Raw genomic sequence first — 72,089 nt, forward strand, 5'->3', positions numbered from 1 at the left:
GAAATTGAAAGTAATAAAACTGAGAGGAAGAGAAGTGTATTCTCCTTCCCCAAGACAAAGAAATTAAAGATCACTCAATATCAAAAGCTCTCCGAAAACTATTATGAAAATTCCAAAAGAAAGCTCCCTGAAGAACTTGAATTCTATCCTATTTATACACTTTCTTCCAATGATCTTCAAGCCTTGAGTTGGGCCTTTGCTCTTGGTGGAATTGGGTTGAAAGAGGCCTTGGTTAATTGCTCTTGGAGTTTGAAGAGGAACCAAAACGAACCAATTGAACCGGGTTTGAGTTTTGCAAAAGTTGGACCAAAAGTTTGAGCAAAAGTTAGGGGGCTAACTTTTGCCCAAACTTTTCATATCAGCAGCTATATCCATCTGATACCAACGTTGGTGCCAAAGTTAGGGGTCTAACTTTGGCCCTAACGTTGGCCTTACCTTGTGCACTTGTGGCGCCAACGTTAGCCACCAAGTTAGGGGCTAACGTTGGCGCAAACTTTTGCTCCTCCCCTTGTGATTTTCATGTGCCAACGTTAGCCACCAAGTTAGGGGGCTAACGTTGGCGCAAACTTTTGGTGCCCAGGGAGGTTTTCTTCATGCCAACGTTAGCCTCAAAGTTAGGGGGCTAACGTTGGGGCTAACTTATCACCCAAAAGTTTGTGCAAAAGTTTGAGGCTAACTTTAGGTCCAGCTTTTTGCTTCCTGGTTCAATTTCACTTATTCCATTGTCTTCTCTTTACTCCTAGCTATTCCTTCTTGCTTCAACCTTTCTCCAAGCTTTCTTCACCTATCATTAATCAACCAAACACATCAAAGCTATGCTTGAAATCATGAGATATTCATTCTTTCATAATATGTAACAATTATAGTATAAAACCTCATGAAATAGCATGAATTCATACATGGTTGATTAAATCAAAGGAAACATGAAAATTTACCTAATTGGCTTGCTTGTAGCTCAAGAAAGTGCATAATTCTAATGAAAACAAAAGAAAAAGACTAGTTAAAATAGGCTAAGATGACTTGTCATCAGCCACGCCAAGCTTCTCAAGTGGCACGCCCATTCATTTGTGTCCTTCTTAGCTTTGGCGTGCCACGCCTGGTTCCTCAAGTGGCACGCCCAAGTGATTTTAAAGTTGGCATGCCATGCCTTCGACACTAAGTGGCACGCCCATGGATTAAGTGGTGAGTTTGGCATGCCACGCCTAGCTTGGCGTGCCACGCCCCTTTAGTGGCCTTCACTGTTGCTCTCTGGAAAGTTGTACTGGCGTGCCATGCCCAGCTCCTGGCGTGCCACGCCCATGTGATTTTGTGGCGTTTGCTCCAAGTGGCACGCCCGTTTCACACGCCCAACTTCTTTTGTTGTTTTCTCCCCCTTTTTGATGTCTTTTTCTCCTGAAATTTAGCACAAACTCATTTCAAAGCAATGTATTGTAATTGATGAGCGGATAATTTATACGCTTTTTGGCCTTTTTTTTACATAGTTTTTAGTATGATTTAGTTAGTTTTTAGTATATTTTTATTAGTTTTTAAATAAAAAACACATTTCTGGACTTTACTATTAGTTTGTATGTTTTTCTGTGATTTCAGGTAATTTCTGGCTGAAATTGAGGGACTTGAACAAAAATCTGATTCAGAGGCTGAAGAAGGACTGCAGATGCTGTTGGATTTTTACCTCCCTGCACTCGAAGTGGATTTTCTGGAGCTACAGAAACCCAATTGGCACGCTCTCAAAAGCGTTAGAAAGTAGACATCCAGTGTTTTCCAGCAATATATAATAGTCCATACTTTGCACGAGTTTTGACGACGCAAACTGGCGTTCAAACGCCAACTCCCTGCCCTATTCTGGAGTTAAATGCCAAAAACAGGTTGCAAATCAGAGTTAAACGCCAGAAATAGGCTACAACCTGGCATTTAACTCCAAAAAGAGTCTCTACACATGAAAGCTCAATGCTCAGCCCAAGCACACACCAAGTGGGCCCGGAAGTGGATTTCTACATCATTTAACTTATCTTATGTAACCCTAGCTACTAGTTTAGTATAAAAACTACTTTTAGTGATTTATTTCACATCTCTGGTTAGTCTTTGACTAATTTTATATTCTGAGATCACGTTTAGGGGGCTGGCCATTTGGCCATGCCTGAACCTTCATCACTTATGTATTTTCAACGGTAGAGTTTCTACACACCATAGATTAAGGTGTGGAGCTCTGCTGTTCCTCATGAATTAATGCAAAGTACTATTGTTTTCTTATTCAATCCAAGCTTATTCCTATTCTAAGATATTCATTTGCACTTCAACATGATGAATGTGATGATCCTCGACACTCATCACCATTCTCAACCTATGAACGCGTGCCTGACAACCACTTCCGTTCTACCTTGGATTAAGAGTTTATCTCTTAGCCTCCATTCCAAAAGATCGGAGTCTTCGTGGTATAAGTTAGAATTATTGGCGGCCATTCTTGAGATCTGGAAAGTCTAAATCTTGTCTGTGGTATTCCGAGTAGGATCTGGGATGGGTTGACTGTGACGAGCTTCAAACTCATGAGTGTTGGGTGTGTGACAGACGCAAAAGGATCAATGGATCCTATTCCAATATTATCGAGAACCGACAGATGATTAGCCGTGCGGTGACAGCGCATTTGGACCATTTTCACTGAGAGGATGGGAAGTAGCCATTGACAATGATGATGCCCAACATACAGCTTGCCATGGAAAGGAGTATGAATGATTGGATGAAAGCAGTAGGAAAGCAGAGGTTCAGAAGGAACAAAAGCATCTCCATACGCTTATCTGAAATCCTCACTAATGAATTGCATAAGTATCTCTATCCTGTTTTATATTTTATATCATAATTATCAAAATTCCATAACCATTTGAATCTGCCTGACTGAGATTTACAAGGTCACCATAGCTTGCTTCAAGCCGACAATCTCCGTGGGATCGACCCTTACTCACGTAAGGTTTATTACTTGGACGACCCAGTGCACTTGCTGGTTAGTTGTATCGGAGTTGTGAAAAAGAATTTGAGATTATAAACGTGCGTACCAAGTTTTTGGCGCCGTTGCTAGAGATCACAATTTCGTGCACCAGTAATGTTTATCAATTGATGCATGAATTGCAATGATTTAATGAGATTATGCCCTTTTATGGTCCTTTTTATGCAAGAAAAAAGGGTAGATGATGCAAGTCATCACAATACGAAACTTAAGCTTTGCTTGTCCCAAGCAAATTAGTGTGAGTAGCCCCTTTTTATGACTTAAGACTTTGGCCTTGAATAGATGCAAACATGACTAAGATTAGGACTAAGTGCTTAACACAGGCATGAATAATTTTATTTCAATGTCACAAAGGTTCCTAGATCCTTGAGAGTTCCTTCAAGTATAAGCTTCAGGGGTCCTCTTTTATTGATTGTCACCTTGAAGTGGAAAGAGTTATTTCATTTTCTTTTTGGTTGTTTCTTTTTCTTTTCTATTTATTGACCACGACTCTAAGTGTTTTGTCTCAAGACAACCCTTTAATTAGGCTTTCAATTTGCACTCCCAAACCAGTTGGCTTTAGGGTACTAGGTGTTGAAACACCCCCTGAGAATTTACTTTCCCAGGCCTCCTCTTGACACATCTTCACCACAAGCATCTACTAGGTTCTCTAACTCTTGGGAACTTCTTAATGTTTCTTTCCCTCCTAGTAGTTGATGCTCAGAGCCTTTGGTCTTTATTTCTTACTAATTCTTGGTTCTATAAATGTTCAAGGAATACCCCTTAACCTTTATTTGTCGTACCTCCTAGGACTAGTTGCCCTTTCATGATTTATTTTCCCCTTTTATTCATTCAAGGTTCTACACTTAGTTTCCTGTTTCTTAGTTTTTGAATGATCTCTCTTGGTCTTAATCTCTTTTATTCTTGCAACTCACAACAATTCTTATGAAGACAACTATGCTTTTGTTGATATTGTAAAAACTTGAAACACATTGCATTTTCTTTCTTGAAGTTAAAAAGGACTCACAAAAGACTTCATGATAAAAAAAACTAGGCAGTGAAAATAAACTATCCTAATGTTGCAATTATTCAAAAACAGAATTTAAGACAGAGAGAAAAACTTAAACATGATTCATAATTTAGAGAGTGTCAACCATGGGACTTACAACCTTGAGCAGTTCCAATTTCAGTTCATTGGCCCTTTGCCTTTGTCTTTTTTGGAAGGGGAAGAGTCATTTTGAAAAAACTGAAGATTGATGGTTTAGAGGTTATAGCAAACTCTTGTTGTAAGTATAGTTACTAAACCAAGCAATCAACCTTTCTTACAAACGTTTTTAGTTGTCACAAGTAACAAATCCCTTTGAAATTGATAACCGAGTATTCAAACCTCGGGTCATCTTCTCAAGGAATTGCAGGGAGGTATGTTCTTATTATTGGTTATGAGTTTGTAAATTGGGGTTCTGGAGTTTGGGCAATGCACACAGGTATATTTTCAAGCAATAAAAATAAATAAATAACTGTAAAATAAACTCTTGGCAAGGTATGAAAACCGGAAGTCCTATCCTGGTTATCCTTATCAATTATGATGAGAATTGGATTTTTCTCCCACTTTGTTAACCTCTAACTATGAAGGTAAGTTAAGTGGATGAATTAATTCTGATTCCTCAAGTCCTAGTCTTTCCTTAGGAAAAGTTAGAGTTAGTGGAACTCGAATTAATTCTTGAATAATTCTAATTTTCAATCAACAATGAGTTTGATAACTCAAGAGTCTCCAATTATTTAACCAAAGCCAAAAGGGAAGAAAGTCTACTTGAATGAAAATAATTTGGATAAACACAGAGCATTAATAAATTAAAGAGAGCAATCATAAGTCTGAAGTACCTCAAATTATATTAAATAAAATATTCAAATCATAACATGGAAAAGTTCATAAGCCAATTGGAAAAATAAATAAAAATAAAGAACCTGGGATTGAGAGTCACTCCTAAAACTAAGAGAAGTCCTAAATCCTAAGAGAGAGAGGAGAGAACCTCTCTCAAAACTAATCTAAACCATGAGAAGTGAATTATGAGACCCTCCTTATGAATAGATGTATTTCCCCACTTTATAGCCTCTAATCTGTGTTTTCTGGGCCACAAACTGGGTCAGAAACAGCCCAGAAATCGTTGGAGAAGAATTCAAACACGCTGATTTCCGTCACTGCGATGCGGCCGCATGGATCATGCGGTCGTGTCGCCTAGAATCAGGGAAACTATAACATATTATCTATCAAATCGAAGCCCCGGACGTTAGCTTTCCAACGCAACTAGAACCGCATCATTTGGACCTCTGTAGCTAAAGTTATAGCCGTTTGAGTGCGAAGAGGTCAGGCTGGACAGCTTAGCAATTTCTCCAACTTCTTGTATTCCTTCCACTTTTGCATGCTTCCTTTCCATCCTCCAAGCCATTCCTTCCTTATAATATCTGAAAACACTTAACACACATATCAAGGCATCTAATGGTAATAAGAGAGGATTAATAATAAGCAAATATAAGATCAAAGAAGCATGTTTTCAATCAAAACACATAATTAGGAAGGAAATATAAAACCATGCAAATAGTATGAATAAGTGGGTAAAGAGTTAATAAAAACCACTCAATTGAGTACAAGATAAACCATAAAGTAGTGGTTTATCAGTCATCTTCATCTTTGTTGGAGGATCCTTCTTGTGCTTTCTTGTCCTTAGGCTTCCAAAATCCTAGCCTTCTCATGTAGTTTCTTTCGTCCTCCTTATTCTTGGCCAGAATTTCTTCTTGTCTTGAACTTAACTCCTCCATCCCTTGCATGAATGTTGGGTATCCTGGGTTTAGAGCGGCCACAGCCTTACACAAGTGATTCAGTTTCGCTTGTGTGTTGATATCATATTGCCTCCTTGAAATGGTTCTAGCATCATAAAGATGTCTGAACTCAGCAAGGTTCCTTTGTTGCCATTTGCCTTGCTCTACGATTTTATCAAGTGCACTTCGCACCTCTCCCCAGTCAAACTGTTCTTGCTGCTCCTTCCTCATGTGCTCCCAATTCCCTTGGAGTTGTTGGATGTTCTGGTTCACTTGGCTCCATTGTTGTTGTTGAGTCTCCTTGAGTCGATTGACATCCTCCCTCAGATGGTGTAGGTCTCCCTTCATTTGGTGTACATCTCCTTGCAATTGTTCCCAATTGAATTCATCTGAAAATTGTTGGTATTGCTGGTATGGTGGTGGTTGGAGTTCTAGGAAATGTGGTTGCTCCTCTACCTCTTTTTCTTCTTGTTGTTGTTGCACATGTGGCTCATGAGCATGAGCCCTATGCTCCCTGGCCCTTTGAAGTAGATTGACAGCCACCACTTTGACCATCTTCTTGGCAGTTATGGGTTTTTCTTGCTCCACTAGCACTTCATCAATTATCCTCTCCACCCCTGCTTCATCACACAACCTTTGGACGATGCTGGGGAATGCCAACCTTGAGCTATCTTTGGTGTTTTTAAGAATTTTGTTGATGTTGTTGGCAATCAATTCCCCAACATTGACATTCTCACCTTTCATGATGCTGTATATGAGCACAGCTCTCTCTTTGGTCACCTCTGAAGTGTTGAATGTAGGGATTAGGGACCTCCTCACAAAATCTAGCCACCCTCTAGCTTGGGGGCTCGAGTCTCTTCTTCTCAGTTAGTTGGGCTTTCCATCCTTGTCATTTATCCACTGCACATTCAAAACACAGATTTCATTTAGGATTTCATCAAATCTTGGGTCTTGTTACTTCATTCTCTCCTCATAGCTCCAGGTGGAGGTTGTCTGCTTTACCATCAACGTCCTCTCTATGTTAGTGGGGCTGTAATCAATGGATTTCCCCTTTGCATAGCTAAGATAGCCATAAGGTTGTCCTGGCTGAGGCACGGTATTAGCATAGAACTCTCTCACCAAGCTTTCCACTACCTTCCTTGGTGGGTTGCACAAGAGTGTCCAGCCTTTATTGTTTATCTCCCTGTTGATCTCAGGGTGCTCATTCCTCCCCAGCTGAAAACCGACCTCAGGGATGATTCCCCTCTCACTCACCCAACCATAAAAATGGTTTTGGTTGAATGAGGAGAGAAACTTGTACTCATTGAAACCTGAGCTTGAGGATCCAGAAGTTGGTTCCTTAGTCTTTCTTTTCTTTAATGCTACTGAGGTTTTTGGTGGTGCCATTGGGTTGAGGGAGTGTGTTTAAAGGTTTGAAGAAGGTATTGGGGAAGGTTGCAAAAGAGAGTAGGCAAAACAAAGTTTTGCTCCAAAACCAAACTTAGAGCTTGATCGTCCCGATTAAGAAAAAGGTAGGGGGGTAGTGAAAGATATGTAAGGGGAAAAGAAGAAAGAAGAAAGGAAGGAAGCCTAGATCAAGATTAGTAAGCCTAGATCAAGTAAATTGGTGGCCACACCAAACTTAATCTCTGGGCTTACCTTCAGATATGATTTGTTCAAAAGTGGTAAGCCTAGATTAAGTACATTAGTGGCCACACCAAACTTAGCTTTTTAGCTAGCTCTCAGCCCAATAGCTCGTCATTAGCATATGTATTCATCAAATTGCAATTTCAGGCCAAAAGAAAACAGAATATAAGGACCTCCTAACTACCAAATCAAATTCTTAATCTATTATCTACAATCTACTTCTAGAAGGCAAGAAAACATAAAATTTCAACTCAAACTCAAACTATCTAAATTGACAAATTTCAAAAGGATATCAAGTATTGGGGTGCCTCCCAACTAGCGCTTCTTTATTGTCACTAGCTTGACGTTCTTCCTTTGTTAGCTAAGGTTGTAGCTCACTCTCTTCTCATCCAGTGAGTCCCCTAGGTAATGCTTGAGTCTATGGCCATTCACAGTGAAGGTCCTTTGTGTTTTGTCTTCCATGAGCTCTACGTGGCCATAGGGGGATACATTGAGGATGGTGAAGGGGCCTGACCATCGAGACTTATGCTTTCTAGGGAAGAACTTGAGTCTCGAATTATACAGCAGCACCTGTTGCCCTTTAGTGAACTCCCTCCTTGCTGTCTTCTGATCATGCCACCTTTTTGCATTCTCTTTGTAGATCTTGGTACTTTCATATGCCTTATTCCTAAACTCCTCTACGTCATTTAGCTGCATAAGCCTCCTTTCTCCAGCAGCTTGTTCATCAAAGTTCAACATTTTTATAGCCCAAAATTCTCTATGCTCAAGCTCAACTGGTAAGTGACAAGCCTTACCAAACACCAATTGGTATGGAAACATTTCAATAGGTGTTTTGAAGGCTGTCCTGTAGGCCCATAGTGCATCATCCAGCTTCTTAAACCAATCCTTTCTTGAGCTTCTGATAAACCACTATTTTGTGGTTTATCTTGTACTCAATTGAGTGGTTTTTATTAACTCTTTACCTACTTATTCATAATATTTGCATGGTTTTATATTTCCTTCTTGATTTTGTGCTATGATTGAAAACATGCTTCTTTGATCTTATATTTGCTTATTATTAATCCTCTCTTATTACCATTAGATGCCTTGATATGTGTGTTAAGTGACTTCAGAGATTACAGGGCAGGAATGGCTCAGAGGATGGAAAGGAAGCATGCAAAAGTGAAAGGAATACAAGAAGTTGGAGAAATTGCTAAGCTGTCCAGCCTGACCTCTTCTCACTCAAACGGCTATAACTTTAGCTACAGAGGTCCAAACGACGCGATTTCAGTTGCGTTGGAAAGCTAACGTTCGGGGCTTCAATTTGATATTTAATATGATATAGTTCCCCTGAAGCTAAGTGACACGACCGCGTGATCCATGCGGCAGCGTCACAGTGACGGAAATCCAGCGTGATTGAATTCGAGACCAGCGAATTCTGGGCTGTTTCTGACCCAGTTCTCGGCCCAGAAAATACAAATTAGAGACTATAAAGTGGAGGAATGCATCTATTCATAAGGAGGCTCTCATAATTCACTTCTCATGATTTAGATTAATTTTGAGAGAGGTTCTCCCCTCTCTCTCTTAGGATTTAGGACTTCTCTTAGTTTTAGGAGTGACTCTCAATCCCAGGTTCTTTATTTTTATTTAATTTATGAACTCTTCCATGTTACATATAATTTTCTTAATTAATTTTATTTGAGGTATTTCAATTCATGATTGCTTTCTTTTATTTACATGATTACTGCTTCCCATCTGAAGACATTTTTATTCCAGTAGATTTACTTTTCCCCTTTTGGTTTTGGTTAAGAAATCAGTAACTCAGAAGTTATCCAACTCAACAGCATAATTGATAACTGTTATCTTTGCTAATTGAACTGAGCTTTAATAATTCCAACCTTTTCTTAGGAAATAAATAGGATTCGAAGATCAAACTAATTAGTCCCTTGACTTTTCTTTACTTTAGTAAAGGTTGACTAAGTGGAATTAAGATTCAACTTTCATTATTGTTGATAAGAATAACTAAGTCTGGACTTCCAATTTCTCATACCTTGCCAAAAGTTTGCTTTACAGTTATTTATTTATTTTTATTGCTTTGAAAATATACCTGTGCCCATTGCCCAAACTCCAAATTTTCCCAATTTACAAACTCATAACCAATAATAAGAACATACCTCCCTGCAATTCCTTGAGAAGACGACCCGAGGTTTAAATACTCGGTTATCAATTTTAAGGGGTTTGTTACTTGTGACAACCAAAACATTTGTATGAAAGGACTTTTGAAGGTTTAGAAACTATACTTGCAACGAGGATTTATCCGCAATTTCTAGACCACGCAAAAGTTCTCTCATCAGCTTCCAACAGTTTTTTCAAGAATTCTTTGAAGCTCTCTGTTTGAAATTTCTACTTGCCCGTTGGTCTGTGGGTGATATGGGGTTGCCACCTTGTGCTTAACTCCACGCTTGGAAAGGAGTGCTCTAGGCACCCCAAATCTATTGAAGATGTTCTTTCTCAAAAAGTTCATTACAACTTTGTTATCATTTGTTGGAGTGGCTATGGCTTCAACCCACTTTGATACATAATCTACATCCACCAATATATAACTGTTTGAGTATGAGGATAGGAAGGGTCCCATAAAATCAATTTCCCACACATCAAATAATTCTAACTCTATTATGAACCTCTGTGGCATCTCATTTCTCTTGGGTAAATTGCCAGCCCTTTGGAATTCATCACATCTTGTCACCAATTCTTTTGCATCTTTGAAGATGGTTGGCCTGTAAAATCCACATTGTAGCACCTTGGCTGCAGTTCTATCCCCACTAAAATTGCCTCCATATGTAGATCCATGACACTGCCAAGGCACTTCTTGCCCTTCCTCATGGGAAATACACCTTCTCAAGATTCCATCAGCACACTTTTTGAACAAATAGGGTTCATCCCAAATGTAGTGTTTAGGGTCCTTGACCAGCTTTTTCCTCATATGCTTGTTGATGTTAGTTGGTAGCTCCCCAATAGCCTTGAAGTTGGCTATGTCAGCAAACCAAGGGGCCTCTTGTATCATCATCAAGTACTCATCAGGGAAGCTTTCATTTACTGCAACTTGGTGTGCCCCATCTTCTTCTTGTGGCATTCTTGAGAGGTGGTCAGCCACTTTGTTCTCTGCTCCACTCCTATCTTTAATTTCAATGTCAAACTCTTGGAGCAGCAGAATCCATCTTATTAGTCTGGGCTTGGAATCATGTTTGGTGAGCAAGTATTTGAGTGCTGCATGATCAGTGAATATAATTACTTTAGAACCAATAAGATATGATCTAAATTTATCAAAAGCAAAGACAATGGGGAGTAATTCTTTTTCTATAGTGGTATAGTTCCTTTGATTCTCATTAAGAACCTTGCTAGCATAATAAATGACATGTACCAATTTATCCCTCCTCTGTCCTAAAACGGCACCCACAGCAAAATCTGATGCATCACACATCAGCTCAAAAGGTAAATCCCAGCATGGTGGTGCTATGATAGGCGCAGAGGAGAGTTTGTTTTTAAGTTCCTTAAAAGCTATCATGCATTAATCATAAAAAATAAAAGATACATTAAAGACTAGTAGGTTGCTCAAAGGTTTGGCAACCTTGGAAAAGTCTCTAATGAATCTCCTGTAGAAGCCAGCATGTCCTAGAAAACTTCTAATTGCCTTGACATTGCAAGGTGGGGTAACTTTTCAATCACCTCCACCTTAGCCTTGTCCACCTCTATGCCCCTTTTGGAGATCTTATGACCAAGGACCACCCCCTCTGTAACCATGAAATGGCATTTCTCCCAGTTCAAAACGAGGTTGGTCTCTTGGCATCTCTTTAGCACCAAGGCTAAGTGGTGTAAGCAATCAAAATATGAGTTACCAAATACAGAAAATCATCCATAAACACCTCAATGAATCTTTCAATCATGTCTGAAAATATGGAGAGCATGCACCTTTGGAATGTTGCAGGTGCATTGCACAATCCAAAGGGCATTCTCCTATAAGCAAAAATTCCATATGGACAAGTAAATGAAGTTTTTTCCTGGTCCTTGGGGTCTACAACAATTTGGTTGTAGCCCGAATAGCCGTCCAAGAAGCAGTAATACTCATGTCCAGCTAATCTCTTAAGCATTTGATCCATGAAAGGTAAGGGGAAGTGATCCTTCCTGGTGGCCTCATTAAGCTTCCTATAATCAATGCACATGCACCACCCGGTCACGGTTCTTGTGGGTATCAGCTCATTCTTCTCATTTGGTACAACAGTGACCCTCCTTTCTTTGGGACTACTTACACCGGGCTTACCCAAGGACTGTCTGAGATGGGGTAGATCACCCCTGCTTGCCACAACTTTAATACTTCTTTTTGGACCACTTCATTCATGGTTGGATTCAGCCTTCTTTGCTGCTGCCTTGAGGGTTTAGCACCTTCTTCAAGTAGTATCTTGTGCATGCACATTGAAGGGCTGATTCCTTTTAAGTCTGCAAGTGTATAGCCTATGGCGTCCTTGTGCTGTTTCAGCACTTGGATAAGTTCTTCCTCTTGCTCCTCACTCAAACTTGAATTGATGATCACCGGGTATGTGTTGTTGTTGCCCAGATATGCATATTTCAAGCTTGGTGGTAAGGTCTTCAACTCGAGTTTTAGTGCGTCTACTTCTTTACTGTCTTTGGGGTTCAACGTGATTGAATTCTCCATGGTTCCTTGTGGTTGTTCTCCACTTGATGCTTGCTACTCTAGCTCAATAGCTCCTTCACATTGTTCTTCTTCAAAGACTCCTTGAACTATTTATTCTATGATGTCCACCATCATGCATTCTCCTATGGATTCCTTGGGGTAACTCATTGCCTTGAAGACATTGAAGACCATCTTCTCTTCATGTAATCTTAAGACTAATTCCCCTTTTTGTAGATAAATGATGGCTCTAGCAGTAGCTAGGAATGGCCTTCCTAGAATGATTGATGTGTTAGCCTCTTCTTCCATATCCAACACAACAAAGTCAGCTGGGAAAATGAATTCTCCCTCTTTCACCAGCAAGTCTTCCACTACCCCATGTGGGAACTTGAAGGTTCTGTCAGCTAATTGGAGTGCCATTCTTGTTGGCTTGGCTTTCTCAATCTTCATCCTCTTCATCATGGTTAGGGACATGAGATTGATGTCACACAAGGCCTTCTCAATGTTTATATCCCCTATGATGCAGAGGATTTGGAAACTCCCTGGGTCCTTCATTTTCTGGGGTAGCTTCCTTTGTATTATGGCACTACACTCCTCAGTTAACACTATGGTCTCTTTTTCTCCCCAGTTCCTCTTTCTTGTCATGAGCTCCTTCAGAAATTTGGCATAGAGTGGCATTTGCTCCAATGCCTCAGCAAATGGTATGTTAATTTGGAGCTTCTTGAAGATCTCCAAAGATCTAAAGAACTAGCCATCCTTCCCATCTTTCCTCAGCCTTTGTGGATATGGTGCTTTTGGCACATAAGGCTTCAAGATTGGCTTTGGTGATGATGGGGTAGGGGTCTCCTCTTCATTCTTGTTTTCAGGCTTTTCTGCAGCTTCTTTTTGTTGGTTGCTCTGGCTTGAGTTTGCTTCTTCCACCACCTTTCCGCTTCTAAGTGTGATGGCCTTGCATTCCCCTCTTGGGTTAGCCATGGTATCACTGGAAAATGTATGTGTAGACATAGGAATTTGCTTGGACAGAATCCCTACTTGTGCTACCAATTTTGAAATGGCTGCGCCTTGATTCTTCAGATTTGACCTGTACTCTTCTTGGTTGGCATCTATCCTCTTGTCAGCTTGTGTTTGTCTCTCCAAAAGAGTGGAAATAGCTCCTGTCAACTGTGATGATAGTTGTGCTATTGCAGCTTCTACTCTCTCAAAGTTGCTCTTGATCTCACATGGTTGTATTGTTGAGGTTGATGTGTCTTGATGGTGGTTGTTGTGCATTGGTTGAGTGGAATGATATGATGTGTTTTGTGCATTGTGGTAGGGTCTGTTATTGTTTGGTTGATGGTTGGGTGAGTGATTTTGGTATTGATTGGCTTGGTATGGCTTTGTATGATCTGGATTGTGGTTTTTTTGGTTCTCCCACCCAAAATTTGGGTGGTTCTTCCAACCTGTATTGTATGTCTTGGAGTTTGGGTCATATGAGGGTCTAGAATTGTTCACATAATTAGCTTGTTCACAGTCAACTTCTGGTGCATCTCCTTCTTGTTGGGGGGTTTGGGCTTGAATGGCTCAGACTTGATTACTCTCCATCTTCTTGGTCAAGGCTGCTAGTTGTGCAGTGATCAATTTGAGTTCCATCACTCCTCTCTTTTGAGTTCTTTCTGAAGCATAAAAGTGCTCATTCTTCGCTACAGTCTCTATGACATCTATGGCTTCTTCAATGGTTTTCTTCTTGTTGAGTGAGCCTCCAGAAGAATGATCTACTGCTTGCTTTGACTCGTATGACAGCCCTTCATAGAAGATGTGTAGTTACACCCACTCATTGAACATATTAGGTGGGCATTTCCTTGTCAAATCCTTGAACCTCTCCCAGGCTTCATAAAGTGTTTCACCATCTTGTTGTCTGAAAGTTTGCACCTCAGCTCTTAGCCTGTTGACTCTCTGCGGAGGGTAAAATCTTGCTAGAAATTTATTTACAACATCATCCCATGTGGTTAGACTCTCCTTGGGGAATACTTCCAACCACTTTACTGCCTTATCTCTGAGTGAGAAAGGGAACAAAAGTAGCTTGTAGGTGTCAGGATGTACACCATTGGACTTTACAGTGTCACAAATCCTCAAGAATGTACTGAGATGTTGATTTGGGTCCTCCTGGGCTCCTCTTCCATATGAACAATTATTTTGAACAAGTGTGATGAGTTGACGTTTCAACTCAAAGTTGTTAGCATGGATTGTTGGTTTGAGGATGCTGCTGCCACAGTTTCCTCGATTTGGGTTGATGTAGGAGCCTAAGACTCTCCTCTCTTGCCCAACATGATTTCCAGCATCTCCTCCAACATTATCCTGTACTTCGTCATCCATGGTGGTTCTCAGATCTTCCTGCACTAGTTCCTCTCCAACTATGCCTTTGCCTCTTGCTTCCCTCCTTAATCTAAGGGAGGTCCTCTCAATTTCACTATCAAATGAAGATGAAGTTTCTTCCCTTCTACCTGTCATACATTCAACAAAAAAGCAAGTAGAGGACAAGTGAAAGAATCACTATAGTAAGATTAGTGGTTAGCTTGGTTGATGCAATTAATCAAACAGTTAGAAGAATGGAAATATGGACAGTGAATAGCTAAAATAATCAAAGTAAAACTAAAGAAAATAGAGTAGACGGAAGAGTAAAAAACTAAAAAGAAAATAACAAGGTAATAAAATTGCTTAATCTAGCTCCTCAATCAATTTAATCATTGTCAAATTCAAACCAATCCCTGGCAACGGCACCATAAAACTTGATGATCCGAATTCACACCCCATTATAAAATTTGTGAATCCGTTCTTTTGGCAAGCGCACTAAAATTATCGTCAAGTAATAACCCACAGTGGAGTGGGATCATATCCACAGAGATTAGTAGATTTGAGCAACTTTAATCAATTGGTGAATTAGTCAAGCTAAGCAGAATAGATTGTGATTACAGAATTGTAAATGTGCAGAAATATAAATAACTCAAAAGTAAAAGAAAGCAGTAAATAGCAGAATTGTAAATGGCAATAAAATTAAAGAGCAGAAACTTAAATGACTCAATAATAAATGGGAATGGGGGATTGCAGAACGTAAAGAAAACTATAAAGAGAATGGAAGATAAGAATGAGGGAATTCATTGAGATCAGGAGATGTTGTCTCTTTGGATTAATTCCAGCTCATATCCTCCTCAATCATGCAACTCATTGACCTCTTGGCAATCATGATTGATTGAGCCCCAATCCCTTGGTGACTCAATCTCTCAGATCTTGATCAATAGCCAATTCCTTTGTCTAATTGCTCATGAAGAGAGATATGCTTGGTCCCTGATTATACCACACATCATCATAGGTCCAAGTAGAGGGAGGATTTTATGTCACCATATCCAAACACCAAAACCCAGATCCTACTCAAGTGTGAGAAGGGGTTTCTAGCATGGTTTCATGTTTCCTTTTCCAAGGTTCCCATGAAACCTATTTTGCATTCAACCCCTTTTCCAAGGTGATTGAACACTAGCATGAAGAACGAAATTCTTTCTAGCAAATCAAAGAGAAGATGAAGAGAAGAAGAAATTCACTATCATTAATCCATCAAGTAATTGAGAGGAAATTTAGCTACTCAAAGCTCAAGAAAAGGTAAAAAAAGTGGAAAAAGTGAATCTAACTATCCTTCAACTAATAGCTCAACTGCTTAACCCCTTTTCCAGTACTTCCAAGGGGTATATATACTACTCCTAGTAATAGAAAATAAAGAAAAATACAAAAGTGAAAGTAAAATTACATTTTAGAGGGAAAAGAAACTCATAAAATGTGATCTCACAACTGGCGTGTGATTGGCGCTTCAGTGGCGTGCCACGCCTAGCTCTGGTTCTGCCTTGGCATGCCACGCCCATTCCTCAAGTTGCACGCCTCCCTTCACTGACAACCCTGGCGTGCCACGCCTTCGACACGAAGTGGCACGCCCAGGGTTCTTTTAGGCCTTGGGTAGCCTGGCGCGCCACGCCTTCGAGCCCAAGTGGCACGCCCAGGCCTTTTTAAAGCCTTGGTTAGACTGGCGTGCCACGCCTTCGAGCCCAAGTGGCACGCCCAGGCTTTTTCCTCTCATTGTTGGCTTCTGGAAATTTGAACTAGCGTGGCACGCTCAAGGTTTGGCATGCCACGCCCATGCTTTGTGCTTGGTCTCTCTCTCTGGAAAGTTGAACTAACGTGGCACGCCCAGGGTTTGGCGTGCCCCGCCCTTCATGTGCTTGGTTCCTCTGCTTGGCGTGCCACGCCCAGAACTCAAGTGGCATGCCCAGGTCATCTCTTGGGTGATTGGTGATGGTGGCGTGCCACGCCTGGGACTCAAGTGGCACGCCCAGTTGATTTTTATAGCTGGCGTGCCACGCCTTCAATGCCAAGTGGCACGCCCATATGGTTGGCCTTATTTCTCCCTCTCTGGAAAGTATAACTAGCGCGCCACGCCCATCATTTTCCTTGGTTCCAGTAGTTGGCGTGCCATGCCTAGCATTCAAGTGGCACGCCCAGGTAAGGATCTTGAGCTGGCGTGCCACACCTTCGACACCAAGTGGCATGCTTAGTCTTTGCTTTGGCCTTCTTTGTACGTTGGCGTGCCATGCCCAGATGCTCAAGTGGCACGCCCAGCCTTTTTAACCTTCAACTTCCTCTCTGGAATTTTGTACCAGCGTGCCACGCCAAGCTTCTCAAGTGGCACGCCCATTCATTTGTGTCCTTCTTAGCTTTGGCGTGCCATGCCTGGTTCCTCAAGTGCCACGCCCAAGTGATTTTAAAGCTGGCATGCCACGCCTTCGACATTAAGTGGCACGCCCATGAATTAAGTGGTCAGTTTGGCATGCCACGCCTAGCCTGGTGTGCCACGCCCCTTTGGTGGCCTTCATTGTGGCTCTCTGGAAGGTTGTACTGGCGTGCCACGCCCAGCTCTTGGCGTGCCACGTCCATGTGATTTTGTGGCGTTTGCTCCAAGTGGCATGCCCGTTTCACACGCCCAGCTTCTTTTGTTGTTTTCTCCCCCTTTTTGATGTCTTTTTCTCCTGAAATTCAGCACAAACTAATTTCAAAGCAATGTATTGTAATGTTTATCAATTGATGCACGAATTGCAATGATTTAATGAGATTATGCCCTTTTATGGTCCTTTTTATGCAAGAAAAAAGGGTAGATGATGCAAGTCATCATGGTTCGGAGAAGAGGTTGGGAAGCTCTGATAAACCCATATTTTATGATATATTTTGTGCTTAATCTGAGTGATTTATTCAATCCTTCACCCACTTATCCATATTAATTGCATGGTTTTACTTTTCCTTCCTTATTATATGATGTATGTGAAAAACATGTTTTCCTATGCTTTAAAATTAATTATTTTAATTACCTTTATTTCCATTCGATGTCGTGATTAGTGTGTTGAGTAGTTTCAGATCTTCTAAGGCAGGAATGACTTAAAGGATGGAAAGGAAACATACAAAAATGGAAGGAAAGCATAAAACGGAGTCTGTGAAGAAACTGGCATCTACACAATCGCATGGGCGATGCGGACGCATGCCAAGCGCGAAGAAGCAGCGACGCGGCCGCATGACTGACGCGACCGCGCGCCTTAAGCAGAACAAATATGACGCGGCCGTATGACTGACGCGACCGCATGATAAGGAAAACTCCGAATGACGTGACCGCGTGACCCACGCGGACGCGTGACAGAGGCCACGCACCAGAAATTGCAGAAAATGCTCCCAGCGAATTCTGAAGCCCTTTTTGGCCCAAATCCAAGTCCAGAAGGCATAGACCAGAGGTTATGAAGTGGGGGAATGCATCCATTCAGGGAGAGACGACTTTAGTTTAGTTTTCATGATTTAGATTTAGTTTAGAGAGAGGTTCTCTCCTCTCTCTTCTCTTTTAGGATTAGGATTTAGGATTTCTCTTAGTTTTAGGAGTGACTCTCGATCCCATGTTCAATGTTCTTTTACTTTATATTTATCTCTTACTTTCAGATACTTTAATGCTTATATTAGTTATGTTGCCTATTTGGCTTATGCTACATTCATGTTACAGATTACTCTTTTGAATTAATGTTATTTGAGGTATTTCAGTTTAATATTGCTTTCTCTTATTTACATTGTTGTTATTCCCATCTGAAGACATTTTTATTCCAGTAGATTTACTTTCCTCCCTTTTGGTCTTGGTTAAGAAATCAGTAATTCAGGAGTTATCAAACTCAAACATGAATGGTAATTGTTATCTTTGTTAATTGAATTGAACTTCAATAATCCCAATCTTTCCTTAGGAAATAAATAGGATTCGAAGATCAACCAATTAATCCCTTGACCTTCCTTTATCTTAGTAAAGGTTAACAAAATGGAATTAAGAGTCAATTCTCATCATCATTGATAAGGGTAACTAGGATAGGACCTCTAATTTCTCATACCTTGCCAAAAGTATTTACAGTCATTTGTTTATTTTACTTGCCATTTAAATTGCTTGTTCGTCATTTACTTTATTTGCTAATTAAATCATTCCCTCCTCATTCTCAAAACCCCAATTTACAATCTCCATAACCAATAATAAGAACATACTTCCCTGCAGTTCCTTGAGAAGACGACCCGAGGTTTGAATACTTCGGTTATCAATTTATTTAGGGGTTTGTTACTTGTGACAACCAAAACGTTTGTACGAAGGGATTTCTGTTGGTTTAGAGACTATATCTACAACGTGACTGTTTTTATGAAATTCTTTACCACCATAAAATCCTAACGTCATAATGGCGCCGTTGCCGGGAAACTGCAATCGTGTGCCTTAATATTGCTTATTGTAAATATTTTTCTTTTACTTGTTTATTTGCTTTTACTTTCCCCTCTTTATTTCTTTTAGCTACTATGAATTCTCACCCCTGTCGCTTTGAGTTTGGTTCTAATGTTATTGAAAGGAATGGAAGTTATAACAGGAACATGCATCAAGGTTAGAGCAATCAAAGATGGATGGAGCCAAGAGGATCTGATCAACCCTTTAGGCAACAACACCCTCCAGGATATCATGGACAAAGACTATTCTACAATGCATACCAAGCAAATAGACATGGTGGACAACCTTGTAATTACCAACAAGCCCCACCCTGTACTTATAGACCATCCTCTCATCATAACCCCAAAGCACCACACACACTAGCTCCTTTTCACCATTCACCACCGTATGATCCTCATTTACCCCAGTTCTAATCCAATCACTCCCAAACACCACCACTTCCGCCTGTGCTATATCCAAATCTATCACCCCGAGAATCAGAGGTTCGCCTCAAGGAAACAGTAAATCGACTTCAAACAACCCTTCATCAACTGGAGCAAGCAGTAAGTTAATTATCTTCTAGATGTTCGAACATTCAAGGACATCCCACAGCCCCATGTGGAAGATCTAATGAAGAGCGTAGCATGAAGGAGATACTAGAAACTCCAGTAGACAAGACAGAGCATGGTTTCGTACTGGAACAAGTAGAGGAAGCTGTCATTATTGAAGAAGAAGAGTTGGTTGAAGACTTAGGAGATGCTGAACCTCCATGAGAATCCAAAGTTGTGGAGCATTCTGTCAAGGATGTTACAATTGATGCTAAGGAGGATTGTGCGCAATGCCCAGAGCAAGTCTTTCATGAAGAACTAGACAGAATAACCCAAGAAGCAGATTTCCTTGATGATGATAGTCACAAGTCAAGTTCTCCTAGTAATGAACTTGCATCCGCAAGTGAATTCTCTGAGGTCGAAGAATCTTCCCCAAGTGAATACGAAGATGATACGGAGGTAGATTTCTCTCAACCTCCAGTCAATGACTTAAGTGATGAGGAAGACACAGATGGCTTTGATCAGGACATGGATATATTTGAAGAATCTTGCAAAGAAGTGGAGAATTTCACAGAAGAGCACAAGGGAGTAGAACTCACAGAATCACTGGAACTACCTATTCCAAAGCCATTACCACCCAATACAAGTTTCAAGTGGGTACAATCCTTAACCTTTAACTGTGTTTTGCCACTTGAATATGGTTTTCTTGAAACAGATGGCCAGCTTAGAGCTCTCTGCGGCTTTAAGAGTAAAAGGGAAATGGCTCGTACTCAGAGCTGGTGCACAAGGTTCAATAAGGTTCCACGCTTCAACTTAAAGTGCACGGATTGGCATCATGATCAATCAGATGGATCTCGGAAAACATTTGGTTATCCTGGTGAGAATCTAATCTCTAAACCACCCGGATGGAAAAGTATAGATCAAGACGAAGGCGGATTCAAAAGCAAAGTTTGGGATCCTGGAATCTGTGCTGACATTCATCACCCTGGGAGCCTGACAATCTGTTTGAAGCTGCTCAGAAGCTTCACATGCCTAGTTTGGGACCCCGGAGGCTATTGGCATTCCCAGCATTGGTGGAGATTTCTGGATGAATTTAAGCATAAGCCTCCATGACAAGAAGCTCATCCAATATCCAACTTAAGGACTTTAACTAAAAGTGCTAGGTGGGAGACAACCCACCATGGTATGATCGTTCCTTTTTCAATATTTTTTTATTTAGTTTTATTTTTTTCAAGTTTTATTTTATTTTATTATATTGAACCTGGAAGCTTTGCATCTCATTCATATTAATCATTGCATTCTGCATACAGTTTAAAAAAAAAAGGCTGTGCGACACGACCGCATCCCTCATGCGATCGCGTCAAATTGCGAAAACCACTACCCACGCGACCGCGTCATTCACGCGGCCGCATGACCTGGAGATCGGCGTAAAGATCCAACGTCCAGAAAGTTAGGCTGGAATCGTGCGGCCATTGTGCGTTTTGCACAAATGACCCACGCGATCGCGTCACTCACGCGATCGCGTCACTTGCACAACACACATCCCACGCGACAGTGTGAGTGATGCGATCGCGTCGCATAGGATTGTACAACACCCCAAAGGAGACAGAGAGTTGCGCTGAAACGACGCTGGATTCGTGCGTTTAGCACAATTTCCATCGACGGGATCGCGTCATTCACTCTTTTCCCATTCCATGCGATCACGTGCCCCACGCGATTGCGTCAACCACCTTTTCGCCCCAACCACGCGACTGCGTGCCCCACGCGATCGCGTGGATTCAAATTTATAACCCCCCAGTCACGCGAACCCTATCAGTCGCGCCCCCTCCTCCCCAAACCTCTCCACTTCCTCTCTTCTTCTCCAGCCACCAACCACCACCCAACCACCATCACCGCCAGACGCCGCCGACCACCCAGACCCCGCCGCCACCCACCCCCTTCCTCTTTCCCCCTCCTTTCTTCTTCTTCCTTCTTCCCCCTCCGCCACTGCCTCTCCGCGACCACCACCCCCGCGCCGCCGTCACCACTGCCCAGCGCCACCCACCCTTTCCCCCCTTCCCCTCTTCTTCCCCCTACCCCCATTACAACCCCCCTTTCCCTCCCTTCCTCTGAATAGCACCCACCACCGCCGCGCCGGACGCCACCGCCGTCATTCCCAGCCACCTCTCTGCCCCACTCTCTCTCTTACGCCTACCAGGTTCCGACGAACGCCACCCTTCTATCCTTTGTAGTTCATTCATATTTTTCTGTTTATGTTCATCGTTAGGCTAGTTAGATATGCATGTTGTAGTGGATTTTAGGTTGTCAGGTAGCCTAGGATGTGGTTAGTGGATTTAGGTCTGTTTAATTGCGCTGTTCGTGTTTCTTGTTTTATTCTGTTGTTGCTGTGATGATTGTAATGTTCATATGCTGTACTTCCTTGTTTCTTGCTGCTCTGTACACTGAATTTTCATGTTTATATTCCTTATATGTAATTGCAGCTTTAATTTTGATTCATATGAACTATTTGATTGCTGTTTATTTTCCGGGACAATCCAATTTTAGCCGGAATGCTGCCCAAATTTCTGTAAAATGTTTCCATTCATGTCTTGATTTTGGCATTTTCAACTGTGCTTTCCTTAGATCTAACTAAAATAATTCATGAATGCCAGGGCAAGCTTTCTTATTCTCTTTGATTTCCTAGTTCATAATTTGCATTTTTGATGTTTGATTCCAATTTTTGCTATTTCTATATCTATTTGAATCATCATCAACATGTTTTCCTTATTTAGATATGAGTTACTTATAGCTTCTAACTGTGAATACTTGTCACTTGGAATATTTCCATTATGCCACTTACTTTAACCCACTTTTTTACCAACTCACTAATGTTAACTTCCTAACTCTTTTTCAATTCTAACCAACCTAACCTTTCAAAACTTCTCTTCTGATTTTCTTTCACTTTCTTTTAACATTCTAACCATGGCATGAGGTTAATTTTTCTATTTAACATGAATTCAATTACATTTTGGATTGTGATTTCTTCTTTTCGAACTTTTAACTCCTATTCAATCCTTAATGCACATTTACTTAGCTCATATTCATTACTCTCCTGCTCCTTTGCCACTATGTGCTTCTTTTGTTAATTGCATCCTTGTTTTCCTGTTTTTATTATATCCCACAGAAAAGGGAAAGAAAAGGCAACAACTGGCAAACGGAAAAGAAGAGAAGCCTTTATGTCTATCATAGATCTCATGCATGATGCCTCCTTACGGGAGAAAAATTTTACCCTGCAAGAGAAGGCCGACCAGCTAATCCCTGCTACTGATCCAGTAATGTTTGCAAATCGATACTGTGAGCTGAGGTATCTGGTGTTTGCAACCTCCAGGAACCTATACCTGGAGAGGACTCTGAAGATTCCAGAAGAACTCCAGCAATACACCTTTGAGCAAATCAAACAAAGAGGCTGGTTCTTCCTGGAGAGAAACCTGACTGAGGTCAATGCATCTTGGGTTAGGGAATTCTATTGCAATTACTTCAAAACCTCTCTAGATGCAGTGAACCTTAGAGGAAAGCAGATTCTAGCCACTGAAGAGGCCATTGAAGAAGTTCTGAAGCTTCTGCCTAAAACTGATCAGCTGGATGGTTATCAGAAAGATGAGGAGGATATGCGCTTCATGCGATTTGATTAGGATGCAGTAAAGGCCCGGATAGCCCTTGACCCGACCGTTCCTTGGATTATGGGTCAGAACACCACCATGCCAAAGGGAATCAAGCGGATTTACCTGAATGATGAGGCTCGGCTTTGGCATCAGATACTTAGTAACTTTATTATGCCGAGTACTCACGAGACTGAGATACCAGCCGCTATGATCACCCTCCTATAGTGTGTGATGGAGGGTAAGGACCTGTACCTACCACGCTTTATCCGGTACTATATGGCCAGGGTCCACGTCCGTGGCACTCTTCCCTTTCCTTATCTGGTTACACAGCTAGGCCGTCGAGCTGACGTGCCTTGGGAGGATGATGATGAAAAGCCACCTTCTGCAGAATGCAAGAAGATTATCCCTTACAGCAGGAGCTTTCTAGCTTTGGGCTACAGACCTCCATTCCTCACTGCTACTGTTGACACAGCCACACCATCTGCCGGCCCCTCTTCTTCCACAGCTACCCCTGCCACCACCACTGCACCTCCACCTGCCCCAGAGCCCATCTATCACCTAGTGCACCGCCTGTTTTGACAGCTTGACCAGATGGAGCATCACAACAAGCGACGCTATGAGCACCTGAAGCTGATGATACACTCTGGCGACATCCCCTCCGAGCCTGACACACCATCCGAGGCATCTGAGGAGGAGGCGGATGATCACGAGGCAGAGACCCATCCACAGAGCGAGGCAGAGCAGGCAGGCACCCAGCAGGCAGTATCACATCAGGAGGCTCCGCCTCAGATTCAGGCTGTAGACCCCGAGATCTCTATCCAGTCAACACCTCCTCTGCAGCAGGCTGATCCTCAGACCACTACCACAAAGACCCCAGCTACCTGCCCTTCCAGTGATGACACCCCTTCACACCCTGCTTGGGTGAGCATCGGGGACAATGCTACATTTTAAGTGTGGGGAGGTCGCCATCTCTGGCGTTCTTTTTTTTGGTGAACCACTACATACTCTTTTTATTTATTTTGCTACTTTTCTGTATTTTTCTCTTTATTTTTATTTTTATTTTCCCAATACTTATATATATATTACTATTTTTATGTATTTATTCTATATTGCACTTTAGTTCATATTTTAACCATTTAGTTTAGTTGCAATTCTAACTTATTTGTTATAGAAATTGTGGATTAATTAGTATAGTTTACCCTTTTTAGCATAAGATAGCTTAGTTTAAATTAAAAATATAAAAAGGAAGTAAACTAGGAACTTGAACACAATAGAAACAATCCACACACCTTGTATATATAGCATTACATGTTAGTTAGTTAACAACATTTCATCAAGGAGAAACACTAGAACTTTAAAGCCATTCAATATAAGTTTTACATTGTGAATAATGGGAATTTTTAACTAAACCTGCATGACATACATAAGTGATAAATGATTTTTGAGCTAGAGAACACACAGCCTGTGAGTTTTGAGCTTAATTGTATGGTTACATTCAAACCATAATATTTTATTCCTGTGTGTTCCACCCTTCTTTTTTATTCTGATGTTCTTTACTTTGTTTTAATCTATATGTCCAATTATAGAATAGAAATACATACCAAGAGAGTGATTGACGCCATTATTTGATTTTAGCTCACTTATCCCAAAATAGCTCACCTTTTACATCACCCATGTTAGCCCCCTTGAGCCTTTAAATCCCTTTTTTTTCTATAAACCACATTACTAGCCTTAAGCAGAAAAACAAAATAAAAATCCCAAGTTGAATCCTTGGTTAGCTTAGGATAGGAAGTATGTATGGTTTAAATGTGGAAAAACCTATTGGGAACATGGATGATAAAAACAAAAGGTAGAAAAAGTTGAAAAGAATAAAATAATTCAAAATAAAGAGTTTTGGGAAGCATGCTCATGTGAAATCAAATTAACTGAATTACCATGCGCATTAAAAAAAAATTTCAGTATTTAAATAAAGGGGACAAAAAAGAATTCCCCAATTGAGAAATAAAGCAATGCACATGGGATAAAAATAATAAACATTGAAACATGAGCATGTAACATCAAAAGTGGGAAAATATGGGAAAATAGGTAAAGAAGCTTTGCTTTAGAAAGTATGTGTTAGGTGAGATCTTAGACTAATTAAGGATTCACTTATTAGCTCACTTAGCCCTATACATATACCCTTACCTTTACCTTGGCCCCATTACAATCTTTACTAAAGACCTCATAATTTTTGGTATGTCTATATTCTATAATTGTTGATTGGTTAGATGAAGAACAAAATTATAGAAAGTAAAAATAGAAAGAAGAATAGAGTGATTAACCCAATAAACACTGAGTGATTAGAGAGTAAACACAAAATCCAGTGAGGGTTCAATAGCTCATTAACATATATCTCTGTTTAAATTATTAATTGTCTTGCAAATTTATAAAATGTTTTTCTCTCCCATCTCAACTATAAAAGTGCTTCATCATTATCTAAGGTTTGGCTATATATATATATATATATATATATATGACTCCTTGAGAATGTGAACTAATTCAACTACATGCAAGCTTTATATACAAGTGAATAAAAACTAGAATTGCATGATGCATCATTCATCTAGGTAGTTGCATTTAGATTAGATTGCATTGCATGACATTCCACCACTTTTACCTAACAATACTCTTGGACTTAGCATGAGGACATGCTATTGTTTAAGTGTGGGGAGGTTGATAAACCCATATTTTATGATATATTTTGTGCTTAATCTGAGTGATTTATTCAATCCTTCACCCACTTATCCATATTAATTGCATGGTTTTACTTTTCCTTCCTTATTATATGATGTATGTGAAAAACATGTTTTCCTATGCTTTAAAATTAATTATTTTAATTACCTTTATTTCCATTCGATGCCGTGATTAGTGTGTTGAGTAGTTTCAGATCTTCTAAGGCAGGAATGACTTAAAGGATGGAAAGAAAACATACAAAAATGGAAGGAAAGCATAAAACGGAGTCTGTGAAGAAACTGGCATCCACGCGATCGCATGGGCGACGCGGACGCATGCCAAGCACGAAGAATCAGCGACGCGGCCGCATGACTTGGGGGTCACGCTACGCATGGGTGACGCGTACGCGTAGTCTGGTGTTTTGTTTTTCAAAATTATTCCAACTTCTTGCACCAAACCAAGCATTCCAAACCTCCAAACAGCTACCAAAACACCATAAAACCTTATTTAACATACTAGACTTCCAATTAAACTCAACAAACTAAACTAAACATGAAATAAAACCTATTTTACTAATATTTACAAAGAGAAAAATGAAAATATTTTACCATGATGGGGTGTCTCCCACATAGAACTTTTGTTTATTGTCCTTAAGTTGGACTTATGGGGAGCTCTTCATCAAGGTGGCATGTGCTTGAATTCATCCTTGAACATCCACCAATGCTTGGACTTCCAATAAGCTCCATCATTCAAGATTAATAGCTCCAAACTTTGATGGAGTTCATCACAAAGCATGAGCTCCCAAAATTGATTCTCTTTGTATGATCCGGGATCCCATATTTTATTTTCACACCTGTCTTCAAGTTGATCATGGTGATTTTCTTCGGGTGGTAAGCAAGTTGAATTCTCACTAAGGTACCGAACTATCCTCCTAGACCCATCTAATTGAGCACTAGCCCAACCTTTGCATATACTCCTTGAAGCTTCAAACATAATGAGCCTAGATTTATAACGCCAACCACTAAACATTCTTCTCTTACGCTTGATTCCACAAAGCGCCATAAGTTGGCCATCCGTCTCAAGCAAACCAAATTCAAGTGGGATAATAAAGCTAATAGTGAGAAGTTTTACCCACTCAAATGAAGGATTAGATGGTAACTTAGGTGGACAAGTTTCCAATAATTTTGACAAAGTGTATTCCACTCCCGTCCATCCTCTTCTAGGGTCTTCCACCACTGGGCAAGGTTCTTCAAGCTCTACCTCTTGCCAAGCTTCCTCAAGTTCACATTCTTCTTCACCAATCTCTTCAAGCTCTTCCCCATCACTCAAGTCATAAATAGGAGGTTGAGTGAAATCTACCTCATCATCAATTCCATGCTCAATGGGGAAGGATCTATCAAGTTCAAAAGGATCATATGTTGATGCGGAATCATCATAGATAGGGAAACTTGGGGCTTGTGCCATTTCTTCCATTTCTTCACTCTCGATATGCCTTGGAGGTTGTGTACTATCCTCCTTGACATCACTTTCAAACTCCATGGAAGAAGGCTCTTCAACTTAAGATTCCTCTTTGCTCTCAACATCTCTTAAATCTTTAACCACTTCTTTTGGTTCAATTATCTCTACTTCCTCCTCTTGTTGCATTTCTTGCCTTAACTTATCTTCTTCTCCTTGAAGCTCCAAATTCTCCTTCTCATTGTGCTCCTCAATTAATCCTCCACATTCAACAATGGGAGTCTCTTGGATATTTGAGCACAATTATACCATGTGGTTTATCACTTCGGTGAAGCTAGCCACGAATTTTCCTAGCATCTTTTGCTCTTCTTCTTGCCTTTGACACCTAGCTATAAGCTCTTGTTGCTCTTGCATTAGGGGTTGGAGAAATTCGTCCAATGAAGGTGGTGGTGGAAGAGAGGGTTCATTGTTTGAGGAAAAGATATGGTAGTTGGAAGGTAGTTCATCTTGATAAAAGTCTTGAGGTAGTGTATATGGAAATTGTGGTTCTTGGGAGTATTGATGTTGGAATGGTGACGGCTCTAGGTATGGTTCATATGGTGGTTGTTATGGTGGATATGGGTTAGGATCATGTGGAGGTGAATGGTGGTATGAGGCTTGTGAGTATGATGGTTGACAATGTTGCGGAGGGGATTCATAAGCATATGGTGATTGTGGTTGACAACGACAATGAGGGTCACCACACACATTAGATTGGTATGCATCTTGGAGTGGTTCTTGCTCATAGTACATTGGTGGAGGGTGTGGCCATGAAGGTTAATCAAATGCTTGAGGCTCCTCTCACCTTTGATTCCAAAATCCTTGATGCACATCCTCATTGAAGTTTCCATTTCCTACAACATAGTTTGAACTAAACTCATATCCAAATGGGTGAGAATTCATAGTGACAAGAGAAAATAAAAATAAATACTAATAAGAACTAATAAAAACTAACTCCTATAGCAAGAAAAAACTAACAAAGAAGCATATTCACAATATCAACATATATACAATACCCAATAATATAACACCATTGCAATTCCGCAGCAACGGCGCCAAAAATTTGATAAGTGAGAATTTATACCGGTTCGGAATTTAACAAAATAATTTCGTTGTGAGCATAGCCCAAACCGATATTCGATCCTCAAATCAAATTTTAATAATTGGTTGTCACAAGTAGAAACCCCAATGAAAATTAACCGAAGTATTTAAACCTCGAGCTGTCTCACAAGAAATTACAATGAAGTGATCAATTATTGGCTATGAAGGAACATGGGGGGTTTGATTGATGAAAGGGCAAGAAAATAAATGGCAAGGAAATAAAGGTAACAACTAAAGAAAGTAAGTAATAAAGAGAGACATTTACGTGAGGGCAGAAGTCGGCTAATTAAGAAATCAATATAGAGAATGCGTTGAGAGTATAGTTCATAACCAGCTAAGATCCGCCTTGTCAATTTAGAAAAGTTGTCATAAAATTTAGAAATAATAATACTGGGAGTATGAGTCACAGGTCGTCTCCCAACGAGTTGCACGAAAGGGTGCTAACTTATTAATCAGGAGTTTTCAAGAGAGTTTGAGTTTGGATAATGAGCAATTAAATAATTATAAATTAAAGCAATAAAACTAAGAATGATTATTAATATTCTAATAAAAAGCCTTGACTGGGGGAATGATTAATTGGAAGTCCTATCCTTGTTGGGATCTCTTAAGTGTAGTATCAAAAAGGTTGTTGTTTTCACTTAGTTAACCCTTACTAAATAAAGGAAAGTCAAGTGATTGAGCTAATCCTTATTAACAAATCCTAGTCCTCTCCCTTAGGAAGGTCTAGCGTTAGTAAATACAGAACTAGCCAAGTGTCTCCTCTTAATCAATTCCCATGTCAAGTTTGGGAATTCTACTCCATTGACATGAATATAATACTCAGAAAAATATAAGAAGAAGACATAATAATTTAATTAAAAATAAAATAATCCTTTTCACTAATAATCCATGAAAATAATCCAATTTCCACTTTAAACAAGAATTAAGAATATGGAATAAATAAAAGAGTAAGTAAGAAAACGAACTAGAATAATGTCTTCAACGGAGGTAATGACTCTTCAGTATCCAAAAGCAAAAGCAATAACTAGGAATGTAAAGAGAAACTAGAGGAAGAGTAATTCTCTCTCTAGATTCAGATCTAAAACTAAAAGTAATCCTAATATGAATGAATGTGTATCTCCATCTATGTGTGTGTGTTGAGTCTCTGCTTGTTCCCTAGCTTTGTTCTGTGTTTCTGGGCCGATAACTAGGTCAAAACGTGGCCCGAAATTGCCCCCAGCATTTTCTGTTAATTCTGTAGATCGCGCAGGTCACGCGTACGCGTCATCCAGGCGTTCGCGTCATTCAGCGATTTTCCTTGTCACGCATTCACGTCATTCGTGAAGACTCCAATCCACGCGTACGCGTCAGGCACGCGCACGCGTCGCTGCAATTTTCTCCATTCCGCGCGCTCGCGTGATCCATATGCGCGCATCGGTGTTCGCTGGTCATCTCCTTAGTTTCTTGTGTTCCTTCCATTTTTGCAAGCTTCCTCTTCATTCTCTAAGCCATTCCTGCCCTATGAAGCCTGAAACACTTAACACACGGATCACGGCATCGAATGGTATAAAGGAGAATTAAAATATACTAATTAAAGATCTTTAGGAAGCAAGTTTTCAATCATAAAACAATACTAGGAAGGAGTTATAAAATCATGCAATTAGTATGAATAAGTGGGTGAAGACTTGATGAAACCACTCAATTAAACACAAAATAAACCATAAAATAGTGGTTTATCAACCTCCCCACACTTAAACATTAGCATGTCCTCATGCTTAGCTTAAGGAGATAAAATAAATGAGTAGGGAAAAGTAAGACTCATGCAATGCAATGCAACCTATGTATATGAATGCAACTATATGATTCTGTCTACTTGGTTAAAATAAATAAGTTCTTCAAGAAAAAAATAACTCAAAGCCCACTAATTCAAACTATACAGTAAAGACAAGTAAACTTGTAAGAAGACAGCTCATGAAAGCAAGGAACATAGAATTAAGCATTGAACCCTCACTGGTGGTGTATATGTACTCTAGTCTCTCTAGTATATAGGGTAATCACTCTACTCTCTCTAATCATGCTTTCTAAACCTTGTTCTTCACCTAATCAATCAACAAATATTTAATGTACCAATGCAAACATCATGAGGTCTTTTCAAGGTTGTAATGGGGCCAAGGTAAAGGTGAGGGTATATATATGGCTAAGTGAGCTATAAATTGAATCCTTGATTAACATAAGCTCTTTCCTATATACACATTCTATATACTTTAAGTTTATGCCTAGCTACCCAAAATTCTCACTTTTGCATTATATACTAATGCATCAACTTTTCCTTTAATTTTTATCACATATGCATTGATCTTTTCATTAACTTAACTTAGCATTGGGGTAATTTTGTCCCCTTATTTAATTACTTAATTACTTGAGTATTTTTGGATTATATATATATATATATATTTTTTTTTTTTTAGCATAAAAATAAACATAACATTATCAATGCACATGGATTTTCAATTTTTCTAATTTCACATGAGTAGGTACCCAAATTTCCTTTATTTTATCATGACACATTCCCTTATTAACCCATGTTCCCACAATCTTCCTATACTCAACTGACACACAATTTTTATCTTAAGCTAACCAAAGATTCAATTGGGATATTTAATTGTTTTTTCGCTTAAGGCTAGTAATGTAGTAAAATATAGAAACAATTGGGATTTAAAAGGCTCAAAGTGGCTAACAAAGGTAAATGGAAGGATAGGCTATTTGGGGTAAGTGAGTTAATAAAATAATGGCCTCAATCATATGCATGCATATAACACATTAAACATTGGACATATAGGATGGAACAAAATAAAGATTACAATCATAGAGAAGTAAACACACAAGAATAATATTTATGGTTAAATAATGTAACCATGTCATTAGGCTCAAATCTCACAGGTTGTGTGTTCTTAGCTTTTTAAACTATGTTCTAAATACAACTTCTAACAATTTTAACACAAAAATTTTGATTTAAATTAGTGATATTTTTTTTTCAAAAATAGGGTCTTAAAAAGAAACTTATTAATTTTTCAGCCAAATAGAACATGCATGCAACTACCTATTTCTATGTAGTCTATCCTATCCTAATAAAAATAATTGAATATCGTATTTTATTGGTGTTAAGGAAGAGAAATTACCTCCGGAATTCAGGTACTGACCAATGATGACAAGTCATCCTAGCCTATTTTAGCTAGTCTTTTTCTCTTGTTTTCATTAGAATTATGCACTTTCTTGAGCTACAAGCAAGCTAATTGAGTAGATTTTCATGTTTCCCATGATTGAACCAACCGTATATGAATTCATGCCATTTCATGAGGTTTTATGCTATATTTGTTGCATATTGTGAAAGAATGAATATCTCATGATTTTGAGCATAGCTTTGATGTGTTTGGTTGATTAATTATAGGTGAAGAAAGCTTGGAGAAGGGTTGAAGCAAGAAGGAATAGCTAGGAGTGAAGAGAGGACAATGGAATAAGTGAAATTGAATCAGGAAGCAAAAAGCTGGACCTAAAGTTAGCTTCAAACTTTTGCACAAACTTTTGGTTGAAAAGTTAGCCCCAACGTTAGCCCCCTAACTTGGAGGCTAACGTTGGAACTTGAAAATTCTCCCCTAGGCTTCAAAAGTTTGCGCCAACGTTAGCCCCCTAACTTTGAGGCTAACGTTGGCACATGAATTTCTCCCCTGGGCACCAAAAGTTTGCGCCAACGTTAGCCCCCTAACTTTGAGGCTAACGTTGGCACATGAATTTCTCCCGTGGGCACCAAAAGTTTGCGCCAACGTTAGCCCCCTAAATTTGAGGCTAACGTTGGCACATGAATTTCTCCCCTGGGCACCAAAAGTTTGCGCCAACGTTAGCCCCCTAACTTGGAGGCTAACGTTGGCACATGAATTACAAGGGAGAGGAGCAAAAGTTTGCGCCAACGTTAGACCCCTAACTTGGAGGCTAACGTTGGCGCCACTAGCACACAAGGCAAGGCCAACGTTAGGGTCAAAGTTAGACCCCTAACGTTGGCACCAACGTTCATACCAGCAAATTGTGCTAGCTGATATGAAAAGTTGGAGCCAAAGTTAGACCCCTAACTTTAGCTCCAACTTTTGGTCCAACTTTTGCTAACCTCAAAACCGGTTCAATTGGTTCACTTTGGTTCTTCTCCAAACTTCAAGAGCAATCAACCAAGGCCTCTTTCAACCCAATTCCACCAAGAGCAAAGGCCCAACTCAAGGCTTGAAGATCATTTGAAGAAAGTGTATAAATAGGATAAAATTCAAGTTCTTCGGAGAGCTTTCCTTTTGGAATTTTCATAATAGTTTTCGGAGAGCTTTTGTTATTGAGTGAACTTTAATTTCTTTGTCTTGGGGAAGGAGAATTCACTTCTCTTCCTCTTAGTTTTATTGCTTTCAATTTCAATTACACTTGTCTTAGATCTTGGATTGGAGAATTGAAGAAATTCTGTTTCAATCTCAATCTTGGATCTCTCTGTTTCTTTACTGCTAATTGAATTTTATTTCCGGTTAATTGCTCTTCATCTATTTTCCTTGCAATTTACAATTTCCCTGCAATTGTTCTTGTTGGATCTAGGAAGGCATTGAGATCTAGACTTGGTTTTCTAGTCTCTGGGTCCTGAGATCTGAATTTCCCATTTCACTTCTCTGTTTACTGCTTTCTATGTTCATTTACTTTTCTGCTTCATATCCGGTTCAATCCCAATTCCCTTTCCCTCTTCTGTTTAATGCAATTCAACTTTTCCTTGTTTAATTACTGCAAATCCACGTCCCAATCCCCTTTACATTCCGAGTCATTTACATTTCTTGCACTTTAAGATTCCGCAATTTACATTTCTTGCACTCTAAGTTTTTGCCATTTAATTTCTTGTCCTTTACGTTTCAGCAATTTATTTCTTATTCTCTTTACTTCAATGCAATTTAATTCTGCAAGTCACAAAACCATCAACCAAATCTTGATTCGCTTGACTAAATCAACCACTAAGCTAAAATTGCTCAATCCTTCAATCCCTGTGGGATCGACCTCACTCCCGTGAGTTTTTATTACTTGATACGACCCGGTACACTTGCCGGTTAGATTTGTGTGTTTTGGGAGAAATTTATTTTTCCTCCAAAATACTTGCTGGTTTCGTGCATTTTTCATGCTCTGCTTGTATGTCAGGTACAAGAAGAACCATACCCAATTTTCATGAACAAGACGAAAGAACTCTCAGGAGGATAAGAAGAGCTGAAAGAGGGAAAAATATTGTTGGAGAAGAGGAATCAGACGAAGAATTCCAAGAGATGGAGGAACATTTAACCAATCCACCAGGTGGAGAAGACAACAACAATGGCAACCCACCCCAGAGGAGAGTTTTGGCTTCCTATACCTTTGCAAATCCTAGACATTGTGGGAGCAGCATCTTGGCTCCAAATGTCAATGCTAACAATTTTGAACTCAAGCCACAACTCATCACTTTGGTTCAGAACAACTACTCTTTTGGTGGAGGACCACTTGAGGACCCACACCAACATTTGTCCACTTTTTTGAGGATATGCAACACTGTCAAAACTAATGGAGTGCCCCCTGACAGTTACAAACTGATGCTATTCCCATTTTCTCTCAGGGACAAGGCCACTCAATGGTTGGAATCGTTTCCAAGGGACAGCATTAACAACTGGGATGATTTGGTAACTAAGTTTCTTGCCAAATTTTATCCACCTCAGAGGATTATAAGGTTAAAGGCTGAGGTACAAACATTTACACAAATGGAGGCCGAACCCATCTATGAGGCATGGGAGAGGTACAAGGCTCTTATAAGGAAATGTCCCCCTGCCATGTTTAATGAGTGGGAGAAGCTTCAAAACTTCTATGAAGGCTTAACACTGAAATCCCAGGAAGCTTTGGATCATTCAGCTGGAGGTTCCTTGCAACTCATGAAAACTGCAGAGGAGGCTCAAGAACTCATTGATATGGTGTCCAACAACCAATATTTCTTTGCTCATCAAAGAGGCCGCCAACCATCACAAAGGAGAGGAGTAATGGAGCTAGAAGGAGTGGATTCAATCCTGGCTCAAAACAAGATGATGCAGCAGCAAATTCAACAACAATTTGAGCAAATGGCCAAGAGGATTGATAGTCTCCAAGTTGCAGCAGTCAACACCAGCCAACCATCAACCACATGGGGACAAAGTGAAGAAACTCAAGAAGAACAACAACAAGAGCAAGTACAGTATATGCACAACCAAGGACCAAATGAAGTGTATGGTGATACATACAATCCATCCTGGAAGAACCACCCAAACCTCAGATGGGGAGATAACCATACCCAAAACCAACAACCATGGCAGAGGAATTCAAACCAACACAACCCAAGAAGCAACCAAAATCACAACCAGCAGCAGACTAACGAAAACCCCTACAGAAAACCTCAAAACAACTACCCCAACCTCAACCAATACCAATCTAATAACCAACCCACCAACCAAAATGCCTACCATCCACCACCCACATCTCATAACCCACCTCAAGTATCACCTGAAGCCCAAAGAATCACTCACTTGGAGGCCATGATAGACAAAATGTTGAAACACCAGGAAATGGTAACCAAGAATCAGGAAGCCTCCCTGAAGAGCCTAGAGAGACAGATGGGGCAACTCTCCAAGCAAGTATCTATTGAGAGACCTTCAAACTCACTGCCCAGTGACACAATTCCAAATCCCAAGGAAGAATGCAAGGCAATACAATTAAGGAGCGGGAGAACATTGATAAGCAACAATGACACTACAAGGAAGCAAGCAGAGAACATCAAAGAACCAACGGAGGATGAGAATCAAACAAAGGCAGATGAGGCTAAGGAGCAAGTTGTGATGCCAAACAAAGGCACTGAGAAACTTAAAGAGAAGAACAACCAGCCACATAGCTCAAAGGAAGTAGCTCAGGGACAGCAGCAAATAGGAAAGAGCATCACACCTCCACTGCCATATCCCCAGAGGTTCAACAAAGAGGTTAAAAACCAGCATTTTTACAAATTCCTTGAGATTTTTAAGAAGCTAGAAATGAATATTCCCTTGGCTGAAGCACTTGAGCAAATGCCTCTATATTCCAAATTTCTGAAGGATCTTATCAACAAGAAAAGAAGTTGGCTTGAAAGGGAAACCATATTACTCACCGACGAATGCAGTGCTGTGATTCAACGGGGTATTCCACCAAAACTTAAGGATCCGGGAAGCTTTGTAGTCTCATGCACTATTGGCAAAATAATTCTCAACAAGGCTCTCTGTGACCTGGGTGCCAGCATCAATTTAATGCCTCTCTCAATGATGAGAAAACTTGCCATAGAAGAACTTAAACCCACCAGGATGTCACTAGTCATGGCTGACAGATCAATCAAGACACCCAATGGAATTGTGGAGAATCTGTTGGTGAAGGTTGGGGAGTTCATTTTCCTAGCAGATTTTGTAATTTTGGACACTGAAGAAGAAGGAAACGACTCAATCATTCTGGGGAGGCCATTTCTACACACAGCAAGGGCCATCATTGATGTAGAAAAAGGAGAAATGACCTTCAGGGTCCATAATGAACAAATGATCATAAATGTGTTCAAATCAATACAAAATGCTCCTGAGCAAGAGGATTACGTAAGAGTGGATATGATAGACAGTTTGGTGGAAGAAACATTGGAAGAAAATTTTCAAGAGTAAGAAGGAAATCAAGGGGCAACAGAGGAACAAGTGGCTGAGACCTCTACTGAGCAAGATGAAAGACAAGATAAGAAGGAAAATGTACGAAAACAAGAACTGAAACCTTTACCCACCCATCTCAAATATGCATTCCTTGGCACATCGGAGAGCTTCCCAGTAATCATTAATTCATCCCTGACAAAGAAGGAAGAAGGAGAACTTCTTGACGTACTCAAAGCTCATAAAGATGCTTTAGGATGGACCATTGATGACCTGAAGGGAATCAGCCCTGCAGTATGTATGCATAAGATCCTCTTGGAAGATAATTCCAAACCAGTGGTTCAACCGCAAAGAAGGCTAAATCCCACAATGAAGGAAGTTGTCCAGAAGGAAGTAATGAAGTTGTGGAATGCAGGGATAATCTTCCCAATATCTGACAGCCCATGGGTAAGCCCGGTTCAAGTTGTACCAAAGAAGGGAGGAATGACGGTCATCACTAATGAGAAGAATGAGTTGATCCCTACTAGAACAGTGACTGGGTGGAGAATGTGCATAGACTATAGAAGATTAAATGATGCCACCAGGAAGGATCATTTCCCTCTCCCATTCATTGATCAGATGCTGGAAAGGTTAGCCGGCCATGCCTATTACTGCTTTTTGGACGGATATTCTGGGTATAATCAGATCGTGGTGGACCCCAAGGACCAAGAGAAAACTGCCTTTACATGTCCATTTGGAGTTTTTGCATATCGGAGGATGCCCTTTGGGCTCTGCAACGCCCCTGCCACATTTCGAAGGTGTATGCTCTCCATTTTCTCTGATATGGTCAAAAAATTTTTAGAAGTCTTCATGGATGACTTCTCTGTTTTTGGTGATAATTTCAATGCTTGCCTAAACCATTTAACTCTTGTCTTAAAACGGTGCCAAGAAACTAATTTGGTTTTAAACTGGGAGAAACGCCATTTCATGGTACCCGAAGGGATTGTTCTTGGCCATAAAGTTTCAAGAAAAGGGATAGAGGTTGATAAGGCAAAGGTTGAGATCATAGAAAAACTCCCTCCACCAATTAATGTGAAATCTGTTAGAAGTTTCTTGGGGCATGCCGGATTTTACAGAAGGTTTATCAAGGACTTTTCAAAAATAGCCAAACCTTTGAGTAATCTGTTAATGCTTGATAACCCTTTTGTTTTTGATGAAAACTGCCAGCATGCCTTTGAAACTTTAAAAAATAGACTCACAACAGCACCAATCATCACACCTCCAGATTCGGAATTACCTTTTGAACTCATGTGTGATGCAAGTGACATTGCAATTGGTGCTGTACTTGGACAAAAGAAGGGAAATTTGCATCATGTCATATATTATGCAAGTAAAGTGTTGAATGAGGCCCAAAGAAATTACACCACAACAGAAAAAGATTTGCTAGCTGTAGTCTATGCATTTGATAAGTTTAGATCATATCTGATAGGATCCAAAGTTGTGGTTTACACTGATCATGCTGCACTTAAGTATTTGATGTCAAAGCAGGATGCTAAACCAAGACTCATCAGGTGGATACTGCTCCTACAAGAATTTGACATTGAGATAAGAGATAGGAAGGGCACTGAAAATCAGGTCGCTGATCATCTATCAAGGCTACCACATGAAACAAGTCAAAAAGCATCCCAGCCCATAAATGAAAGCTTCCCAGATGAGCACCTTCTGCAGATCCAGCAAGCACCTTGGTTTGCTGACATAGCAAATTACAAAGTGGGAAGGAAGATACCGCAAGAGTTCTCTAAGCAACAAGTGAAGAAGTTGATCAACGAAGCAAGGAAATTTTCATGGGATGAACCCTTCTTATTCAAGAGATGCTCTGATGGAGTGATCAGAAGGTGTATTCCTGAAAGTGAAGTGAGGGACATCTTGTGGCATTGTCATGGTTCAGCTTATGGTGGACACTTTGGCCCAGAAAAAACAGCCGCAAAAATACTGCAGAGTGGCTTCTATTGGCCAACTATCTTCAAGGATGCCAGAGAATATGTACACCAATGTAATGAATGCCAGAAAGCAGGAGGATTAACAAGAAGGAATGAGATGCCTCAAAACTTTATCTTAGAATTAGAATTGTTCGATCTATGGGGAATTGATTTCATGGGGCCTTTTCCTCCTTCCTATTCTTTTAGACACATCTTGGTAGCAGTAGAGTATGTCTCAAAGTGGGTGGAAGCCATATCCACAACCACCTGTGATGCACAGATCGTCCTCCAATTCCTTAAAAAGCACATCTTCACTAGGTATGGAGTGCCCAAGGGTCTTATTAGTGATGGTGGTAGTCACTTTTGCAACAAACAAATGGAGAAACTCCTCCACAAATATGGAGTAATTCACAAAGTAGCCACACCTTACCATCCTCAGACTAACGGCCAAGCTGAACTTGCAAATAGAGAATTAAAGAAGATCCTAGAGAAAACAGTGGGAATCACAAGAAAAGATTGGGCTAGAAAGCTAGAGGATGCATTGTGGGCGTATAGGACAGCTTTTAAAACTCCTATTGGCAAGTTACCCTTTCAACTATTGTATGGCAGATCCTGCCACCTCCCTGTAGAGCTTGAACACAGAGCTTTTTGGGCCACTAAACTTCTCAACCTTGATCCCCAAGCTGCAGGAGAAAAAAGGTTGTTACAACTAAATGAGTTGGATGAATTTAGACTAGAGGCTTTTGAAAGTGCGAAGATATACAAGGAGAGAGCTAAGAAGTGGCATGACAAGAAGATCACAAAGAAGGAATTCAAGCCAGGACAGCAAGTGCTCCTATATAATTCGAGGCTTAAAATTTTCCCTGGCAAACTGAAGTCTAAATGGACTGGCCCATACTTGGTGACAAAGGTTTTTCCCTATGGAAATATTGAACTGCTAGATGAGGCAACAAAGAATCAATTCACAACAAATGGTCACAGAGCAAAGCTGTATTTGGGAGGACAATGGGAAAAGGAAAAAGAGGTTCAACACCTACAGCCCTCTTAAAAAGAATTGAAAGATGTCAAGCTAGTGACAATAAAAGAGCGCTTGTTGGGAGGCAACCCAACCGGAGGTAGTTTTCTTTTCATAACTTTTTCAATAAGAGTGTTGGATAACTGCTATGTATTGCAAGAAGCTAAGTTTGGTGTTGCACACCAAAAACAATCGAAGGGAGAATGCAAGATGCTAAGTTTGGTATTCCACCAAAACTTCATTCTAACTTCCTGCACATTGCTAGTTCCAAGCAATCAAACAGATTATTCAACAACTTAACTATTTTTGTTTAGTCCCAATATCATAACCTTTAGCAAGGACACAAAAGTTTGCCCAGAGTTAACCTGTTGAATCAGAAGAAGTAGCAAGGAATTAAGTCTGGGAGTTAACCACCAATTGAAGGTACCATGCATAAAGACTCAAAAAGGGGCACAACAGAAAGAAGAACAAAAGAAATGCAAACCAATAGGTTGTATCTATACTTAACCTTTACTGTTGAGAAATACTTTTGATTGATGTCTTGATAAAGTGTTCACTTAGTTCAAACAGATTCAAACTTCTCTTAGAATAAGTAAACTAGTCTATGTGTATGCTTGTGTGTTTACTTTCACTTAGCAAAAAGCATGTTTGTCCCCTGCACTTTTAATTCAATAAAAGAACAGTTTGAATGTGAAGCAAGATATTCTCTGTTAGATAGAAGTAGAATAAAAGTAAGTGGTGGTATGTGTGTGATTGTATAATAGCTCACTTTTAGTGAATAAAGAGCCAGGATATCTCCTTCTAAGTAAAGAGTGGCTTACTGTCTATGAATCTCAATTGAATTAAATTCCGTGGTTAGAAAGAAAAACAAAAAGAAGGAAAGAAAAAAAAAAAAAAGATAGCCAAAAAAGTGGCAGAACAAAAGGAAACAAAAAGAAACAAAGCTGGACACCAATAGCTTGAACTTTAAAATATATGCCTGTGATGTCTTTGTACTAGGATCTGCTTGGATTAGTAAGCTCTTAGGAGTGCCTCAACACTCGGTGACTTGGGTTAACTAATCCGGGATCATCAGCTGAAAGTCCACTATCAAGAGCAACCTAACTACAAGGCATTTAGTAACCCAAAGAGGTGCTGGGCATCAATGTTTTAAGAAGAAATGTGAGCCAAGTGTCTATGGTGAATAATGTGTCAAGTATAAAGAAAAGAAAATGAACTTGCTACACATGACACTCAAATAAAGCTTATAAACAAAGTAATAGCCAAGGATAAAAGAATAATGAGAGGTCATAGCAATATGTCACTTGAAGCTTGAAGGAGACTTTCTAGGCCTAGGAGTGAATAAGAAGTGAGTATTTGCATATCCACACAAAACCCCATGAACTATCAATAATACTCTGCTAGCATGAACATCCTCTTCCAATTCATTCTTTCTTCTCAATAAATCTTTTCTTGCTTGGGGACAAGCAAGCTTTAAGTTTGGTGTTGTGATGACAAGTCATCCTAGCCTATTTTAGCTAGTCTTTTTCTCTTGTTTTCATTAGAATTATGCACTTTCTTGAGCTACAAGCAAGCTAATTGAGTAGATTTTCATGTTTCCCTTGATTGAACCAACCATATATGAATTCATGCCATTTCATGAGGTTTTATGCTATATTTGTTGCATATTGTGAAAGAATGAATATCTCATGATTTTGAGCATAGCTTTGATGTGTTTGGTTGATTAATTATAGGTGAAGAAAGCTTGGAGAAGGGTTGAAGCAAGAAGGAATAGCTAGGAGTGAAGAGAGGACAATGGAATAAGTGAAATTGAACCAGGAAGCAAAAAGCTGGACCTAAAGTTAGCTTCAAACTTTTGCACAAACTTTTGGTTGAAAAGTTAGCCCCAACGTTAGCCCCCTAACTTGGAGGCTAACGTTGAAACTTGAAAATTCTCCCCTGGGCTTCAAAAGTTTGCGCCAACGTTAGCCCCCTAACTTTGAGGCTAACGTTGGCACATGAATTTCTCCCCTGGGCACCAAAAGTTTGCGCCAACGTTAGCCCCCTAACTTTGAGGCTAACGTTGGCACATGAATTTCTCCCCTGGGCACCAAAAGTTTGCGCCAACGTTAGCCCCCTAACTTGGAGGCTAACGTTGGCACATGAATTACAAGGGAGAGGAGCAAAAGTTTGCGCCAACGTTAGACCCCTAACTTGGAGGCTAACGTTGGCGCCACTAGCACACAAGGCAAGGCCAACGTTAGGGTCAAAGTTAGACCCCTAACGTTGGCACCAACGTTCATACCAGCAAATTGTGCTAGCTGATATGAAAAGTTGGAGCCAAAGTTAGACCCCTAACTTTAGCTCCAACTTTTGGTCCAACTTTTGCTAACCTCAAAATCGGTTCAATTGGTTCACTTTGGTTCTTCTCCAAACTTCAAGAGCAATCAACCAAGGCCTCTTTCAACCCAATTCCACCAAGAGCAAAGGCCCAACTCAAGGCTTGAAGATCATTTGAAGAAAGTGTATAAATAGGATAAAATTCAAGTTCTTCGGAGAGCTTTCCTTTTGGAATTTTCATAATAGTTTTCGGAGAGCTTTTGTTATTGAGTGAACTTTAATTTCTTTGTCTTGGGGAAGGAGAATTCACTTCTCTTCCTCTTAGTTTTATTGCTTTCAATTTCAATTACACTTGTCTTAGATCTTGGATTGGAGAATTGAAGAAATTCTGTTTCAATCTCAATCTTGGATCTCTCTGTTTCGTTACTGCTAATTGGGTCAAGGTGATTTTCAGCTTATCAAATGCTTTCATGCAATTTTCACTGGACTCGAACTCAATATCTACAACAGTCTGGATAAAGGCAATGCTACCTTACTGAAGTCCTTAATGAATCTCTTGTAAAAACCTGCGTGGCCAAGGAACGAACGGACTTCCCTCACAGAGAAAGGGTAAGGTAAACTAGAAATGACATCTACCATTGCTGGATCTACAGAAATACCAGTATTAGACACAACATGTCCTAGTACAATTCCTTGTTTTACCATAAAGTGACATTTTTCAAAATTCAATACAAGGTTTGTACTAACATACCTGTCTAATACTCTAGACAAACTATCCAAGCAAAGGCTAAATGAATCACCATATACGCTAAAATCATCCATAAAAACTTCCATACGATTCTCAATAAGATCTGAAAAGATGCTCATCATGCATCTTTGGAAAGTAGCCGGTGCATCACATAAGCCAAAGGGCATCCTTTTGTATTCATACGTTCCAAAGGGACATGTAAAAGTAGTCTTCTCCTGATCTTCAGGAGCTATATGAATTTGAAAGTAGCCTGTATAGCCATCTAAAAAGTAGTAATGGGATTTACCTGACAGGTGATCAAGCATCTGATCAATAAATGGCAAGGGGTAATGATCCTTGCGAGTAGCTTGGTTGAGACGCCTATAGTCAATGCAAACCCTCCATGAATTCTGCACTCTAGTTGTCAGGAGCTCTCCATGGTCATTCTTGACTGTTGTGACTCTAGACTTTTTGGGCACCACTTGTACTGGACTGACCCATTCACTGTCTGAGATGGGGTAAATGATATCTGCTTCAAGTAGCCTGGTCACTTCTTTCTTGACAACTTCTAAGATGGTTGGATTCAATCTTCTTTGAGGCTGATGGACAGGATTTGCTCTCTCTTCTAAGAATATTCTGTGTTCACAAAATTGAGGGCTGATGCCTACTATATCCGCCAAGCTCCATCCAATTGATTTCTTATGTTTTCTCAGCACACTGAGCAGTTGCTCTTCTTGTTGAGAAGTGAGTTTTCTTGCAATGATAACTGGGAACTTCTGATTATCCTCAAGGTAAGCATACTTGAGGTATGGAGGAAGGGATTTTAATTCCAATTTCTGCTCATGGCTAGGCTTTGGATCATTCGGGGCTAGTGATAATGGCAAAGTGTCTGCATTGTGTTCAGAGGGTGTCCCCACACTTGGACCTTGCTCCATGTGCTTCTCTTCTATTTCTTCTTGGTGAACTTCATCTATAGTTTTATCAATGATGTCGCACTAGAATATAGAATGATCTTCCCGAGGGTGCTTCATAGCTTCATTTAAACTGAAACTCACTGCTCTGCCATCTATCTCAAAGGAGTAAGTTCCTGAGAATGCATGCAGCTTGAACTTTGAAGTCTTCAGGAATGGTCTTCCAAGAAGGATTGATGATGGTCTGTCTGAGTCATTAGGGGGCATTTCCAGGATATAGAAGTCAATAGGAAATGTGAGCCCCTTAATGCTCACTAATACATCTTCAGCAATTCCAACTACTGTAATAATGCTCTTATCTGCTAACACAAAACGAGCTGCTGACCTTTTTAAGGGAGAGAGCCTCAAGGTATCATATATAGACAATGGCATTATACTAATAGACACTCCTAAGTCACACATGCAATCAGAAAATATTACACCTCCAATGGTACAGTTAACCATGCATGGTACTGGATCACTACATTTTCAGGTATACCTCCCAATAAAGCAGATATAGAACTACCTAAAGGAATAGTTTCTAACTCATTAATTTATCTTTATGAATGCATAAATCCTTTAGAAACTTTGCGTATTTAGTTACCTACTGAAAAACATCAAAAAGGGGAACAATTACCTCAACCTTTTTGAATATTTCTACCATTTTGGGATCAAGTTCCATCTGCTTTCTGGATTTCTTTGCAAGGTGTGGAAATGGGATCGGGATGGCGTCTTGTCCAGCTTCAGCTTCCTTTGGTTCTCCGTTCCTTGGTTGAACTGCTTCTTCTTCAACTATGTCTTGTACGTCCTCTTTCTCTTCAGCATCTTCCACGTCCACTACATTCTCAGTTGGGGCGTGTTCTGGTGGGCTTGGCTCCTCATGGTTCCTCTCTTACAGTGTGGTTCCAGACCTCAAGGTGATGGCATTGATGCCACCTTTGGGATTAGGTAGGGGTTGAGAAGGAATTCCACTGGAGCTTGAGGGTTGGATGGTGGAATTAGGTAATGAATCTATCCTGGAGGCGAGAGCTTGTAAAGTGGCATTCAGACCATTTAAAGTAGAGTTCAACTATGTCTGCATGTCTTGTTGTCCTTGTGCAAGAGAACAAAGCATCTCATCATTTGATGAGGAATTAGGATAGGTTATTTGAGGAACTTGTTGTTGGTTATGCTGGGATCCTTGAGATTGTCTTAGGTGAAGTGCTTTGTAATGCTAGTTCTGATTCTGTTGTCTGTTGTTGTTATTCCACCTCTGGTTTTCATTATTATCTCTGCCTCCTTTGTTATAGTTATCCCTCCAGCCATGGTTGGAATTATCTCTCCAACCCTGGTTGGAGTTGTCCTGCAATCCTTGGTTATAGCTTCCACCTGGGTTGTAATTGCCGTCTTGTTGATTGTATCCTTGATTCGGGCGGTCATAGAAGTTATGAGTAGCTGCCACATTGTTGTTTTCTTGTTGGAGCTATGGACATTTATCAGTATAATAACTATAATCAGCATAGATTCCGCATACTCTCTGTGGGACTAACTATTGGCTCTGTTGTGGTGGGTGAGGCTGAGCTTGTTATTCTTGGTTCAACTGCATTTGCTTCAGTAGGTTGGTCATTTCACATATACACTGTGTAAGAGCAGTAGTTTCAATGCTAGAGGAAACCTCTACAACAGCTTTTGAGTGGTTGTGCCTATTCCTGTGATTCCTAGTGGACTCAACTAAGTCGCTGATCAGTTGCCATGCTTCATCTACGGTCTTCTACTTTTTTATAGAACCATTACTAGCACGATCCAGTGTAGTTTTATCCTGAGGCTTCATGCCTTGTGTGAAGTAGCTGATCAACACCAGTCTGTCGCTCATGTGATGGGGGCATGCGTCTAGAAGGTTCTTAAAATGCTCCCAGTACTCATAAAGTGTCTCTGATTCTCCTTGAACAATGCAGGATATCTCTTTCCTCAGTCTATCTGTGACTTCAGCTGGAAAGTATTTTTCCAAAAATTCTCTCCTGAGCATATCCCAGTTGGTAACAGTCGCTTCAGGTTGGGAGTAGTACCACTCCCTCGGCTTTTCCTCAAGAGAAAACGGGAAGGTGGTTAACAGAATAGAAGTTTCATCTGCACCATTACGTCTAACAGTAGAACAGGCTGTCTAGAAATCCCTTAGGTGCTTGATAGGCTCCTGAGCAAGTAAGCCATGAAACTTGGGCATCAAGTTGATTAGTGCAGTCTTTAGTTCAAAATCTGCAGCCAGAGTTGGATGATGCACTTGATATGGCTGTAGTGTAAAATCTGGGGCTCCAGCTTCCTGGAGAGTAATCCTCCTAGGTGCTGCCATGCTATTTGCACGTGAATCAACTGAATCAGTAGTAAAGGAGCTTGTTGCGTTCTCAGATGGCGGTTCAGATTCGCCCTCAGATGAGACTGGTGAATTGATAACAATCACTTCACCACCCTCAGAGGCTATCCTGCGTCGAGCTCGCCTAATACGTGAAAGAGTTCTTTCAATTTGAGGATCCAATGCGGCTAAGCTTGAATTAGGCAGTGAACGCGTCATTCAATGAAAGAAACATATAGCTCATGGTAAAAATAAAAATAAAATATGCAAATAAAATAAAATATGTACACTAATTAATAATTCAGCACACAATTGCAACTCCCCGGCAACGGCGCCAAAAATTGACGTGGGGGCAGAAGTCGGCTAATTAAGAAATCAATATAGAGAATGCGTTGAGAGTATAGTTCTTAACCAGCTAAGATCCGCCTTGTCAATTTAGAAAAGTTGTCATGAAATTTAGAAATAATAATACTGGGAGTATGAGTCCCAGGTCATCTCCCAACGAGTTACAGGAAAGGGTGCTAACTTATTAATCAGGAGTTTTCAAGAGAGTTTGAGTTTGGATAATGAGTAATTAAATAATTATAAATTAAAGCAATAAAACTAAGAATGATTATTAATATTCTAATAAAAAGCCTTGACTGGGGGAATGATTAATTGGAAGTCCTATCCTTGTTGGGATCTCTTAAGTGTAGTATCAAAAACGTTGTTGTTTTCACTTAGTTAACCCTTACTAAATAAAGGAAAGTCAAGTGATTGAGCTAATCCTTATTTGCAACTTCCAGTTTAATCAGCACTTAAGCCTTCCAACTCAAGTGTCTCCTCTTAATCAATCCCCATGTCAAGTTTGGGAATTCTACTCCATTGACAAGAATATAATACTCAAAAAAATATAAGAAGAAGACATAATAAATTAATTAAAAATAAAATAATCCTTTTCACTAATAATCCATGAAAATAATCCAATTACCACTTTAAAAAAGAATTAAGAATATAGAATAAATAAAAGAGTAATTAAGAAAACGAACTAGAATAATATCTTCAACGGAGGTAATGACTCTTCAGTATCCAAAAGCAAAAAAAATAACTAGGAATGTAAAGAGAAACTAGAGGAAGAGTAATTCTCTCTCTAGTTTCAGATCTAAAATTAAAAGTAATCCTAATATGAATGAATGTGTATCTCCATCTATGTGTGTATGTTAAGGCTATGCTTGTTTCCTGGCTATGTTCTGTGTTTTTGGGCCAAAAACTGGGTTAAAACGAGGCCCGAAATTGCCCCCAGCATTTTCTGTTAATTCTGCAGATCGCACAGGTCACGCGTACGCGTCATCCACCCGTTCGCGTCATTCAGCGATTTTCCTTGTCACGCGTACGCATCGTCCACGCGTTCGTGTCATTTGTGCAGACTCCAATCCACGCGTACGCGTCAGGCACACGCACGCGTTGCTGCAATTTTCTCCATTCTGCGCTCGCGTGAGCCATGCGCGCATCGGTGTTCGCTGGTCATCTCTTTAGTTTCTTGTGTTCCTTCCATTTTTGCAAGCTTCCTCTTAATTCTCTAAGCCATTCCTTCCCTATGAAGCCTGAAACACTTAACACATGGATCACGGCATCGAATGGTATAAAGGAGAATTAAAATATACTAATTAAAGATCTTTAGGAAGCAAGTTTTCAATCATAAAACAATACTAGGAAGGAGTTATAAAATCATGCAATTAGTATGAATAAGTGGGTGAAGACTTGATGAAACCACTCAATTAAACACAAGATAAACAATAAAATAGTGGTTTATCAAACATTCATGGAAAGGATTGAGAATATAGGCTTCCTATCCTAGTCATTAATCATAATACAATGATTAACAAGAATTTATCCTATTTTATCATCTCCAACATTGAAAGAAGGTACATTGTTATCTTCAACATAGGGAGAAAGTCAAATAGGACTAGTTAATCTCAATCCAAAACTCTTAATCAACTCACTAATTGAATTAGCAAGAGATTAAAGTCAATGAAAATAATATTAACTAACAACTCTAGATTACCAACAGAAGTTGGGTCTTAATGACTCAAGATTGCCTAATTTCTCTTTCCAAGCCAAGAATGCTCAAAAACTACTCTAACTTCCAACCAAGCATTTTGTCAAATACTTGGAAGGCATAAAAGGAAAGCATAATAAATTGCAAGAAATATAAATTCTACAACTACCCAATATAAGAAATTAACAATAGCAACTCAAATCAACAATAAAAGAACATCAAACATCAAATTGCATTAAAGAAAATCCAAATCCAACAAAGAGTTCATAAACATAAAAGAGGCATAAAATATAAATTAACAAGAAGAAACTAGAGAATTGAACTACTAGAGCATGAAAATGTAAAAGAAATAAGATGAAAACAAGAAATTAAACCCAGATCTAAGAGGAAAATTAACCTAAGAACCCTAATTCTAGAGAGAAGAGGGAGCTTCTCTCTCTAGAAAACTACCCTACATGATACCTAAGCTACATTAATTGCTCCCCCTTGATCCATCTTGAGTTCTACATGAAATAGCCTCATAAATGAGTTAGATTTGGCCCTGGAAAGCTCAAAAATCACCCCTAGCGGATTCACTTTAAGTGAGTCATGTGCCGCTCGTCAAGCGTGCGCGTGGTCGATGCGTGCGCGTCGCTTGACAAAATTCCTCCTTACGCGTATGCGTAGGTGACGTGTGCGCGTGGCTTGCAGATCCCTTCTCACGCGTACGCGTGGATGACGCGTGCACGTAGCGTTCAATTCTCCAAATTCTCATTTCTTCATGAATTCTCTATTTTGCATGCTTTTGTCTTCACTTATTCCATCCAACACTTGCTTGATGAATCTGAAAAATCACTCAACAAACATATCAAGGCATTGAATGGAATTGAGGTGAATTAAATTTAGCTATTTTAAGGTCTAAAAAGCATGTTTTCACTCTTAAGCACAAATTTAAGGAAAATTACAAAAGCATGCTATTTCATTGAATAAATGTGAGATAAGTTGATAAAATCTCCCAAATTAAGCATAAGATAAACTACAAAATTAGGGTTAATCAGCGAGACTGAGGGTTGGGTATCTTTAACAAGATACAGTCCTCATGTAGTCTTAAGACTAGCTCACCTCTTTCCATATCAATTATGGCTTTAGCAATGGCTAGGAAAGGCCTTCCAAGGATGATGGATTCATCTCTGTCCTCTCCTGTGTCTAGAATAAAAAAGTCAACATGGATGTGAAGGTTTTCAACCTTCACTAGGACATTCTCCATTATGCCATACGCCCTTTTTAGGGTCTTATCAGCCATCTCCAATGAGATTATGGCACGTTGCACCTCTAGAATTCCTAACCTCTTCATTACAGACAGAGGCATCAGATTGATGCTTGAGCCAAGGTCACATAGTGCCTTCTCAGAGGTGATGGTCCCTATAGTACAGGGAATCAGGAAGCTTCTGGGATCCGGTAGCTTCTAAGGAAGTTTCTTCTGGACCAAGGCACTACACTCCTTGGCCAGTATCTCTGGCTCATCTTCCTCTTCCAATGCTGCTGTATGAGAAGAGTTGGCCTTCAACTTTCTGAGGATGGTGTAACACCCTAATTACCCGAAGCCGTACCTCGCATCGTAAAACAAAGGTTAATCAAAGTTTACGACAAGTCTAAAGCTTATACATATAATATATAGAAGTAATATATTCTAGAAGCCCGGTGAAGGATATAGCTCAAAAATAGGATTTGAAAAGTACAAAACGTACTCATGAAGCTACATACTTAATGCACAAGAAATAGATTCAGAATAGAAGAGTATAATAATATAAAGATCTAGTCACAGCTCGCGGAGTTTAAGCTGACTAGCTATATACAGACAATACAAAATTCTGAAAGTTAAAAACAGCTTATACAATTTTTTCTCTCAAAGTAAGCTGATGAACGGATTTTTGCTAGTAAAGAATTTCACAATAGTAATCATGTTGTAAGTATAGTTTCTAAACCAACAAAGAATCCTTTCATACAAAAACTTGTTTGTCACTAAAGCAAACCCAATAAAAATAATAACCGAAGTATTTAAACCTCGGGTCGTCTCTCAAGGAATTGCAGGGAGGTGTGTTACTTATAATTGGTTATGAGATTATATCTTTTTGGGTTTTTGAAATAAGGAACAAGGAAATAAAATAACAAGAAAGTAAATTAATAACTAAGAAAGGCTCCTGGGAAGGTATGAGAATTAGACGTCCTATCTTAGTTATCCTTATCAATTGTGATGAGAATTATTCATTGCTCCCACTTAGTTAACCCTTACTAAATAAAGGAAAGACAAGTGGACTAATCAATTTAATTCCTCAAGTCCTAGTCAACTCCTAAGGAAAGATTAGCTTTAGAGGGATCCAAATCAACCAGCAACTTTTGATTATCAATCAACAAAGGAGTTTGATAACTCAAGAGTCTCTAATTACTCAACCAAAGCCAACAATATAAAAATCTAACTTAAAACCCTCCCAAGCATTTTATCAAACACTTGGAAGGCAGAACATAAAAACATAGAAAAGTAATAGGTAATGTAAAATCTAAAACCAACAATTGCAAGCATTAATGATAACAATTAAAGCAAGAAGCAATAAACATGAAATACCTCAAATTGCATTAAATATAAAATCAAGTCCAACATGGAGTTCATAATTCAAATTGGGAAAATAAGTGAACCAACAAAAGAAATAAGTAAACTAAAGGACTAGAACAAATAAGAGTAGAAGAGAAAACTAAATTAAACTAAGATAGAAATCTAAACTTGAGAAGAACAAAAAGGAATCCTAAAACCTAGAGAGAGGAGAGAGCCTCTCTCTCTCTAGAAAACTACATCTAAAACCTCAATTGTGAATAATTGATGAATGAATGAATTATGTGTGATTCCTCCATTCTGCAGCCTCTATTCTGTGTTTTTGGGCTTGGAATTGGGCCGAAAAAGAGCCCAGAAATCGCCCCCAGCGCTTTCTGCAACTTTCTGCACGTAGCGCATGTCACGCGTACGCGTAGGTCATGCATGCACGTCATTTGGCGAATTTCCTTGTCACGCGTACGCGTACACGTCGCTCGTCTTTTGCGCTAGGCACGCGTACGCGTCACCCATGCGTGTGCGTCGCTGCCAGCTTCTCAAAACTTCATTTTTCACGTTCCTTCCACTTTTGCATTTTCCTTTCCATCCTCTAAGACATTTCTGCCCTATAAAGCCTGAAAACACTCAACACACAGATCAAGGCATCGAGTGGTAATAAAGGATGATTAAAATTAACAGTTTAAAGGCCTAGGAAACATGTTTTCAACTATATCACAGAATAAGGAAGGATTCGTAAAACCATGCAAATTATATGAATAAGTGAGGAAAGAATTGATAAAAATCACTCAAATTAGCACAAGATAAACCATAAAATAGTGGTTTATCAATCTCCCCATACTTAAATATTAGCATGTACTCATGCTTAACTCAAGAGAAACTGAAAAAGAGTGAAGGCAGAATGGTGGAACCTATGCAATGTAATCTATCTAAATGCAAGCTATCTACATGCATCATGCTATTCTAATTACTATCTGTCTATATATAAGCATACATGTGGTCAGATTGAGTCAAATTTTCAAGGAATCATATATGCACAACCAAGGAATAAATCAAAACATATTCACAATTGGGTTGAGTCAACCAAAAGAGTTCACAAACTTGCAAGACAAGCAATGATCAAATATGGACATATGGAAATGAGCTATTGAACCCTCACTGGAATTGTATATATACTTTAATCACTCAGTGTTTGGGGTTAAACCACTCAAGTCTCCTCTAATCATGCTTTCTAAAACTTTGTTCTTCATCTAACCAATCAACAAATATTTAATGTACAAATACAAACATGATGAGGTCTTTTCAAGGTTGTAATGGGGTTAAGGCAAGGGTGAGGATATATGTATGGCCAAGTGAGCTATAAATTGAATCCTTGACTAGCTTAAGCTCTTACCAAACACACAAACACTCTACGTAACTCTAAAATCATGCCTAGCTACCATAATTCCCACTTTTGCATCACACACTCATGTATCAACTTATCTTTAATTTTATCACATATGCATTGATCTTTTATTAAACTTAACAATTGGGTAATTTTGTCCCCTTATTTATTTATTTAAAAATATGAGAATTTTGTTTTTGTAAAAATAAACATAACATATCAATGCACATGGTATTTTAATTGTTTTGGTCTCACATGAGTATGCACCCAAATTCCCAATATCTTGTCAATTCAACACTTTCTTATCAACCCAAGTTCCCACGGTTTCCCACACTTAATTGATACAAATCTCTATCTTAAGCTAACCAAAGATTCAATCTGGGGTAATTAATTTGTTTTTTCCGCTTAAGGTTAGTGATGTGGTAAAATACAGAATATATGGGGATTAAAAGACTTAAAGTGGCAAACAAGGTTGATTGAATGGGTAGGCTAATTGGGATAAGTGAACTAATGACAAATAATGGCCTCAATCATATGCAAGCATGTAAATACACTAAATAGTGGACATATAGAATGGAACAAAGTAAAGTTTGCAATCATAGTGAAGAAACACACAAGAATAAAATATTATAGTTAAATAATGTAACCATGCAATTAATCTCAAAAACTCACGGGTTGTGTGCTCTTAGCTCAAAACCATATTCCAGTTATGTATATCATGCAAGTAAAAATAAAAAGTTTTAACTCAAATCAATGTGAATCTTTAAATGCTTTTCCTTTAAATAATTATATTCCTTGAGAATTTCATCAATTGACCAACATTTATTACTATATATACTAAATGAAATGTTGTGACTATGAAAACTAAAAGTTTTTAGTTTACTCTCTATTTTCAATCAAACCAAATTCTCATATGCTAAAAGGGTAAACTAAGCTCAATAATCCATATTTTTCTATATCACAACTAATAGACTAAAGGTGCAATTCAAGCTAAATATCTAAGATATATACAGCCTAAAGTGCAAAATGTAACAAAGTAAAAATAAACAAAAGTACAGTAAAATAGAAATGTCCAAGTAATAAAAGAAAAAAATAAAATAAAATAAATCAAAAAGAAAATAAAGCAAAATAGGATAAAAGGTCTAAAATAGTTCACCAAAAATAGAATCCGCCAGAGATGGCGACCTTTCCACACTTATATCACAGCATCGTCCTCGATGCTCAGTCAAGCTCAGTGTGAAGGGTCATCGCCTCCTGAAGGGTGTGCTACTACTGGCTCTGTGGGCTCTGGCTGGGTAGGGGCCTGTGGCACTGCCGGTTGCTCAAGCTGAGGCTCCTCGTGCTGTGCCTGCTGCTGGTCCTCCTCCTGTGCAACCTCCTCCTGCCCATTGACGATCAAATTCTTGCTAGTAAATAATTATATAAGAATAATCACGTTGTAAGTATAGTTTCTAAACCAACAGAGAATCCTTTCATACAAAAGTTTGGTTGTCACAAGTAACAAAATCCAATAAAATTTATAACCGAAGTATTTAAACCTTGGGTCGTCTCTCAAGGAATTACAGGGAAGTATGATTTATTATTGGTTATAGAAAAAGGTATATTTTTAGGGTTTTTAAAATAGGGAACAGGAAAATAAACTGGCAACAATTAAATTAATTATCATGAAAACCATTGCAAGGTATAAGAACTGGAAATCCCATCCTAGTTATGTTTATCAGGTGTGATTAGAATTGTTTATTGCTCCCACTTAGTTAACCCTTACTAAATAAAGGAAATTCAAGTGGACCAATCAATTTGATTCCTTAAGTCCTAGTCAACTCCTGTGGAAAGACTAGCTTTAGAGGGATCCAAATTAATCAGCAAATTCTAATTTTCAATCAACAGCTGAGTTTGATAACTCAAGTGTCACCAATTACTCAACCAAAGCAAAGGGGAAAAAATCTAAATTATTTATATCATAAATAGAAGAAAGCAACATAAATCTGAAATACCTCAATGTGTATTAATTAAGAAAATCAATTCTAACATGGAGTTCATAAACTAATTTGGCAACATAAGTAATAGCAAGTGAAATAGAGAAACTAAACTAATAGATTAAATAAAAGTAGAAGAGAAACTAATTTAAAGGAACATTGAACCTGGAATGAAGAAAAAGTAAACCTAACCTTAAGAGAAATCCTAATCCTAAATCCTAAGAGAGAGGAGAGAGCCTCTCTCTCTAGAAACTACATCTAAAACCTAAAAGTGTATACTTGAAAGTTGTGTTTATGAATGAATGGATTCCCCCACTTTATAGCCTCTAATCTATGTTTTCTTGGCCAAAAACTGGATCACAAATAGTCCAGAAATTGCCCCCAGCAATTTCTAATACGTCCAGCACATGGCAAAGTCACGCGTGAGCGTCGTCCACGCGTTCACGCGGATTGAGTTTTTGCCAGGTCACGCGTGCGCGTCATCTAGCTTCGGGGCAGCTATGGCAAATTATATATCATTGCGAATTCCCAGATGTTAGCTTTCCAACGCAACTGGAACTACCTCATTTGGACCTCTGTATCTCAAGTTATGACTGATTTAGTACCAGGAGGTCAGGCTGGACAGCTTTAGCAATTCCTTCAATTTCTTGTATTCCTTTCACTTTTGCATGCTTCCTTTCCATCCTCTAAGCCATTCCTACCCTATAAACCCTGAAATCACTTAACACACATATCAAGGCATCGAATGGTAATAAGAGAGGATTAATCATAGCAAAATTAAGGCCAAAGAAGCAAGTTTTCAATTAAAGCACAGAATTAGGAAGGAAAATGTAAAACATGCAATTTACATGAACAAGTGTGAGAATAGTGGATAAAATCCACTCAATTAAGCACAAGATGTACCACGGAATAGTGATACATCAAATCTCCCCACACTTAAACATTAGCATGTCCTCATGCTAAGCTCAAGAGAAACTATAAAGGAGTGAAGAGGAATGATAGAATGTATGAAATGCAACCTATCTATATGAATGCAACTACATGCTAAGTTGTTTCTACCTACTTGGTTAAAAGTAAATAAGCTCTTCAAGACAAATATAAATTAAATTTCACTAATTCAAATTATACAATAAAAGACAAGTAAACTTGTAAGAAGAAAGCTCATGAAAGCTGGGAACAAGGAATCGAGCATCGAACCCTCACCGGAAGTGTATACACTCCAATTACTCAAGTGTTTAAGGTTCGACTCTCTCAATTCTCTACTGACCTTGCTTTCTAAGGCTTGCTTTTCTTCTACCAATCAACAAAAAATTAATGTACAGATACACATATCAAGAGGTCTTTTAAGGGTTGTAATGGGGTTAGGGTTAAGGTAGGATTGTATTTGGCCAAGTGGACTAAAATCTAAATCCTTAATTAACTTAAACTTTTCCCACCTAACTTAAGACAATCCATGTAATCAAAGTACAAAACCTAACTATCCATTAACCATGTTTTCCACATATTCATGCATCCTGATTTGAGTACAGTACATATGCATTGCTATCACCACTTTTTTTGGGGCGTTTTGTCCCCTTTTTTTATTTGCTCTTTTTCTTTTCTTTTCTCCTTTATTTATTTATTTATTTTATATATATATATATATATTTTTTTTTTCTTTTTCTTTTGTTTTTTTCTCAATGCATATGATTAAATTATTGAATGCATGAACATGTCCTAAACATTTCTTTCACATTTTCATAAAGATATATAACACCCAATTCTTAAACCAAATGTTTCCAAATCCAACTTCCCCACACTTAATTCATGAGATAAAGTAAAGAACAAAGGGGGTATAATAGTGATGAGCTAAAGTAAAGAACAAAGGGGTATAATAGGCACAAAATTGATTTGCAAAGGATAATGAAAGGGTAAGGCCATATGGGTATGTAAGCTCAGTGAAACAAAGGCCTCAATCATATAAGTGCATGCATACATCAAACAATAGAAATATAGAATTAATCAAGACAAAGATCACAATTTTAAAGAGAAAAACACGCACCAAAAAAGAAAGTATTGGTTGATAAAATGCTACTAAGTCAAATAAGCTCAAGAATCTCACAGATTTTGTGTATTCGAGCTCTAAACCATGTTCCAGTATAATATTCCTTCAAACAAGTTTATCAAAAATTTTAAATTAAATTAGTGAAATGTTATAAAAAAGTTTCTTGAAAAAGAAAATATTAATTCAACCAAGCAGTGGTAGAATATGCACAAAATCAAATAAATATGCAATCAAACATGCAAATGCAACAATGAACAAACAAATAAAGTAAAATATTGGTGTTGAGAAGAAAATAACTAACCCATGGAGATCGGTATCGACCTCCCCACACTTAAAGATTGCACCGTCCTTGGTGCATGCAAAAAAGTGCAAGTGGACGGGCTGCTACAACTGATGCTTTTCTCCAAAGATTATGCAGATGGACTTGTCTGTTGCCCCATGTAAAAGTTTTCCGTTTCCCTTCCTTAGTGGCCATCCTGAAAGAAGAGAAAAAAGAAGAAAAGTAACCCAGAAATAAAGATAAGAAAACAAATAAAGTATAGGTGGGTTAATGCCAGGTAATGAGGGTCTCAACTACATGGTAGCTACAACATGCAAGTGAGAAAATAGTAGAGGAACATGGCATATCACTAGTGCAAAAATTGCAACAAAAGGGAAGAGTGTGGGTAACGGAAGACAGTATATATTTATATCAATGCAAGAGGGGTACAAGTATCATAAAAAGTGGCATTTGACAAATAAATAATATCACCCAATTAATGTAAAATAAGTCACTGAGCACCAAAATAAAACCAGAAAAGACACAACAGTTGAATAAGAACATGTGACACCAATGTAAAAAGAATAACTTTAGAAAAGAAAATAAAAATATGCACAAAATTAAAATGTAATGAATGAAAGTATGCAAATAAATTAAGTAAAATATAATGAAAGTGAAGAAGGATGAGAGGTTAAAGGAATGAAGAAGATGAAAGTAAGAAAGTAGGAAGAAAGAACTAGAAAGAAGAGAAGAAAGAAAAAAGAAGGGAGAAGAAAATATTAGGATTGGGGAAGAAAATATAGGAATTCTGGCACAGGTCTAGTTAAACTGTGCGTCGCATCCGACGCGGATGCGTGGAGCACACATTCGCGTGGTTGGCGCTATTTTCAAGTGATGCGTTCGCGTGGATGACGCGCACGCGTGACCTGATTTGTGCTATAGGCACGAGTGGAGCCTCGCGTACACACAACTCTATGTTTTATACGCACATTGCCAAAATTTAAGGTGACGCGTGTGCGTGGGTGACGCGCACGCGTGAATGGCCTAATTTTGAAAAATGACGCATACGCGTGGGTGACGCACATGCGTGATGGGGTTTGTGCTTCCAGCACCATTCCAACCCCACTCCATTATAACACTCTGCCATACACACCTCTTTATGTCGATTTTGTAGGGTCACGCGTGCGCGTGAGTGACGTACACGCGTGGGAGGCTGATTTTTTTAAATGATGCGGACGCGTCAGGGACTTGTTCGCGTGGGCATGTTTGTGCCTAAAGCACGCCTCCAACCACGCTCCCACGTGACTCTCTGCTTCTTTTCTTCCTTGTTTCGAATGCACATATGATGCGGACGCGTCAGCGATGCTTGCGCGTTGTGTGCCATTTTTTAATGCAGAATGCAAAATGCAGAATGCAAATGACTATGCAAAAATTATGAATGAACACGAATAAAAATAAAAATAAAATAAAATAAAACTAAGAACAAAAAGGAAATAATATACCATGGTGGGTTGTCTCCCACCTAGCACTTTTAGTTAAAGTCCTTAAGTTGGACATTTGGTGAGCTCCTTGTCATGGCGGCTTGTGCTTGAACTCATCTTGAAACTGCCACCAATGCTTGGACTTCTTATAAGCTCTGTCTATTCCATGTAAATTTCCCAAGCCTTGATGGAGTTCTTCACAGGCTTTGAGCTCCCAAAGTTGATCTTCTTGTATGTCGGGATCCCAAATTTTGATTCTACACCCGTCTTCAAGTTGATCATCATGGTTCCATCTGGGTGGCAAGCACTTTGAATTCTCTACGGAGTACGAAACTCTTCTTTTAGATCTAACCAAATTATCACCAGTTGAGCCCTTACATCTATCTCTTGAAGTATCAACCTTGATGAGCCTTGATTTGCAACTCCCACCACTAAACATCCTTCTTTTACGCTTAATGCCACAAAGTCTCCTAAGTTGGCCATCCGTTTCAAGAATACCATATTCAGGTGGAATGGTAAGGCGAATAGAGACAAGCCTTATCCACTCAAATGAAGGAGTATATGGCAACCTAGGTGGAGATGTCCCCAACGTTCTTGACAAAGCCTACTCAACTCCCGTCCGCCATTTTTTAAGAATTTCTGCTTCCACATCATTCTCAGACTCGATCAGAGAAGAGCTTCATATTCAAGGAGTTTATTTACGGATGTAGATTTATTACTAGGTGGACGTGATGCATGATCCTCATCACCAAGGGAACTTACTTCTTGATCTTTCCCATCCAAGTCTTCATAAGGAATATACCATGGAGGTTGTGCACTGGCCTTCTTGACATCAATTTCAATCTTATTGGAGGAGTACTCTACAATTCTAGATTTCCATGGAGGATTAGCATCTCCTAAATCTTCAACTACTTCTTCCTCTGCAACTATTATGGCTTCCTCTACTTGTTCCATACAAAGCCATGTTCCTCATTGTCAACCGGAGTTTCTAGTGTCTCCTTCATGCTGCGCTCTTCTTTTGATTCTCCACATGTAGCCATGGGAGTACTTTGAGTGCTCAGATATTGGGAAGCTAATTGATTTACTACCACGGTTAAGGTAGTCGCGAATTCGAGTACTCCCCGTTCCATCTCTCTTTGCCCTTGAAGAAGAACAGCAAGAGTGTGATGCATTGAAGGTTGAGGTGGATATGAGGGCTCATTACTTGGGAGGAAAGGTTCATGATAAGAGGGTGGTTCATGATAATAAGAATGTGGTGGTTCATCACTCTCCATCTTTTGCACTTGTTGCACAGCACATTTCAATTCCTTGTTCTCAAGTTGAGATTCTTTAGCCATGAAAGCTTCGGGTGCTATTCGGTTTACCGCTCGGTCCAATTGACGCAGGGTTGCTTGAAATTGATCCACTGTTTCCTTGAGACGATCCCTTGACTCTTGTTCTGCTTGGATATCATAAGTAGGACCATAAGTCTTTTGGATTGATGGATATGGATGTGGTGTATATGAAGGTGGCGGTTCTTGGGAGTAATTGAGTTGGAATTAGGGTGGATCTATGTATGGCTCATATGGCTCATAGGGTGGTTGATATGGTGGATAAGGGTTAGGGTCATATGGGGTGTTTGGTGGTAAGGAGCTTATGAGTTTGGTGGTTCAAAGGTATGTTGTGGAGGTGGTTCATAGGCATATGATAGGGCTTGTTGGTAACTACAAGGGGGTCCATCATATTTATCATTTTGGTACGAACCTCAGAATGGCTCTTGACTATAGTAATTTGGTAGAGGTGGTTTGTTACGAAGGGGTCCACCATAACTATTGTCTTCGTATGCATCACAGAATGGTTGTTGGTTATGGCGCATTGGAGGGGGTTATTGCCAAGAGGGTTGATCAAATCCTTGTGGCTCCTCCCATCTTTGATTCTTCCAACCTTGATGCCTATTTTCATTATAGTTTCCATTCCTTACAATAATATTGTAACCAAACATAAAGTTAGAGGGGTGAGAATTCATAGTAGCAATTAACACTACAACAAACACGAAAGATAGCAGCGGCTAATTAGCAGCTGTTTATCAAACCGCAGCCAATTGACAAGATAGCGGCCATTATGATATCGGTTTGGGCTCTGCTACAAAAGGAACCAAAATAGCAGCGATTTGCTTCCCAACGGCAACAAATCAAAACAAGAAGAGAGCCCCTAAATGCCCCGTCACCAGATTAATCATTCCCCCTTGTCCAGCCCTAGCGACCACCCACGTAGCGCCACCATCGATCATCATCCCCAGAGTCTCCATCAGAACCACAAAACCACCACCGTCATCTTCTTCTTCTTCTTCTTCTTCTTCTTCTTCTTCTTCTTCTTCTTCTTCTTCTTCTTCTTCTTCTTCTTCTTCTTCTTCCACCCTTGCCGAACAACCACCGCGGAAACCCTTTCTCTCTTTCTCTTCCCCTGTCTCATGCCTTCTCTGTCTCGCTGTCGGCTACCATCAAGCGCTACCGTGACCATCTTCTTCCCCTCCTTACAACCTCGCACTATGGGCCTGTGGCTCTCTAGTTTACCCATGCCTCCCTCATTCCCAATCACAGAATCAGAATAGAGCCACTCTAGTGTTAATTTGACTCAGGTTCTCATATCACCTTTTCTTCTCTGTTTTGGTTAATTTAGGATTAGTTATATGTTGATTCTAGTGTTAATTTGATTTGGTTAGAATTATTTGCTGCTGTTAGTTGAGTTTAGGTAGAATTAGGATTTTCTTATTAGAATTAGTGTTAGTTTATGCATAGTTAAACATGCTGTTAAGAGCTTTTTCAGGTTGAATTTCAATTTGTTTGGATTTATTGACTGATGCTTTGTTGAGTCACTGTAAAATGCTGCTAATTTTTTATGTCGTTGGTGCTGAATTTTCATTTAGTGTTACAAAGAATGCTTGTTAGTGCTATTTTGTATTGTTTATGCTTTTGCATGCCAAGTGTTCGACAATATGCCAAGTATTTTGAACATGTTTCACAATATGCTATTTTGTTGGGAACTTTCAATACATAAAGTTTGACATGTATATAAAAGACATTTAATTGAATAGAATAAACGTATGAAGATCAAATTGGTTTAGGAGTGTAATTTAATTTTCTTTTACATACCTAATTAAATAGTTCATATAATTTTATTTGATTTACTTTTTATTTTGCAGTTTTATTTCATGTTTATTGCATTGATTTGGAAGTTTGATTTTGCACCCTTTATGGTGTTGATCATTGCCATACTAAATGATGGTAAGATAATATTGTGCTGAATGACCTTCATGTAGTTTGCTTGGACTGTTGTATGATTTTTCAATGATATTTTCTTTCACCATTATCTCTTTAGGTACCATTATGACAATACCATTATGGACCGTAATTCAAGAAGCTCTAAGGGTGTTGGGTATGCATTACATCCCTGTGCACAGAACTAAATCATTGGAGAGAAATGTAAGTATGATAAGAAAATGATGTAACCATAGAATATTTTAACGCATTCTATACTGCTTCTCAACACTCCAACATATTAATTACCTAACATTATATATATGTTAGTTATCAAATTAGGTAAATGTCATGAAGATATATATTATTGGTAGATAATCATATGATATGCCAATATATATAATTATTAATTAATGGGGTCCGAATGAAGCTTCTTAATTGGACTCATTAGAGTTTGAGAGAAGTAAGATGCAATAGCTTGCTTGCAATTATAATTAGCCATGTAGTTGCCACTGATGACTATCATACTTTTCCCATTTAAGAATCTTGAATGCTAACTTATGTTAATAGTTATGGAAACTGGGGAGTAGCATGAAACAGGTGCTGTTGGTTGTTAAATAAATGAATGAAGGATGGCATTATATCTTGAGAATTTGTATATCATGTTTGATTCAAGTGAATTTGTACAACTTAAAAATTGTGTGCTAGTTTTATGAACACCGAACACCACCATAGGGGTTGACAAATATACATACTGATATATTTATGATGCGAGGGAACTGTGGAATTAACAATCATAGTTTTTGCCAAGTTTTCATTGTAATAATGGTCTATTATCTTTTCCCCCTTTCTATATGTATCGAAATCTGTTTCTCTATGTACAGTGATTTTACAAAACTTTCACCATCTCAATTAATGGGCCATCAGTGCATTTGTAATTAAAAGTTACATTTTATAACCCTGCTCTTTCAATGGCTTTTTATTTTTATATAATTAATATTTTTTTTTTATGTTTACAGGTATATTGAGTTCTATGATGTCATGCCTGTCAACATGGCAATAGCACTTTCTGGCCAATTTCTTCTTGGTCAACCAGTGATGGTGAAGCCATCAGAAGCAGAAAAAAATTTGGTTCAGTCCACAACATCTGTTGCTACTGGACCTGCTGGAGTTATAGGCCCATATTCAGGGGTAGCAAGAAGGCTATATGTAGGCAATCTGCATTTCAATATGACCGAAACTGATCTTCAGATGGTGAGCACTTATTTTTCTTTTGGCCTATGTACAATTCGTCACTTCTAAATGAGTCTCTAGATTTAATAGACCGTAAGGGGTCGTCATGATATGATACAATTCTGATTGTAGAATGAGCTAGACTCATGTACTTAGAATGTATCTAGTGTTTTTGTTTCTCTTCCCTTTCTTTGTCAATTAGTTGAACTCAGGATCTTGTTTTTCCTTCACATTTTATTGATTTATTATTTTTGAGTCCAATCTTTCCCCTTCTAATTGCCTGTTTTATTCTCTTGTCTTCCTTGGTCTCATTTTTTAGGTATTTGAAGCATTTGGTCAGGTTGAGCTTGTCCAGCTGCCTCTTGATGAAAGTGGGAACTGCAAAGGTTTTGACTTTGTGCAGGTGATTAATCATGACTTTTTTGTTTGGTTAAATGCATTCAATTTTGGTTGCCTCTTCCTTTATGTTTTTATAACTTCTCCTTTTCTAAAATTATATGTTATAGTAATATTTGAAGAGGTTGTCCATATTCTATGCGGAAGCTTTGATTGTATTGAACTACAGTCTGTAGGACTTGAGAGACTAGTCTTCTATAAAATTGCATTTTTTTCTAGCAGTGTCAGTTGATTGAACCATTGTTTATTGTAGTTTGCATGCCTTGAAGATGCGAGAAATGCACAGAGCTTGAATGGTCAATTGGAAATCGGTGGCAGGACAATCAAGGTACGTACTATTGTTTTGTCCTTAGATATGAGTTTAATGGTCCTTGTTTGACTTATGTTAGGTTTTATATTTTGGTGAAATTTGAGCTCATGCTTATTTTGGAGAACGTGCATTACTAAAATATCAAAATGAGCACTCAGCTTGTGGAATATAACTTAATTTTCAGGAAAATAGACAATTTAATTTCACGCACGTTTCTTTCAGTATATTTGGTTGTAGGTAGAAATCAGTAGGGATGAGCTCTGTCATAAATTTATACATTAGATTCATCTATGAAAAGTTCACATGTTATCACCTACTAGTGGAAATTGTGACAGTTATGAACACTAACTTTCTGTTATTGCAGGACAAATTTGGGGTAAGGTCTCCGAGACATAGCTCTGCAGAAATGATGGCAGCCCTTTACCTACAAGTCAGCATTATTAGCCAGGCACTAATTTTTGTCACCAAGTCTTGCAGCTGGTCCTATGTTGAAAGACATGGTCTTCTTCTATTGGGTTCTTCATGATTGCTCAGCTGGTAATCTTAATTCTTTTTGTTCTCCTCTCAGCAACCTAATATGTAAAGATAGGTGTTGGCTTGGTTTTCAGCGGCGGTTATGCCAGCGGTTTTTTAGAACCGCCGCAAAATCAAATTACAACCCCCTAATAGGCGACTTTGTGGAACCGCTGGAATTTCATTTTGCGGTGGTTAAAAACTGTCGCAAATCCCTAAAAAAACTGCCGCTATTCGGTGTATAATGAAAATAAACTCCTAAAACTAGAAACACTAAAAAAAAGAAACGAAAAAGTAAATATCTATAATAACCAATAATATGGCACACGTTTGCAATTTCCCGGCAATGGTGCCATTTTGACGATTAGATTCTTGCTAGTAAATAATTTTATAAGAATAATCACATTGTAAGTATAGTTTCTAAACCAACAGAGAATCCTTTCGTACAAAAGTTTGGTTGTCACAAGTAACAAAATCCAATAAAATTTATAACCGAAGTATTTAAACCTTGGGTCGTCTCTCAAGGAATTACAGGGAAGTATGATTTATTATTGGTTATGGAAAAAGGTATATTTTTGGGTTTTTAAAATAGGGAACAGGAAAATAAACTGGCAACAATTAAATTAATTATCATGAAAACCATTTCAAGGTATAAGAACTGGAAATCCCATCCTAGTTATCTTTATCAGGTGTGATGAGAATTGTTTATTGCTCCCACTTAGTTAACCCTTACTAAATAAAGGAAAGTCAAGTGGACCAATCAATTTGATTCCTCAAGTCCTAATCAACTCCTGTGGAAAGACTAGCTTTAGAGGGATCCAAATTAATCAGCAAATTCCAATTTTCAATCAACAGCTGAGTTTGATAACTCAAGTGTCACCAATTACTCAACCAAAGCAAAGGGAGAAAAATTTAAATTATTTATATCATAAATAGAAGAAAGCAACATAAATCTGAAATACCTCAATGTGTATTAATTAAGAAAATCAATTCTAACATGGAGTTCATAAACCAATTTAGCAACATAAGTAATAGCAAGTGAAATAGAGCAACTAAAGTAATAGAGTAAATAAAAGTAGAAGAGAAACTAATTTAAAGGAACATTGAACCTGGAATGAAGAAAAAGTAAGCCTAACCTTAAGAGAAATCCTAATCCTAAATCCTAAGAGAGAGGAGAGAGCCTCTCTCTCTAGAAACTACATCTAAAACCTAAAAATGTGCCCTTGAAAGTTGTGTTTATGAATAAATGGATTCCCCCACTTTATAGCCTCTAATCTGTGTTTTCTGGGCCGACAAATGGATTCCCCCAGTGATTTATGATACGTCCACCATGTGGCAAAGTCACGCGTGAGCGTCATCCACGCGTTCGCAGGGATTGAGTTTTTGCCAAGTCACGCGTATGCGTGATCCACGTGTGCGCGTCATCTATCTTCGGGGCAGCTGTGGCAAATTATATATCGTTGCGAAGCCCCAGATGTTAGCTTTCCAACGCAACTGGAACCGCCTCATTGGGATCTTTGTAGCTTTCCTTCAATTTCTTGTATTCCTTCCACTTTTGCATGCCTCCTTTCCATCCTCTAAGCCATTCCTACCCTATAAACCCTGAAATCACTTAACACACATATCAAGGCATCGAATGGTAATAAGAGGGGATTAATCATCACAAAATTAAGGCCAAAGAAGCATGTTTTCAATCAAATCACAGAATTAGGAAGGAAAATGTTAAACATGCAATTTACATGAAAAAGTGTGAGAATAGTGGATAAAATCCACTCAATTAAGCACAAGATGTACTACGGAATAGTGGTGCATCACTCATCCTCCTCCTCCTCAGAGTGTTCGAAGGGTGTGTCAGGCTCGGAGGGGATGTCAGTATGCCCAGTCCTCATCATTAGCTTCAGATGCTCATAGCATCGCTTGTTGCAATGATCTGACTGCTCAATACGCCGCTGAGTGCGGCGCTCCATCTGATCGATGCGCTCAAAGAGACGGTACACTAGATGGTAGACGGGCTGGGAAGCGGAAGATGGTGCTGTGGGTGCGGGAGGTGTAGCAGGTGCTAAGGGTGCTGCGAAGGATGTGGCCGCGTCAGTAGAGGCAGTAAGAGAAGGTGGTCTGTGGCCTAAAGCTTCGAACCACTTGCCATGTGGATTAATCTTTTTGCAGTCGGCAGCCGATGGCTTCTCATCCTCAAGCTCCCAAGGCATCTCAGCTCGGCGGGCCATCTAGGTAATCAGATAGGGAGATGGCAGAGTGCCTCGAACATGAACCCTAGCCATGTACTTCTTGATGAACCGTGGAAGGTACAGGTCCTTTCCTTCCATAACGTACCAGATGAGAATGATCATAGCAGCCGGCACCTCTAACTCGTGAGTGCTCGGCATAACATAGTTACTCAATATTTGTTGCCATAGCCGAGCCTCATCATTAAGATAGATAATCTTGATGCTCTTTGGAGTTACCGTCGACTTACCCATAGCCCAAGGAACAGCAGGATCAATGGCTATGGTGCGCCTCACAGCATCTCAATCAAAGCTCATAAACTGAATGGACTCCTCAGCCTTCTGATAACCATCTGGCTCGTCTAATTTAGGCTGGAAATTGAGGATATCCTCTATGGCCTCCTCAGTAACCAAGATCTCTTTTCCTCTTAGCTGTACTGCATCCAGGGTCGTCTTGTAATAGTTGCAGTAGAATTTACGGACCCAAGACGCATTAACCTCTGTCAGATTTCTCTCCCGAAAGACCCAACCTCTCTGTTTGATCTGCTGGGCAATGTACTTCTGTAATTCAGTTGGTATTCTGAGAGTCTTTTCCAAATAGAGGTGTCTCTTTTCCGCAAAAACTGGAAATTCTAGTTCACAGTAGAGGTTTGCAAATTTAAATGGGTCAGAAGCAGGCACTAGTTGATCCTCTTTTTCCTATGGAGTGAAGTTCTTCTCACGCCAGGATTCATCCCCTAGAATATCTAATAGAACGACAGATGACTGTCCTCTTTTCCTCTTACCCATGCTGGCCTTAGCCTTGCCTTTTCCTTTCGGATCAGACATCCTAAAAAATAGAAATTTCAGGATACAGATTAATAATTAAAGCAGAGGAAGGAAAAGCAGGTAAGAAGCAAGCAGACAGGAAGCTAGAAAAAAAAGGAGATGGAGGCATACTCATGAGTTGACATAAAGAAACGAAATCTTGGAATGCAAGAAAATAGAATGCAGACAATAATCAGAACAAAAACCAAGAATTCCTGCAATAATAGTGAGAAGCTTGTTTGCTAAGCAACAATAGGTAGCATGCCTTAAAAAGAACCTAAAAGGGTTAAAAGAGTTAGTTTAAACTTAAAAGAAAAGTTAGAAAGTCAATTAAGTTAAGAGTTAGAAAAGTGTGAAGAAGTTAGTGGCATGAAAATGTTGTTCTTAATCAAAAGAAGTGGAAAAGGGTTTAGAATAAGCAAGCTCACAGTCAGCATACAATGCAAGTTATTGATGATAAAACTTGTAAATGAGAGAAACATGAAAAGGATCAAAATTATCAATAATGGATTGTAATAGAAAGGGAACCAAAAAGGAATAGGAATGCTAACCCACCACCTCATGAATTGGCTTTGGGTTAAACCAAATAAATCACAATGCAAAAGTGCCAAAGTCAATTCAAGAGTGGAAGTTAAGGAAAACAATTTTCAGAAAAATTGGGCAGCATGCCAGCAGTAAAAGGAACATTCCCAGAAAATCAAACAGCAGAATCATCAAGCCATATGAATGCCGTAAGTGTCAGGCAGCATGAAGAACAAGAATTCAAACGAATCAGGCATCATAAAGCAAAATGGAAAACTCAATTTAACCAATTCAGATGTCCTATGAATTCATTAACAATTGAAAACACCAAAACCAAATGTAAATCCATAAGAATGAAACAAATGAGCCCACAAGATAGCAATAGCCAATTAATCCATCACCAAATCAAACATATGCAGCAAGCAAAGGATTACAGAATATCAACATTGGCATTACTGCAACAGAGATTAGAAATTGTGTATCCAAAAGAGTAGCCAGTAGCATCAATAAATCAATTTAGCACTTCAGTAAGTCAATGAAACAGCAAGTTAAACCCATATAGCAGCATCAAGCAGAGCAAGTTGAAAATCAGATAATTCAAACAGCAAGAACGGAACACTTATCAGACCTAAATCCACTAACCACATCCTAGCTACGTAACCACCTAAAATCCACTTAGACCATGCATCTCTAACTATCCTAATTTTGAACAGAATTTAAAGAAGCAAACTAACTTAATTGAACAGAGTGATGAAATTGAAATACAGGGGTGGAGGTAGTGAAACCTGGGAGGTTTTGTGACAAAATTGGGAAGGAAGGGGAATGGTAGTGATGGTCGGAGGTGGCGGCGGCACGGCGGTGGAGGGGCTGTTCGTGGCAGTCTTGGGGTCGGCGGGAGGGAAGGGTTGAGAAAGGAGGAATAAGGATAAGAAGAGGAGAAGTGAGAGGGGGAAGAGTGAGGGGCGGTTGGCGGCGATCGGTATCGCCGGTGGTGGTGCGGTGCGAGGGTGATGGTGGTGAGGGGTGGTTTTGGAGGAAAAAGGGGGGAATTGGAACGTTGAGGGAGGGGAGGGGAGAAAGAGGCATGCGAGGGAGTTAGGGTTCTCGCATCAGGGGAGTTAATAAATCAAATCCACGCGTACACATGGATCACGCATGGGCATGGATGGGGGAAAAGTGCATCGACGCGTAAGCATCGTAGACGCGAACGCGTGAATGAGGATAAATGAAGATGGTGCGTACGCATGAGGCACGCGTACGCGTCCACCAAAATTGTGCTAAACGCATGATTCCAGCATCATTTTGGTGCAACTCTCTGTTCAGATTGAAGGGGGCTAAGATTTTGCGTGCGACGTGTGCACGTCGCGCACGCCCACGCATGGTGTGCGAGAGTTGAAATTGACGCGTAGGCGTCGAACGTGTACGCGTGACTTAAATTGTGCTTATAGCACACCAGCTACACGATTCCTGATTCCATCATAACTTTCTGTTCGTTGGATGGAAACGCCGAAGTGATATCGACGCCCACGCGTGGGTTGGCTTTTTCTCTTTTTTTTTTATGCAGTATGCAGAATGCAAAATGCAGATGCTGATGCCGAATTATGAATGAACACTAAGAAAAATAGAATAAATAAAACTAAGAATAAACAAAACAAAATAAAACTAAGACTGAAAAAGAATGATCATACGACGGTGTGTTGTCTCCCACCTAGCACTTTTAGTTAAAGTCCTTAAGTTAGACATTTGGTGAGCTCCCTGTCATGGTGGCTTATACTTGAACTCATCAGGAATTCCCACCAATGTTTGCAATTCCAATAACCTCCGGGGTCCCAAACTAGGCACATAATGCCTTCGAGTAAGTTAAAGCAATTGACAAAGCTCCAGGAGTGTTGATTTTTAGAATGAATTTCGAGGTCCCAAACCTTGCTTTTGCACCCGTCTTTGCTTTGATCTACATTGTTCCAACCGGGTGGTACGTAATCTAAAATCTCACTGAGATACCTAAACATCTTCCGAGACCCATTCAATCGAACTCTATACCAATCCTTGTACTTCAATTTGGAGCGTGGAACCATATTGAACCTTGCATGCCAACTCCTATCACTAACCATCTTCCTCTTACTCTTAAAGCCACAAAGAGTGATAAACCCATATTTCATGAGTTATTTTGTGCTTAGTTTGAGTGATTTATTCAATCCTTCACCCACTTATTCATATTAATTGCATGGTTTTACTTTCCCTTCCTTATTATGTGATGTATGTGAAAAACATGTTTCCTAAGCTTTAATATTAATTATTTTAATTACCTTTATTTCCATTCGATGCCGTGATTAGTGTGTTGAGTAGTTTCAGATTTTCTAAGGCAGAATGACTTAAAGGATGGAAAGGAAACATACAAAAATGGAAGGAAAGCACAAAACGGATCTTCTGAAGAAACTGGCATCCACGCGATCGCATGAACGAAGCGATCGCGTGCAAAGCGCGAATCAGCAGCGATGTGGCCGCATGACTGACGTGACCGCGCCCCTTAAGCAGAACGCACATGACCCGGTCGCATGACTGACATGACCGCGTGGCAAGGAAATGCTCTGAATGACGCGACCGCGTGACCCACGCGGACGCGTGACAGAGGCCACGCACCAGAAATTGCAGAAAACGCTCATAGCGAATTCTGAAGCCCTTTTTGGCCCAAATCCAAGTCCAGAAGGCATAGACCAGAGGTTATGAAGTGGGGGAATGCATCCATTCAGGGGGAGCTCGCCAATTTTCACTTTCCATGATTTAGATTTAGTTTGAGAGAGGTTCTCTCCTCTCTCTCCTAGGATTAGGATTAGGATTAGGATTTAGGACTTCTCTTAGTTTGTAAAAGTGACTCTCGATCCATGTTTAATATTTACTTTAATGCTTTTATCCGTACCTATAAATGTTACCAACTTGACTTATGAACCCTTTTCATGTTATGATTTGAATTAATGATTATTTGAGGTATTTCAGTTATTGATTGCTTTCTCCTTAATTTGTGTTACCGTTGCTTTTCATCTAAGGACATTTTTATTCTAACAATTTTACTTTTTCCCTTTTTGGTCTTGGTTAAGAAATCAGTAACTCAACATTATCAAACTCAACATAATTGATAATCGTTATCTTGCAAATTGAACTGAACTTCAATAATCCCAACTTTTTCTTAGGAAATAAATAGGATTCAAAGATCAAACTAATTAGTCCCTTGACTTTCCTTTACTTTAGTAAAGGTTAACTAAGTGGAATTTAGATTCAACTTTCATTATTGCTGAGAGAGATAACTAAGTTGGACTTCCAATTTCTCTTACCTTGCCAAAAGATTGATTTACAGTATTTATTTATTTGAATTGCCATTTAAATTATTTGTCATATCTACTCTTCACTCTCAACCCCGATTTTACAACCTCCATAACCAATAATAAGAATATACTTCCCTACAGTTTCTTGAGAAGATGACCCGAGGTTTGAATACTCGGTTAACAATTTTTAATGGGTTTGTTACTTGTGACAACCAAAACGTTTGTATGAAAGGACTTTTGAAGGTTTAGAAACTATACTTGCAACGAGGATTTATCCACAAATTTCTAGAACACGTAAAAGTTATCTCATCAAAATGGCGCTGTTGCCGGGGAACTGCTAACGTGTGCCTTATTATTGGTTATTGTAAATATTTTTCTTTTGCTTGTTTCTCTATTTTTGTTTTTCCTTTTTATCTTTATTTGCTACCATGAACTCTCACCCCTCTCGCTTTGAGTTTGGTTCTAACTTTGTTGAAGGAAATAGAAGTTACAGTAGGAATATGCATCAAGTTCAGACCAATCAAGGATGGATGGAGCCAAGAGGATCTAATCAACCCTTTAGGCAGCAACACCCTCCAAGATATCCTGGCCAAAGACCATTCTACAGTGCATACCCAGCTGAAGGATATGGTGGACAACCTTGTAACTACCAACAAACCCCACCCCGTGCATATAAACCATCCTTTCAACATAACCTCGAACTACCACACTCATGAGCTTCTCTTCACCATTCGCCACCATATGATCCTTCCTTACCCCAGTACCAATCCAATCACTCCCAATCACCACCACTTTTCTTTGTATCATGTCCAAGTCCGGCAACCCGAGAAGCAGAGGTTCGCCTAAAGGAAACAATAAATAAATTTCAAACAACCATTCGACAACTGGAGCAAGTAGTAATTCAATGGGTTTCTAGGCGCTCAATTACACAAGGATCAACCATAGCCCCATCTAAACAGTCTAACGAAGAGCGTAACATAAAGGAGATACCAGAAACTCCAGTGGACAAGACAGAGAATGAATTCGTACTAGAACAAGTAGAAGAAGCTGTTATTGTTCAAGAAGAAGAGTTGGTTGAAGATCTAGGAGATGTTGAACCTCCGTGGGAATCCAGAACTGAGAAGAACTCCGTCAAGGACGCTATAGTTGATGCTAAGGAGGATATTGTACAACCTCCAAGGCAAGTTGTTTATGACGAATCAGACGGAATAACCCAGGACACAAATTCCCTTGATGATGATAGTCACAAGTCAATTTCTCGTAGTAATGAACTTGCATCCGCAAGCGAATTCTCTGAGATCGAAGAATCTACCCTAAGTGAATATGAAGATGATGCGGAGGTAGATTTCTTTCAACCTCCAATCCATGACTCAAGTGACGAATAAGACAGAGAAGATTTTGACCAGGATACAGATACAATTGTAGAACCTTGCGAGGCAGTGGAGAAATTCACAGAAGAACCCAAGGGAGTAGAACTTACAGAACCACCAGAAACACCTATCCCAAGGCCATTACCACCTAATACAAGCTTCAAGTGGGTACAATCCTTAACCTTTAACTTTACTTATTCACTTGAATATGGTTTGCTTGAAACAGATGGCCAGCTTAGAGCTCTTTGCGGCTTTAAGAGTAAGAGGGAAATGGCTCGTACCCAAAGCTGGTGCACAAGGTTCAATAAGGTTCCACGCTTCACCTCGAAGTACACGGATTGGTATCATGCTTTATTGCATGGATCACGGAGAACGTTTGGTCACCATGGTGAGATTCTACTTTTTAAACCACCCGGATGGAAACATATAGATCAAGACGGAGGCGGATTTAAAAACAAGGCTTGGGATCCTGGAATCTATTCTGACATTCATCATCCCGGGAGCCTAAAAATCTGTTTAAAGCTACTCAGAAGCTTTACATGCCTAGTTTGGGACCCCGGAGGCTATTGGCATTCCAAGCACTGGTGGAGATTTCTGGATGAATTTAAACACAAGCCACCATAACAGGAAGCCCTTCCAATGTCCAACTTAAGGACTTTAACCAAAAGTGCTAGGTAGGAGACAACCCACCATGGTATGGTCGTTCCTTTTGCAATTTTAATTTTATTTCATTTTGTTTGTTTTTGAATTTTATTTTTATTTTATTAAACCTGGAATCATGCATAGCATTCACATTAAGCATTGCATCCTGCATTCAGTTTAAAAAATAAAAAGAAAAAAAAGGGGGGATGCACGACGCGACTGCATGCCCCATGCGATCGCGTCACATGGCGAACTACACTTCCCACGCGACCACGTTATCCACGCGATCGCGTGACCCGGAGATCGGCGTAATTATCCAACGTCCAGAAAGTTAGGCTGGAATCGTGTGGCCCTTGTGCGTTTTGCACAATTTGGCCCACGCGATCGCATTCCCCATAAGATCGCGTCA

General features: G+C 39.4%; 1 protein-coding gene and 1 non-coding gene across 2 annotated transcripts; both read left to right on the forward strand.

The window, feature by feature from the left end:
* Positions 1-13,902: 13,902 nt before the first annotated feature.
* LOC112724799 (small nucleolar RNA R71) lies at positions 13,903-14,009 on the forward strand. Its single transcript, XR_003163944.1, has one exon. It is a non-coding gene; the product is annotated as a small nucleolar RNA R71 (small nucleolar RNA).
* Positions 14,010-60,488: 46,479 nt separating this feature from the next.
* LOC112721449 (uncharacterized) lies at positions 60,489-62,810 on the forward strand. The gene is made up of 5 exons (XM_025772514.1): positions 60,489-60,523; positions 61,365-61,599; positions 61,898-61,981; positions 62,228-62,302; positions 62,649-62,810. Exons 1-5 carry the CDS (start codon positions 60,489-60,491, stop codon positions 62,808-62,810), a joined length of 591 nt encoding a protein of 196 aa, XP_025628299.1.
* Positions 62,811-72,089: the final 9,279 nt, after the last annotated feature.

The sequence above is a fragment of the Arachis hypogaea genome, chromosome 11, assembly GCF_003086295.3.
Source record: "Arachis hypogaea cultivar Tifrunner chromosome 11, arahy.Tifrunner.gnm2.J5K5, whole genome shotgun sequence".
NCBI classification, from domain to species: domain Eukaryota; kingdom Viridiplantae; phylum Streptophyta; class Magnoliopsida; order Fabales; family Fabaceae; genus Arachis; species Arachis hypogaea.

Coding starts and splice junctions, on each gene's coding strand:
- LOC112721449 (XM_025772514.1), top strand. CDS start 60,489: ATGGACCGTAATTCAAGAAGCTCTAAGGGTGTTGG. Junction 61,982..62,227: donor AAGGTTTTGACTTTGTGCAG/GTGATTAATCAT, acceptor TGTTTATTGTAG/TTTGCATGCCTTGAAGATGC. Junction 62,303..62,648: donor TCGGTGGCAGGACAATCAAG/GTACGTACTATT, acceptor CTGTTATTGCAG/GACAAATTTGGGGTAAGGTC.